Consider the following 72,089-nt stretch of genomic DNA (forward strand, 5'->3'; position numbering starts at 1 on the left):
CATTGTTGAAGGAAAAGTCTTCATCATGGTTCAGTCCAAGCCAGGAATAAACAACATGGCGACTGCTTTAGAAAGAAGGTTGCAGTTTATCGAAGAGGAGAGCCAGACAGAAAGATGGCTCTGGAAAAAACAGAGGGAGCCCATATAGGGAGTGGCTTTTATACCCTCTGGGGCTCTTGAGTTTGTTTCCTGTTCCCGTTTGAGGCTTTGTATTTCCTGTGTCATGTACTTTGACCTGAGTCTTAGTGTGCCCCTTTGGCATCTGTAAGGTAAAGGTAAAGGTAAAGGTTCCCCCGCACATGCGTGCTAGTCGTTTCCGACTCTAGGGGCCGGTGCTCATCTCCGTTTCAAAGCCGAAGAGCCAGCGCTTGTCCGAGGACGTCTCCGTGGTCATGTGGCCGGCATGACTAGACACCAAAGGCGCACGGAACGCTGTTACCTTCCCACCGTAGTGGTCCCTATTTTTCTACTTGCATTTTTACATGCTTTCGAACTGCTAGGTTCTGTAGGTTAATCCTATTATGCCCTGTCTTAGAGTTTGGGTGGGATATGCAGATTTTAGGTGTCTTTGTCTTCTTAATCTTCTAGCTGGAGGCCTCCAATCTTCCTGAATGGATTATTACAACTGCATTTCTACAGAGCTGGTTTCTGCTTGGGGGAGAGAGACTTGGGGCTATTAAGAAAAACTGGGCATGATTTTCTGCCTCTTTAAGATCCTTTGAGGAAATATAATATTCTGCCCTTTTAATATTTCCTTCTCTGGGGGGCGGGGGCTGACGTTCCACATCATCATGTAGTTAATTTATTCACAGATGCTTATTTTGATATAAGAATACAAAGTGAGAAATATTTCAACTGAAATTGAACTGAATTAGGTTGTGAGGCCATAGTATTAGAAAGAAATATTGAAATATTTCAATATTGAAATATTGAAAAATCATCTGCCAAGAAAATTAATGTAGTACATTCAGAAAAAAAATGCTTAGCCCAAGTGGATTTAACTATTTAGGAAGAATTATTGCAAAGGATAGGCAATAAATAAAAACATGTAATCATGCACATGAGTTACACAAAATTAAGAGTGAATTTAAAACATGGTATCATATATTATTATTTGGAAGAATAGTAATGTTTACAATTACTTATAAAATGATAGTTATTTGAATTCTTTTCTATTTTAAAAGGCTCCTAATATGCTCACTAATTGGCTTGATGGGGTAAAGCAGTGATATCTTACATATGTAAAATGTCAAATAAGACAAGCTTCCATTATAAACAAAACCAAAAGAGAAGTCTAAAATAGTAAAGATGAAAGAGTATTCTAATGAATCTCAAATGAGAGAATTCATTCATACTTTTAGTAGCATCAAGTAAACAGGCATTTTGCCAACTTATAAAAGCAGTTGTTAACCTTTATTTATAATGTTCTTAGTTATAACTGTCTTATTGTAACTGTAATAAGATGGAATCACATAGTGATCTTTAACTGGACTTCTCTAAACTCATTTCTTTACCATCCAGTTTTTGAGTTTGAGCTAATTCAAGGAATAGGAACATAGAAGATTTATGAAGCGAATAATAAAACTATATTCGAAACTTATTTCAAATAAAAAAAACTTTCTTTGTTTTTATTTTTCCTATGATACTCTATAGAAGTGAAACTGGACTTTGAAGAAACAGGAGCAAATATTGACCATTAAATTTTGGTGTTGAAGTAAATTCTTGAGAATACAATGGATAGCCAAGGAAAAATGGATCATAGAACAAATCAACCAAACTTTTGACTCATGACACAATGTTCAGATTCAGTTATCATATTTTGGGCACTTGTGGAGACTTAGATACATTGAGAAGTCCATAAAACTGGAAAACATGAAAAGAAAGAGAAGAAGATGATCAGCAGCAAAGAGGATGGACTCAATTACAGTAGCTATCAGCCGGATTTCCAGCTTGCAGTTGGCTGCTTGCTTGCTCTCGGCTGCCTTAGTAACGGGGTGGGGGAGTTTGGTATTTGGGGTGGGTAAGTGAGCTGGTGCAAAGTGTTCCCAAGAGAAATGGAAGGGAGCATTGTTCCCCATCAACAGAGTGGAGATATTTAGATTATACCAAGGCCAACTGTCCCGGGCCTCCAGAGGCACATACCATTTGCTGAAGAAGGTTTCTCACAACATCATATTGGATGTTGATTGGCCCGACTGGGCTGGGCCCTGGGGGGGAGGGCTGGGGGAAAACATTCAGTGTGTAATTTTCATGTGGTTTTAATTTAGACCTTGCTTTGCTTTTGCTGCTATCAGTTCATTCTTAGTAAAAGTACCACTTCTCTAAATAACAACAACAACAACAATAACAACAACAACAACAACAACAACAACAACGAGACTTCCGGTAGTGCTGCCACTTCGAATGGCGGCGTTCTGAAGCCGCCCGATCCTGGGAAGCGTCAAAATGCCCGGAGGCAGCAAAACCAGCTGTTCCGCGGCACTGGAGCTTCTTCTTCGGGAGAAGAGGGAGAGGCGAGCCTGCCTGGATAGAGGTAGAGCCCCCATACGATCCTCCCAAGTAGTTTGGGGGATAAAAGGGTGAGCTCCCTTGGAGCCCAGGCTTTCTCCGCTCCCAGGACGTCTTCGCTCCAAAAGGAGTGGAACAAGACGCGACAACTGCACCTGCTGCTTAGAGGGGACTGTGAGTATTTTGAAAAGCAGGCAGAGCAAAGCAGGAAGATCTGGATTTTTAAACTGGATCTTAACTTTAACTCAGTTTCATTATCTTCTTCAAGCTTCAAGTGTGAAATGGAGTGAAAATGGCGCTGGAGTGTTTCTCTCCTGTGTGAAGTGACTGTGTTTGAAAAGTGTTATATTTTGCTACAAAGCAAGAGATACAATTCGCAATTGACTCTATTCAGTATTGGATTTTGTGTATTTGATTTTGTGTATTTGAAAGCCTGTTCCCTATTCTTCTTATTGAAAGTTAAGAACTCTGGGAGAATTGTTACTTTTTTTTTTCCTTTTCTTCCTGAACTTTGATTCTGCTGGGTGACAGAGGAAATTGAAACTTAAGAGATGGCTGCGAAACGTGGGGGAGGGCCCCCGCTTTCTAAGAACGCTATCTCCTCACCTATGCCACAAACTGCAGGGCAGACTTCGATGAAACCTACAGTACAACCACCCTCTCCCCCACCTCCTGCATTTACACTGACAGACATCCAGCAAGTTGTGATGCAGTCAATGCAAGTTCTGCAACAAGAAATAAAGAATCAAAACAACAAGATGAGGGAAGATATAGTGCTTGCACTCCAGGGCTTAGCTGCACATATAGAACGCCTGGATGCTCGGGTGGATTCAGTTATGGAGTATGTGGAGAACTTGGAAAATAAAATTACTGATGCTGAGCAGAAGGTTGATAGAGCAGAGGCCAAGATTGACAGAACAGGGGATGAGGTCACTATATTAGAGTATAAGAGCATGGAGTTTGCTTTGCGTATTAGAGGCCTCAAAGAGAATCCCAAAGAAAATCTGGAATGGGAAATAGCACAAGCAGTGGCCCCTGTTTTGAAATGGGAACCTGAAGAATTACTTAAGGAAATGGATAAGATATTTAGAGTTAACTCCTGGATTGCTAGGCAAAAAAGTCTACCTAGAGATGTAGTGATCTATTTTTCCAGGAGATCAACTAGAAATTCTATTATCCAGGCCTTTTATCGGGAAAAATTCCAGATTGCAGGCCAAGATATTATGATCTTAAAGGAGATACCTTCAAAAATTCTTGGAAAGAGGAAAGACTTTGCCTTTTTGTCTGATGAGCTTAAGAAGCGACAAGTCCAGTTCAGATGAGAAATTCCTATTGGAATTGTGGTAAATTATGCAGGGACCAGATACAGACTGGATACAATCTTAAAAGCAAAAGATTTCTACACTAAGGTCCTGAAAGCAGGTTTACCACCATCTCCCCGAATTAAGAGAACAGAAGCTAGACAAGATGATAAACAATTGAGTGAAGAGGCAATGTTACTGCCCCCTGAGGAGATCCAGAAACCGGAGGCCATAGAGCAGAATTTGATATTAAAGGAAGACCCAAAAAAACAGAGGATGACAAGAGCTGCACATAAGCGTATGGAAAAGGAACAAAAACAGAAGTCTGCAACTGGTTCAGCTACACAAGATGCGACTGTTTTAGAGCCCGTGGGAGGAGCACGTCCTAAGAGAGCAACAGCTGATCTTCAGGCCATGTTCCAAAGGCTCATGGTCACCAGAGATGGTGAAGTTCCTGACATGGAATGTTAATGGGCTAAATTCACCACAGAAAAGAAAGAAAGTATTTTTTTATTTGAAACAACATAAAAATGACGTTGTTTGTTTACAAGAGACACATATTGCATTAAGAGATCAAAAATATTTGACTAATTCCCGATTGGGAACATATTTTGCATCTCCTGCTCCGGACAAGAAGGCTGGAGTGGTTATTTACTTAAGAAAAGACTTTTCAGCAAGATTGATTGAATCGGATAAACAAGGGAGATATGTTAGTATTGAATTAATATTACAAGGAAAGAAAGTTCTTCTTATTGGATTATATGCTCCAAATCAACAACAGCAAAAAAATTTTAAATTCTTACACCAAAGGCTAATTGAACTGGATTACAAATCTGTTATTATGATGGGGGATTGGAATGGGGTCTTGGTGCCATCTGAAGACAAGAAGGGGTCTTCTAAAACCCTTTGTAACTCAAAATTGCCTAAAGCCTTTTTTGATTTGAAGGAAGATCTGGAATTAAGAGATGTATGGTGGGAAAGGAATATGAGAGACAGGGAATTTACTTTTTTTCGGATAGACACAAATCTTTTTCCAGGATTGACTTCATTTTGATTACTACTGACCTTTCCTCCTCGGTTAAGAATGTTAAGATTTTCCCTAGGACAATGTCTGACCATAGTCCTGTTTGGCTGGAGCTCTTTACTGAAGACACTAGTAGGAGATCCTGGAGGCTGAATGAGAACTTATTTACAAATGACTTGTTCTTGCAGAAATGTAGAGAACATATGAAAGAATTTTTTGTCACGAATATGCATAAAAGTACTTCGATGGAAATGGTTTGGGATGCTAGTAAGGCCTATATGAGAGGGGTTTTGATTTATATGAATAATGCTTATAGGCGTAAGCAAGTGCAAAAATGTTTAGATATCGAGGAAGAGATTAAAACTAAAGAGAAAAAGTTTATTTTGAATCCATTGGATAATAATTTAAAGATCTCAATACATTTATTGAAAGAACAATTTAATATGCTATTGGCTGATCAAGTAGCAACTAATTTGCGTTATGCCAAACACAATACTTTCTGTAACGCCAACAAGCCTGGTAGATGGCTGGCTTATCAATTAAGGAAGAAACAGAAATTACGTACTATAGACAAAATAGAATATAAAGGAAAAGAAGTCTACCAACAAAATTTGATTAAGAGGAGTTTCCTAGATTTTTACTCGAAATTATATTCTAAAGAGAATATACAAGCTCTAGATATAGATAAGTATCTACAGGGAGCTCATTTTCCAAGACTTTCACAAGAACAACAACTTGAGATGAATTGCCCAATTACACCAGAAGAAATTTCTTTAGCTATTAAACAGTTGAAATTGGGCAAAACTCCAGGAACAGATGGATTAACAGCAATTTATTATAAAAAGTTGCTGCCTGAAATGATTGAACCCTTAAAGATTTTGTTTAATGAAATTCAGACTGGAGGCGCAGTTCCTCCATCATGGAGGACAGCTTTTGTATCGTTGATCCCAAAGGAGGATCAAGATCTTACCCAACCTAAAAATTATAGACCTATATCGCTCTTAAATACAGATTATAAGATCTTTGCTAAAGTATTGGCTAATAGATTAATGCAAGTTTTGAAACAAATGATTCATAGTGACCAATCGGGATTTATATCTGGGAGGTATATGAAAAATAATGTAAGACAAATTGTTAACTTGCTTGAATATTTGGATAAGAACAACCAAGTCTCCGCAGCACTGATATTTTTGGATGCAGAGAAAGCCTTTGACCAATTGAATTGGCAGTTTTTATTAAGAGTTGTTGAGGAGATGAATTTTGGAGAAGGTTTTCTACATGCTATTAAAGCTATATATCAACAACAAACTGCACAAATTATAGTTAATGGGGGACTAACAGAGACTTTTAGAATTGAAAAAGGTACAAGGCAGGGCTGCCCCCTATCACCATTATTGTTTGTTTTAACATTAGAGATTTTACTAATTAAAATTTGAGAGTCCTCTTTGATAAAGGGAATTAAAATAAAACAGAATGATTATAGACTGAGAGCTTTTGCTGATGACTTGGTTGTGACAGTATCCCAACTGCTACAGTCGGTTGTAGACTTGATGGAAATTATAACTCAGTATGGTAAGGTTTCTGGGTTTAAGGTGAACAGTAATAAAACTAAGATATTATCCAAGAATTTATCTACGAGTGAAAGGGATATGTTATCTAACTTAACAGGCTTTGAAATAGTGAAGAAGGTTAAATATCTAGGAGTGCATATTGCAGCCTCAAATGTAAAATTGTATAAGAATAAATATGAAACACTATGGTTGAAGGTACAAAGGGACTTAAATAATTGGAAAAAATTACAATTATCACTACTGGGAAGAATTGCAGTTGTTAAAATGAATGTTCTACCAAAGTTCCTCTTTCTGTTTCAGATGATACCTATACTGAAAAAGGATGCCAACCTTGATCAATGGCAGAAGGGTATTAACAAATTTATCTGGGCGGGGAAAAAACCAAGAGTTAAATTCAAGATTTTACAGGATGCCAGGGAAAGAGGGGGACTCAAGGCGCCGAATTTGAAATTGTACTATGATGCGGTTGCTTTGACCTGGGTTAGTGATTGGCTTAATTTAACTAACAAGAGAATACTTCATCTTGAGGGATGGGATTTGGTATATGGATGGCATGCATACTTGCTTTATGATAAGAAGGTAGACAGGGCTTTTAAATCCCATATTCTTAGAAGTGCTTTACTGCGTGTCTGGAAAAAGTACTATAATAAGTTAAATTATAAAATACCGATTTGGGGAAATCCTGGACACGCGATAGAGGGTGTATCTATGGGAGTGAGTATGGATATGGTTTCTTATAAGGAACTACTCAAATTGCAAGGGAATGATTGGCAACTTAAATCAGCAGAGGAGTTAAGACAAGAAAACATAAATTACTCTTGGTTTCAATATACCCAATTGAAAGCTAGGTGGAAGTCAGATCAAAAGGTTGGTATCACAATTACAGATCAAAATTTAGTAAAGCAAATTAGAGATTCAAAATGTGCACATATAAAGAGGATATATAATGCTTTAATTGAATTGGATTCGGAAACGGAATTGGTTAAAGATTGCATGATAAAGTAGGCACAAAATATTCAGGAACCAATCTCGTTGGACACCTGGGAGATAATTTGGGTCAGAAATGTTAAATTTACCCAGGCTCAAAATTTAAGAGAAAATTTTTACAAAATGTTTTATAGATGGCATCTGGATCCCAAGAAGTTGTCCAACATGTATCCTAATCTGCAGTCTAAGTGTTGGAGGTGTGGTAGCTTAGAAGCTACCTATTTCCACATGTGGTGGACTTGTAGAAACATAAAAGCCTTCTGGATTAAAATTTGGTGGAACATTCAAAAGATTTTTAAGAGGAAGATAAAGTTTTCCCTGCAATTGTTCTTACTGGGTATTGTTGTAAATTGTGATGTCAAAGAGACTAATCTGATGTTGAATATGATAACGGCAGCACGGTTACTGGTGGGACAATATTGGAAGAAGGACAATCTGCCCACGGTAGAAGAATGGGTGTTTAAAGTTTCTAATCTTGCAGAAATGTCCAAGATTTCTGCTTATTTAAAGGATCACTCACAGGAAAGATATATTTCAGTTTGGAGGAGATGGATAAATTATATTGAAAACAAATATGGGACCAAAAAGTTCCATTTAGCTTATGAGTAGAATTTAGTGGGATATTGTTATTGTTAGTAGTTATGCTAAGAGAGAGTTAAAGCGCAGTACGAATTTGGTTGATTGTATATTGTGTAAATTTTTATTTAGAATATGATTGTTGTAACTATAATCCTGTATTTAGCTCTGGGAAGTGGGGGGGGAAGTGGGGGGGTTGGGGTGGGAGGGATTTGGGGATATATTGTAAAATATTGTAAAACTCTTTAATAAAACAACAACAACAACAACAACAACAACAACAACAACAACAACAACAACAATAATAATAATAATAATAATAATAATAATAATAATAATAGGAGGTCATCTAGTCCAACCCTCTGCTCAGGCAGGAAACCCTATACCATTTCAGACAAATGGCTGTCCAGTCTCTTCTTAAAACCTTCCAGTGTTGGAGCAGTCACAGCTTCTGGAGGCAGGTTGTTCCATTGATTAATTGTTCTAACTGTCAGGAAGTTTCTCCTTAGTTCTAGGTTGCTTCTCTCCTTGATTATTTTCCATCCGTTGCTTCTTGTCCTGCCTTCAGGCGCTTTGGAGTTGGGGGTTTTCTTTCTTAGGATTTGAATGGAGGCATACCTGATAGTGGCAATGTATGCATCATGAGAAGAAGTAAATTTCCAGATTGGGGAGAGATCATGGTGAAATGTGCTCTTCCTTTTCATGTTTGCTTTTCAGTGTTACATAGAAGTATGCGTAGAGGTGTGATTTGTTGCAGTGTTACAACACTTGTTTTATTACTTCCCCGTTATTCCCATCTCCTCTGGATATCTATAGTTACAAAAGTTTTTTTAAAGAAAATATTTAAAAAGTTTAGAGAAAGAATTTAAGTTTTATACTTGATGAATCTCTATGAAAAACTTTTAAATTTATTTTAGTGGTCATAAGAAGTGACAATAAAAAGGCACTGGTGGAATTGTATTCCATTAAAACAATATTCATAATTTTCTTTCTAATTTCAGTGGCAAGTTTATAAGTAAATTAACTCATACTTTCATTCTTGGTGAATGTCCTGTTAGTCAAAGTTTTAGTCTACGGGTTTTCACAAACTTGATTATATCATACAGGTTTTAAAAGAAATCTTACAATAGGATTATCTATATTGTATGTAAAATATCAAAAAACCTGCATAATTCATTTCTTTAGTTCAACTTTTATTGTTAGCAGTCAGGTTTGTTATAAAAAAATGGAAAACGAAAGCACTCTGGTTTTTGGCTCAACAATTTTCTAAACTGAGAGAAATGGAATTGGCAGAAAAAATTCAGCAACAAAATCATTTGGAAAGTCTTCTATGAACACATTTATTAGTTACATTAATAAACTAGATTGCATCTATTGAATATATTAAATGTTGACTATTAATCTCATATATTCTCTTGCATTATGTTCAATAATATAAATATTAACAATTGTATACTACTTAGGTAGCAACACTAACTTTCTATTTGATTGTTTTTGTTTCTGGCTTAGTTTTGTAAATTTGATTTCTTTTAAAGGTTATGTCTGGATATTGTGATTGTTTAATAAAAATAAAATTGAGTTACCATCTTTGTTGAAACAGGTGATAGCTTTGGAGTTTCTTTCCAGGAAAAAAAGCATGGGTAATATTTTGTTAGTACCTTTCTTGGTCATTAAAATAGACTAAGAACAGAGAACATGATGAGAAAGGATGTTTTGAGGATTCCCCCTCCCAACTTTACTTCCTGTTAGTTGGAGATATGTTAAAAGTATAGTCACCAAATCTAGAGTGCTTCATCCCTGTCCCCTACCAACATACCTATATTTATCACATAAACACTTTCTCTGCTCCTTTTCCTTCCATTTATACATGCATCTGAGGTTATTGGCTTTTGTATTAGCTGATCATGGCATCCTCACCTGTTCTGGTAATAGATCAATAAAAATTGCTCCAAGAGGATGAAGAAACACTCGGAAATCCTTCAGACCTCAACCATTTGTCTTCTTTCACCCACTTCCTTTTTTGTCACCTATTCTGTTATACTACCATATGGCTCCTTGGACACCAGCCAAGTCAGTCTCATAGCAGTGTGTTACTTTGCTGCCTCATTGTTTTATTCCCTGATCTCTGGAGAGGCAGATTGTTCTATTTGGACTGCAAAAATCCCAACAACCTCTAGAAAGACAACCTCTTTGTTATCCAAATATTTGCAACTTTGATATGACAGATCTATAAAAATATAAATCTACCAAAACATGGTAATGGATGAATGATAAACTTTAATAAAACTAGGCTGTTTACTGCAATTCTATATGATTGGCCATCCTACTAATGCCTATTTTGGAGAAAGCAAGTAATATTAATAATACTTTAGGCGGAGAGAGGACAATGTACGAAAGCAGCAAACATGCTCTAGGTTTCTGTCATAAGACAATTGAAATGCAATACTATTTACTATTACAGTCATTAATATTGGATCTAATATTGCTTCCATATTATTGCTGGTGATTTCAAAGCAGGCTAGGTTCAGATGATAATATTTAAATGCTATATATCAGGCCTATCCACTAATCTTAAAGTTCTCTTCTTGATTCACAAATTAAATGACAGGTTGGCAAATTATGAGTTGTTTTGGTCAGTACTCATTATCTATACATTTTAAATAGTTCCTTTCAAAATGATCATCCAGCAGAATTGACCTACTGGGCAAAGAGCCAAAGATATCTCTGATCATTGTATCTTCACACTTGGTTCTGTAATTATTTCTCATTTTGATAGTATAAGCACTTCTCAATCTGTTGCTGCTTAAAATTTATTGTACTGCAAATTTGTGTGGAAAATTTATATCACCCACGTGCTTTTCAGGGGATGATTACATCATATTAAATGATCCCTCAACCAAGACAGGATAATAATACAGCAATTCTCCTCAAAGTGTTATAAATTAGAATCACTCTTTAATCTGCATAGTTTCCTAAATTAACTGTGCTGGATTTACAAAAATTATTACCCTTGTAAAATGTTGGCTGTTCTAAAGAATATGTATCACCCAGAAATGCCCTTATGCTATGAATAGTTGTATTGCACATTAGAGGTATACTAGAAAATTGTAAAACAGTGATGCAATAAATGAAAAACCCTTTTGGTTTTCTATAGAGAATGTACCAATTTGGTCTCCAGTAATTATTGAAGACATTAAGGACTTAATTACCTAATTAAGTATAGGGAAGGCTACTGACAATGATTCAGTACCCTATGAATTAATTAATAATAACTCTGTTTTGTAGACATCTAAGTTGGTGGCATTGTGGATATCTATAGTTAGCTATAATTATATTCCTAGGGCTGGGGGCCTAGTTCTTCCTTTTAAAAAAGGGTGGGATATACATCCAAATAAATTATAAATATATTCATTTTCTTAACACGATTACCAAACTCTGTCTAGATATACATAGTTAAAACTGAGGAATTGGATAAACCAGGAGAATCTTCTGGTGGAGGAACAGGTTGGCTTCAAATAAGACCAATCTGCTATGATCAAGGACTAGTTATCCAACTTTTAAAATAGAAACAGTCTACCTTTTCTACAATCTCCCACTTTTATTGATTATAAGTCAACATTTGATACTATTTGTCAAAATAAATTGTGGGAGAAGTTGCAAGCCTCCTGATTGACTGATGCCTGCTACTTTTAATTTGTAATCTTCAAAAAAGATACAAAGCTGAAGGTCAGATGTAAATCCATAATCATTTAACATGTGCAACACCAACAATAAAAGAAGTTAAGTGGGGTGTATCCTAGACTCAGTTATTGTTTAACTTCTATACAAATAACTTGGTAGATTACCTTTTACATTCACTTTATAATCATATCTTATACTCTCAGTCAAAAGAGAAATTAATTTCCATTTTATTATATGTAGTTGAAGTGATTCTATTATCCAGGATTCCAATAGATTTCAGAAGTTGCCTACTTCTTCAAATTATCAAAAGATATCTTCACAACATGATTACTAATAGGTAAGCACTGAAATTACTAGTTTATTTTTTTGAGGGAATTTATTGTATAGAGCAACATTGTCATCCTATAGTATTGTAATGGAATGTGTGGAGGACCTTGGGGAAAGAGGGGAAGAGATACTACCTAGGAAATAGACAGGAAATGCAGGAGACCCCAGTGGCTTAACAACAAATCAGAAAAACATACCCGAGATGGACCCGTCTAATGGATCAAGCAGTTAAAAATGATGGTGGGAAGTTTGTATTTTCAGACTTACAAGATTGGTGTCAGCACACCCAGGTAAACCTGAAAGGAAACACAATTAGATGAACTAATTCTACCTTATTGTAAGTCTACTGTCAATGCTGCAATGATTCTGGCTGAAGCCATTTCTGCTTTGTTTTTGGTTGCCACTGGGAGGGGGGGATGAGCGGTTTTAAGGTTAGACTAAACAATAAATTGTCCCATGGGAACCAAGGTCATTGCTGTTTGGATTTGGCAGGCTGAGCCTTTTATTAGAAAGCCCGCCAAAGTAGTTTATTGGGAAATGTAATTAATGACATTGTGTTGGAGTGGAAAGTTCAATTGTGTAACATTGTAACATTTGGGGAGGGACCTCCAGTCTTGGTTTCACTTTTGACCATGCTGTTACTTTGTAGCCAATAAATATGTTCTTTAAGGAAACCTTTTGCCTTGGACTTCTGTTTTACTGGTCTCATCTATCAGAACCATGACATTAAACCAAGACTCCAAAAAAAATTTAAACTTGGGGTCCTGAGCTCCAGTTGTCCTTTAGGAGGACGACAAAGACTCAGGGAATATGTCAAGATAGAGAAGAAGGGGGAGTCGGCCACTGGCCTTGGTGTGACATCATCTGATGGAATGCAGGCTACAGTCCAGGTGGAGAGTGTAGCCCCTGCAGCTGGAGCAAGCCCGAAAGCCAGGTGATCCCACCAGAGAGGCTGATGAAGCAAGAAGGAGTATTGACCCTTGGAGGGATTTGGTGATTGGATGCTGCCCTGCCATGGAGAAGCATATTTAAAGCTGATGAGGCTGAATTCCCATTGATCTCATCCCACGGCTCTTGCTCACCTGTGCTGAGAAAGGTGAAGCAGCCGACTGGATGGGATGAATCGGGGCAAAGGAGATATCTGACTGCCATCCACAGTCATTCTGTTCAATGCCTGAGGGAGACGTTTGACTGACTCGAGATGGAAGAAGTGGAGCTGATTGCCCGCCAGGTGATCTCTAGTGGACAAGGTGACAGATGCTCCCTAATCGTTCCACCTCCATGGCAAAGCCCCAGTCTCATAGTGATGGCTTGTTCTGCCTCCCCACTGTCATGACCAGCCTTAATGTTGAGCCCAGTGTGCTGGCGGAACCCCAACCGAGGTCAATGGCCTGCCAGCCCAGGGCCCCAGCCAAGGGATTTCCAGGGATGAACCCTTCTACGACCTCAGCGCCAGAGACCAGGCATACAGCAAGCTTACTGGGGGCAGCAACCTGTGGACCTGCACCCTATCAAGCCCACTGTCTTCCTGAGTCAAGTGTGGACTCACCTAAATCACTATGCACATGCTTACCCAGATGGGACCAGAAAGGTTCATGCCATAGCAGCAAACTTGGAAGGGGAAGCGGCTGACTGGGTGACTGGCCTACATGATGAGCAGGCACCAGAGCTGTGGGACATCAACCTCTTCATGGGTGAGTTGAGGGCCAGATTCAAAAATAAATCCCAAGCCCTGCAAGCTGAAAAGGACATCCATAATCTGAACCAGAGGGGCTGGCCAGCAAAAGAATATGTAAGAGAATTCTGAAAAGTGGCTGGATGAATCAGGCAGTGGCCTGAGTGATCGCTGATTCACCACTTCAAGGCAGGCTTGGAGCATGAATTATTCCAAGTGTCCACCTACAGGGGGATCCCTGACCAACTCCGTGAATGGTACTGCCTGGCTATAACCTTAGACATTGAGCTGGACCGCTACTAAAGACCCACAGTGTCAGGATCCAGATCAAGGTGCGCCCAAGAGAGATATCAGGTTTCACAACGCCCCCTGCCTGCCACATCCTCTGGCTTCTCTAGAGTATCTATGGGACCCCCGATCAAATGCTTTAGATGTGGGCAACTTGGACACCAAGTAGCTGATTGTCCAGTTCCATTCCCTCCAACTAAGAGCGTGCCTACTGCTTTTACAAAACCCAAGATAAAACCTCGAGCAGTATGAAAGAAGTCAAATTGGGCCAGCCAGGAGCAAGTTGCAGAAGTTACTTCTCCTCCCAGGGAAAACCTGAGACTCCGGCTGAATGATTACCTATGCCTCCTCCTTGTGACAGTGAAAATGAAGGAGAAGATGACCCAATGGTGAGTCAGCCTGTCCCACCTTTTGCCTTCTCTGCAAAGCTCTTAGTCCCTAAGATAAGAGTCCAGATGGACTTACATATTTTAATTGACTCAGGCTGCACTCAGTGCCTAATCAACCTCCCCATGGTGCTTAAGCTAGGCATTCATGCCAAATTATTGCCCATACCTATGAGGTTTGAACAAGCTGACCGATCTCTGATAGGAGGGCTTCCGCCACTCAGCTAATCAAACCAGTACACCTAGAAGTGGGGAAGCATTGGGAACTCCCCCATTTTGTAGTGATCCCAAAAATGGCGGTAATTTTGGGATTAGCCTGGCTTGATAAATGGCAACCTATGATCTGGTGGGAAAATGAAGTGAGAACTTTAAGATTGATGACATGACCCTTACCTCCTACCCCTGCCAACAGCATGCAAAGTGCTACCATAAATGAAAACCAGGGGTAGTCCCTTAAGACCCTTAAATCCATCACAGATTCCCTGCCTGGGATGCAGCTCATCACAAGTGAATATCAATAGTTAGCTGAGACATTCAGTGAGACAGAGTGTGACATCCTTCCTCCCCACAGAGCAACTGAGTGCACCATTGAGATTTTGCCAGGAGCCAATCTTCCCAAACCAAAAATGTATTCTATGACCACTCAGGAATTGAAAGAGCTGAGAGAATACATTGATAAGAACTTAACCAGAGGGTTCATTCAACCAGCAAAGTCCCGTGTAGCTGCATCTGTGCTTTTTAAAGAAAAGAAAGATGGGTCACTGAGGCTGTGCATGTATTTTAAAGGATTAAACGCTGTCAGCATGGAGAATATGTACTCCGCCCTTTAATGAAAGATATGTTGGCCCATTTAGCAAAAGGAGAGGTTTTTTTTTACCACATTAGACCTAAGAGAGGCATACTATCGAGTGAGAGTTAAAGAAGGAGACAAGTGGAAGACGGCTTTTAACAGCCCCCTGGGAAGTTTTCAGTTGAAAGTTATGTCTTTTGGTCTTCAGTGGCCCCTGCCGTATTCATGAAATTGATTAATCAAGTGCTGCATAATCACTTGTACAAAGGGGTTCTAGTCTACTTTGATGACATCCTCATTTATATAGAGACCATGGCAGAGCATATAAAATTAGTGCACGAAGTACTAAAAAAATGACTGAATGCCAAACTTTACACTAAACTCTCAAAATGTGAATTCCATTGAATGTGTCTAGACTACTTAGAATACAGAATTTCCAGTGAGGGGGTGAAGATGGATCCAACCAAAGTTAAAGCTGTAATAGAGTGGCAACTCCCATGAACCTGCAAACAATTTCAAAGTTTTTTGTGATTCACAAATTTCTACCAGCAATTCATCCCCTCTTTGGCTGAGATAACTTTGCCAATTACTGAACTATTAAAGACTAGGAAAACCAGGGGAAAGCTGCAACCTTGTCAGCCTCTGCCATGGTCTATAGCAGGGGTGTCAAACTCAATTTCATTGAGGGCCGCATCAGCATTGCGGTTGCCCTCAAGGGGCCGGGTGGGTATGGCCTGGGTGGGCGTGGCCTACTGGGTGGGTGTGGCTAGAGTGTGTATGGCCTACTGGGTGGGCATGGCCAGCTCTACATTGTTCGCATCAAGGGTACCTATGGGGGCCTGGGCAGGAGTGGGACAGATCTGAGGGTCTCTGGCAGAAGGAGGGTCTCTGGGCCAGGGCCAAGGCAGTGGGGGCCGTTCCCTCACTGTTTCCAGGATGGCTTCGTGGGCCACATGAAACCACTTTGCGGGCCGGATCTGGCCCCCGGGCCTTGTGTTTGACATGTCTGGTCTATAGAATGCCAAACTGCTTTTGAGAATTTAAAAAGACTGTTTGCAGCTGAACCTGTTCTCAAACACCCCAACCCTGAAGAGCAATTCATCATCCAAGCCGATGCTAGTGTTGTAGCTGTGGGAGCCATCCTTTTGCAAAGAAACCAGAAGGAAGAGTTACAACCCTGCACCTACACCTCCAAGAAATTAACAGACACTGAGCGAAGTTGGGCTGTTTGGGAGTAGGAAGCTTTTGTGGTGAGATGGGCCCTGCTAACTTGGTGTCATTTCCTTGAGGGAGGTAAGCTGCCTTTTGAAGTATGGACTGATCATAAAAATTTAGAGGCATTGAAAACTCCCCATAAGTTATCTCCCAAACAAGTTCGGTGGGTGCAGTATTTTAACCATTTTGATTTCATGCTAAAGTATATCCCAGGGGAAAAGAATTTCTTGGCTGACGCCTTGTCCAGAATGCCCCAGTATAAAAGTCGTGGTGAGGAGATTGGGAACTCCATCATTCCACAACCACAGACAATCTCTCAGATAACCCCAGGGGGCCAACAGCAGGCAACCCCACCTGAACCAGAGAGCCCATTAATAAAAAAGCTTAAGAAGGAATTAAAAACTGATTCCTGGTTCCAGGAAACAAAAACCATATTGATCTATCAAGATGGGCTAGCCTGGAATGTATCAAAACTGTATTTGCCAGAAGTGCTTAGAGTTCAAGCTCTTTAGTGCAGCCACAGTATCAAACAGGCTGGCCACTTTTGATTCCTAAAGACTTTACATCTGGCCAGAAGGTAATTTTGGTGGCCAGGTATGAAAAAGGATGTTGAAAATTCTGTAAAAAGTTGTGCAACATGTGAGACCATGAAAAACATCCCGGTAAGCCTGCTGGATTATTGCATACATACTAAAGACAAGAATCCATGAACATAAGTTTGCAATAAAAAGAAATGAACAATATTCACAAATATGGACACATATGGTCAATAACAACCACTCCTTCAACTTTGCAGGGGCACAGACCATTGCCCAAGACACCTCCAAAGGAGGCAGATTACTTAAGGAAGCCTAGTTCTCAGATAAATTTACAATTAATCACCACATAGAATTGCCACCCACCTATCAGGCATTAAAGGCACATCAACAGCAACAGAAAGGTCTACCCGGAAAGAAGCAGGCAGGCAGGGCGCGGAGGTCCGGAGACCTGCCGACGTTTGGGGAGGTTTGGGCAGGGCGTGGAGGTCCGGAGACCTGCCGACGTTTGGGGAGGTTTGGGGAGGTGCCCAAACCTCCCCAAACGTCGGCAGGTCTCCGGACCTCCGCGTCCTGCCTGCCTGCTTCTTTCCGCAGCGGAAAGAAGCAGGCAGGCAGGGCGCGGAGGTCCGGAGACCTGCCGACGTTTGGGGAGGTTTGGGGAGGTGCGCGCGCACCTCCCCAAACCTCCCCAAACGTCGGCAGGTCTCCGGACGGCGGTGGCTTGGGAGAGGTGCGCGCGATCCCGGAAGCACCAAAGCCTCGGCCGCGCACAAGTCCTCGGTAAGTTTTTTTGTTGACTGGAGTATAAGCCGAAGTGGAATTTTTCAGCCCAAAAAGTGGGCTGAAAAATTCGGCTTATACTCAAGTATATACGGTATATACACACAAGCCAAAAAATTACACAAATATGAGCTGCCACTGCTGTGGCTACTGCCTGTAAGATGGCCTTGGGCTAGGCTGAAACAGGAAATAAGATTTGTCCCGTGTCTGGGACTAAGCAAGTGTATTCTGAATGCTTAAAAAACATTTAACACATATATGTAATGCTGTGTATACTGTATATACAGTATATACAGTATATACAGTATATACAGCATATATATACTGTATATATATCCTGAATTCAGCCAGAATTGAATACCAGAAGGGCTGAGCTATTTGTCCATAAGGAAAAGCTTCAATATCTGCATTGGAAATTGATTCTGACATATTACCATAGCACTACTTATGAAACAGTTGATATTTTTATTACAGAATTAATTATTTACTATAAGTATATTCATTAAAATGTACTTAAAGCACAACAGCAAACATCTAGATCAAATTGGGCAAGCTGTATCCCTTGATCTAATTTCATATAGTTCTAACCTAATTTCAACTTGCAAATGATTAACATGGATGTCTACCAAAGTGATTTGCCTGCACCTGCCTCCTGGGCAGGGCTGAACAGGAAGAATGAAAGAAAATATTTTCTACTTCTATCAAAGAAGCCTGAGCAAATTTAAAGAAACAAATATAAATCTGAGGGGGGAACCAGTACTAAGAACCAACATGTGTTCACTTATGTGATTTTCCAAGCAAAAGAAAATGTGGTTTATATGAGAAAATAAATTAATTACAATTAATTTTAAAGTTATTTAATTATTATTTATTGCATTACAATTTCTGGTCAATATATTCATGTTCTTTCATAATGATGGTTATATATGATTTAGCTTATACAGACATTTACTTAGTGGATGCTGCTTCCAGAAGTCCATTCTGGGCCTGGGCAACAAAAAATTAGCTACTGGTTCTGCCGAACTGGTGTGAACTGGCTAAATCCCACCACTGCATTTATTGCTCTGATTCTCTAAGTCAAGCTTATACTTTCAGCTTGAGCTGGAAACTCTAGGTTGACTCTGGGGGAAGCTGGGCATTCAATGGACTTTTGAATATTTACAATTATTTTCCTGTCTAATATTTCTTGGTTGAAAGGATTACCTTAAATGCAAAATTGTCTTCCTTTGGAGTAAGTACAATATCAGGTTATTACTGCAATCTTCTTTCTGACACTCATGCTAATCCTTGCTTTATTCCCAAGTAGGTGAACACATCTTCCAAAGAAAGCATTGGGTTATAACCAGCCATTGTAGGTTATGAAGTCTATTTGAGTATTCTTGGAGGTGAAGACTAGCACCTTGCTTTGCTTTATCATAGTTTTCCATTTGTTTTAAAAAATGAAATCATTTTAAGGCTTGTAAAAATAACTATGCAGGAAGAAGATAAGCAGCATAAGATGGGCTTTAGGATTACGATATTTGAAATGGAAAAACTTTACTGGTTGCTAACTATTAGGGAAGCGATACCAGAAAAGGTAATGCTTTCCTCCATTCACTTGATGTACAAATTTTTATAGGCCAGGTAGAGGAGCTGTAGTGTCGTCAAGCAGAATGAAAGAAATAATGGCTATTGTAGTTATTTTCCCCAATCTACAATAGCCTAATACTGTGGTGGTGAACCTATGGCACGTGTGCCACAGGTGGCACGCAGAGCCCTCTCTGAGGGCTTGCGCACCCTTGCCCCAGTCCTAGATCTTCAGCTGGGTTTAATAAAACCTTTTCGCTTTAAGCCTCTGCTGCCATGTGCAAAAAAAAGGTTCAATCAATCAATCAATTTCAACTACTCGTGGGGAAAAAAAGATCTCTTTTTAGTCCCACCCAGTTTGCTGTTATGACTGCAGCCATGCCCACCCAATGGGCCACACCCACCCAATGGACTACACCCACCCGGCACCCGTCAATACATAAGTGGGTTTTGGGTTGCAGTTTGGGCACTCAGTCTCTAAAAGGTTTGCCATCATTGGCCTAGTAGGACATCCATGCTAAATGAGTCTCCAGGTCAGCTTTATGTGAGGATAAATATAACATAGCATGGACAAATTACTTGTAATTTAAATTCAAGAAAGAGAGGGAGAAAAGTACACTTATTAGGAACAATTATAAAAAGCAGATGAATTGTTTGCAGGTTCTTAGCCACCTGCTACTAATTATCATAGCTATAGTTTTCTAAGTCAACACAGATACTACAGAACTAAAAGCCATAAAAAAACAGATAAAATGGAAAAAAGAGGAATCCAAACAGGGAACTCTGAAACTGTCAAAAGGAACTTCCCCAATCCCTCCCCTGCCATATTACTGGATTTATCATCCCTCTCCCTCCGTCTGTCCCTCCCTCCTATCATCTGTCTGTCTGTCTGTCTGTCTGTCTGTCTGTCTGTCTGTCTGTCTGTCGGTCGGTCGGTCGGTCGATCGATCGATCGATCGATCGATCGATAGATAGATAGATAGATAGATAGTGATAGCTATCTCTATTTTAAAGATTGCTTGGATCTTATTTTCCTTTGGGTATAAATATCTTTTTCTCAATATGCAAAACAATAACAAGTAACAATAGTGGTTACCTGAGTTACCAGCTCAAGATAGAAAGCTTTAATATAAAACAAATATTTTGATGTAATTTGCAGCTGTGTATAAATGTTATATTCAGCTTTAAATGTAAAAAATTAAACAGTTTAATATTTATTAACATAAACATTTCAAATCATAGTTAATAGCAATACACCTTTTTCTACTTTTAAACCTCTAAATCAATATAATATACCATAAAACAACACACAAAAAAGACCACTTGGATGTTCACCAAAGATTTCAGTAGAAATGACATCTTAAAGTAGTATAATTCTGATTGACAGATTTATATTACAGACCTGACCTTGAAGAGCGGGGGCGGGGGGGAAGGTTTCTCTGGATCAAGAAAACATTAATTCCTATATCCCAAAGATCAGTCTAAAATCCATAAGTTATACTTGTTTTTTTTTAAAAAAAGAGATCGACTATAGATCTATAGATCTTCAACTATTGGTTGAATCCAGTAAAGACATTCTGCAATTGATGTAAATTAACCAATTTAGGTCACCATAGTAAAATAAAAGATGTTGAGACCTTGAGAAAAGTTCAGAGAAGAGCAACTAAGATGATCAAAGGCCTGGAGACTAAAACATATGAAGAACAGCTGCAGGAGTAGGGTTTGGCTAGTCTAAAGAAAAGAAGAAATAGGGGTAACATGATAGCAGTATTCCAGTATCTGAGGGGCTGTCACAAAGAAGAGGGGGTCAAATTATTCTCCAAAGCTTCAGAGGGCAGTACAAGAAACAATAGTTGGAAATTGATCAAAGAGAGAAGCAACCTGGAATTAAGGAGAAACTTCCTAACAGTGGGGATAATTATCCAGTGGAACAGCTTGCCTTCAGAAGTCATGGACACTCCACTGGAGGTTTTTAAGAAGAGACAGGACAGTCACTTGACTGAAATGGTATAGGTTCTCCTGCTTGAGTGGGAGGCTGGACTAGAAGACCTCCAAGGTCCCTTCCAGTTCTATTCTATTCTAGGATGTGCCCTATCCTTAAGGAGATTCACTCATGGAATTAGAAAAGACCATTCACACTTTTTTCCCCTTCCTCAACCTCTATAGTACTTCTCTGGTTGTTCTACAGAATCTTACATTACTTAGAGCAGATTTTTTGTAAAAAAGAGAAGGTCTCTAGGGAAGGAAGAGTTATGAAATATCAACTTCTTACCTTTGGTGGAAAGGGCAGGGGCGGTTCTCTGTGATCTTGAACAGAATACCAACCATGACTTTTGGGATCCAAATAACCACCACAAGAAGAACCTTTATATCTGCATAGACATGGCTCAGATTCCATCTTGGTCAATATTTTGGATTTCCTGAGCCTTTACCAAAACCTTATTGGACTCCTTTTAATTTCAGAAGCAATTGTGTTTCAAGTTCTAATGTTGTTTCATTGTTTGGATTTATGGATTTTACCGCTTTTTTGCTGGTGGGTTGAATTCTGTTAGCTCAGCTGCATTAACTAGATTTTCATGCTTAACAGCAGTCTAGAACTCTTTTAACTAAATACATAACTTCATACTGAATATGGACAGGAAATTTTTGTTTTTGTACATCCCAGATATTTTAAGCAAACATAAATAAATAGATTCCAAAAATTATTTAATGTTATGAGCTTTGGGCTTAAAATATAGGAAGAAGAAAAATATATATTTGTATTTGTGTATCCTTGTAGATCTTAGAGGGCAGTTTACCAGAAAAAAACTATATTATGATACTAATGTAGAAAATATCATAATCCCTAAGAGAGAATCTGAATCTTTTGGAAGGATTTTTTCCCTGAGTCTCAATTTCCTTTTAGTACTTATAAGCCCCCTGATTTGGGAGACTACATAATATTTTTAAAAAATGGTGGTGTTCTTTGTACCTGGATGTGTTAATTTAGAAGGTCTTTGCTATACTTCAATGCAAAAATGAGAAAAGTAAAATGCAGGACTGCATCAAGATGATCCCCTCTCCAATATAGTTGGTCATATCTGTTTGAGAAATCTGCATGAGTTAAACCTCCACCAAGCGTTAAAAGTGAAATTCTGAGAAAAAATCGCAGGAGTGAAAGAACTGGTCCATCTTTTTAAAGAAAAAAAAATTAAGCCATTGCAATAGGAATATATATAAGGTTTATAATGACATCAGGCTGTGGAACTGTAGATCAAATACTCATGGTTTTGCTTTTTACCCTTTGGGGTCATTTCTCTGATAAATAATTCAGAGACTGCAATGGCGAATAGTTTGCATACTGACAAGATTAAAAAGAATGCTTTGTCTGGGTTAAATTTACAATCTGAAACCTTCCCTTAAAATGTCAGGAAGGTAATTAATTTAAGATGGTTGGCCAAGCAGAATTCTCCTGACCCTCTCAAAATAATTTCATTTCTAAGGCTGAGGGAGGATGCATTTATCTTGGTGAAGCTTTGGTTCTATTTTCTTTGCTTTTATCCCCTTATTTCATTTGTATTAACATGTTCCTCATAGTCTTTCTGAGTAAAAATTAGTTCTACAATCTTTTTTGCAGAATGCCACCCCTCTTTCACCCTCCCACAGATAAAGCAAATAGGGGCAACAAATTACCCCTGAACAGGGACTGAAATATCAGCCAGACCTTTTGACCTGAAGAGAAGACAAGTATTTTCCAGTGAGACTACCTCTTCCCCTGCCTGCACTTTCAGACAAGCATTTCCGAAGAGCAGCAGGACATGCATAAATTCAACAGTACAACAATTCAGTTTGGGCAGAGCAAAAGCTTTTGGTCCCATACCAGCACAGTAGCAATTACTCTTATGAAAGGGCCTAAATGCACTACAATCAGCAGGATTTTTTTACATCTGCTCTTCAAGTCATGTTTACTAGTGTAAAAATGTTTTTGTAGTTGTGGCACCTCAGTTAATCCCTGCAGGGCAGTATGAATTTGATTAAACAATAGAGCATTATTTAGAGACTTCTGGCAATTTCACTATGGTGGTTGCTTTAGGAAAGAAAGTCATTTTTATTTTCAGTTCCCACTTGTTTGAACCTGTGATGTTTTGTATGTTAGAATAACTAAAAATACTTTGAGTTATTCAGAGGTGCCTGTTGTCAGAATGTTGACACCTCACATTCCATCTTTCCTTTGAATGGAAGGCTTGAGATGTTTAAACCAACCTGCCACAGATTTCATTGGGACTGAAATTATGCAATGCACAGAAATAGATAACATCACAAAGGTGAGCAGTGAATAATGCCTTCTAAAATCTGTCATTGTTTGTTCAAAAATTCACACAAAGAACAGTAAACCTGAGAAAGATGCATTCCAAAAAAAAATACATGGGTAAATTGTACACAGAAAAGGGATTGTCTGTTTCTTAAAATTGACTTTGTAATGACTATGGGCAGAGTACAATATTAAAAACAGTACAAAACAATAATAAGAAAGAACAATAAATGTCCAGACAGAATAATAAACTACAAAGTCAAACACAAAACATTTCCATTAGAGGTCTGTTATATATCCTAGCTCTGAGAAAAGACATAAATTTTATGCCTGTTTAAATGTAGGCAGGATAGGGACTGTATGGATCTTCATCAAGAACAGAAAAGTCCATTTTAAAACATATACTGAGGGAAATTTTGATTGAACCTACAGCATAGGTCTCATCTTCCTCAGAGCACACAGGCCTCACAACAATGTCAAGGTAGTGCCTCATTAAGTGCATTATTATTATTATGGATCATCGCATAGTCAGCAAAATGTTTAGACTAGATTTGGCATTTTTATCCATCTATTGAGGCCTTCCCAACCACCTGGGATAGGAAGATGTTGTTGTTTGATAGTAATAAAGAAATTTTTGCAAGATGTAAGCTTGTTCCAAGTAAAACTGCCTTTTGCAGTTATTATTATAGAGTGCTTTGTTTCAATTTGTATTGAATTTGTATTCTCATGGCATCAGTATTCTGTTTTAAATTTTATAATAACATCTTGTCAGAACTGAAGACTTGAAAAGCAAGCTAACACTTGACATTGAGCAGAGCAAGTCAGTTGCTTTTTGTTTTATACTTTGTGAAACATTCATAATTCATAGACAGGGATATCCAAAAACATTTCCTAGAATTGTCCCAAAATTCTATCATCTTCTGTCATGATAAAAAAAGTACAGTATTGTCAATATGATTAAAGTCCTTTGGAATAGAAGAAAACGCATCAGTTGACACCCCAGTTCACTTCACGGTCTTGCCATATAGCAGCTAGAATGAAGGGAAATGTTGACAGCTGATTTCACAGAGTTTACCCCAAAGTAGGATATGTTTTTACTGCCAGCGATATCAGAAAGCTTGGCCCTTGCTGCTTCTCTCTACTTTACATTTTATTTAGAAGATTAGAAACACTAAAAAAAGCAAAAAGGGTTCAATCTTCTAAAATGCCTTGACAAATACATTGGAAGAAAATCAAACGGAGAGGAATAAGAACATTCTGTTTAGCACATAAATAGGCAAGGTACTGAGAAAGAAATTATTTGGAAATCTCTATCACTCAGGACACTCTGTACAAGTTTATCTCATTGTGGAGAAAGACTTTCAGATGTTATTCTGTAGATATACTTTTCTTATCATTTTTTTGCCTTTTTATAGCCTCTATAATCTCCATCATTGATATTTTTCCATTTAGAGGGTTTCCGGTGACCTCGCTGCAAGATGGGTGCTGGGGAATGAAGCTCCATTCCCCAAGCCTCATTTCTACCAGCTGGGGAATCCACGTATAGTTCAGGAGGGAGGGGTAAGGGAAAAAGCCCCCACCCCCAGAGCTTGGGGATTTCTTGCTTTTGAATGCTTTTTCCAGAACCAGCCCCTAGTCTCATACAGACTAGGGGAAAATTTTTCTAAATATTCAGCATAATTCTATGCATAAACCTGAGAGTTACAAATTATTATAATAATTCCCTGACATTTTTACTTACTGAGGAAAAGATTTCTCTCCGGATGTAGCCATAAATGTTCTTTGTAGCTGCACTTAACAGCATGCCATAATTGGTCCATTTTATCACCATCAGGATGAAATGACCTTGTTGAAGAAATGATCTTACAGATCCAAGAAATACAGAGTTGATCTTACTTTAGAGTGTGTAGAATTTCAGAAATGAAATAATCCCTCACTCCCTACAATTTATGTACTACTAAAATTTTCATGTCTGTAATCTTTAAATGGGCAAATAATGCAACAATTTTTGAACCAGGGCATCTCAAAATGGGATAATTTACAGAATGCACCCAAATTCCAGGACCCATGACTCTCATGGGATGAAATTTGGCACCACCAGGAGGTTTAGTAGACTAGTCCCACCTTAGCCATCTGACTTTAGTAGACAGGTCTAACCATCAGCTGCTGCAGGGCAGTCAGCTGTGGTCAAGCCAGCAATAAGTTGGAAGTTATTCCTTCTCTTGCTGGTTTTTGCCCTTGTCCATTCTGTTTCTCTAGTTAGGTAAGGTAATATCTCTAAAACTATGACCCAATGGATCATGTTGTCTAGTACAGCACTAAAGACTTCTGTCTGTAACCTTTAACCAGGCAAAACTGCAAATTGTAGGGAAACAATTTTTGAACCAGGATACTTTAAATGGGCTAATTCAGGGGTGTCAAACTGCTGGCCATGGGCCGGCTTCATCATACCAAAGCCATGCCCACCCCATTGCTGGCAATGCAAAAAGATTGCAATACATCGTGACATATCATGTGATGTGGTGAGTTTGACACCCGTGGGCTAACTTTACAGAATGTGTCCAAAACTCAGGAAGCTATGACTTTTGTGGAATTGAAATTTGGTAAATTTCATAAAGCATTTTATGATACAATTTTTATACTGGTCCCTATCTAACAAAATGAAATTCAATGTAGAGAAAAGTAAAGGCTTACTCTTAGGCAAGAAAAACCAAAAGTACGCATATAGATTGGGTGAAACCAGGCTTAATAGCAGTAACTGTGAGAGGGATTGTCAGGTCTTCAAAGAAATACATTGTTTCTCTATGCCTGTTCCTGAGTCTGTAAACCTCCTTTGGGGCCTACCATTCTGTTGGGATGGGGTATGCCTTGGGGATGCTTTGCACTGTCTTGCTATTATGCCCTTCCCACAGGAGAAGGAATGTATCATCCTTATCTAAGAGATGGTTGTGCTTGGAGCCAGAAGGAAACGAAAGCAAGAGAGACCTTGAAAGACCACGCCTAAGAAGCCAGTTATCAAAACACTATGCCACCTATGGATTGGCTGGAATTCAAATGAACACCAGGACTGTGGAGGAGGAGTATTGAATATTGCTTTTATCATACTGTTTTTTGAGTATTTCTTCAGACCTCCCCTTGTTTTTCCTGCTGTCACTAGCCCTTAATAAAAGTCCCTTTTGAGACAATGCCTTTTTCAAGAGTTCTGCTTTCTTCGGTGGCTTAGCTGAGGTAGGTCCTTACAGGGATCTTGAAGTCTCAGTGAACAGTCAATTAAATATGAGCCAACAGTGTGCAGCAGCCACCCAAAAAGCCAATGCAATCCTAAATTGCATTAACAGAAGGATTCAATCAAGATCATGTGACTAATAAAGCTTTAGTAAGAACACACCAAAATATTGCAACCAATTTTGGTCTCCACACTATAAAAAAGATATTGAGACTCTAGAAAAATACAAAAAATAGCAACAAAGAAGATTAGGGAATTGGAAGCTAAAACATATGAAGAATGGTTATAGGAACTGGACATGGCTAGTGTACTGAAGAGAAGGACCAGGGAAGACATAATAGCAGTGTTCCAATATTTGAGGGGCTGTCACAGAAAGGAGGGGATCAACTTATTTTCCAAAGCACCTGAATGTCAGACAGGGAATAACAGGTGGAAACTAATCAAGGAGAGATTCAACCTAGAAATAAGGAGAAATTTTCTGACAGTGAGAGCAATCAACCAATGGAACAGATTGCCTTCTGAAGTTGTTGGGAGCTTCATCACTGGAAGCTTTCAAGAAGAGACTAGACTGCCATCTGTCAGAAATGGTGTAGGGTCTCCTGCTTGGGTGGAGGGTTGGACTAGATGACCTACAAGGTACCTTCCAACTCTGTTATTCTATTCTGTTCTGTTCTGTTCTATTCATAGATAATAAATAATTTTTTTTAAAAAAACTGCATTTCTGGGAGACATACTGTTAACCATATTGCAGAGATATAAGTATACATATAAATACCACTTGAATCCTCCCCAGCCTTATCTGACTACCACCAAAATGTTAATCTTGAACATTTGAATGCAGGAATAAACAGACAATTCTTTGAATTTACCCACAGACTTCTTGCAATCAAATTCTAATGAAGCAGACATCCTGATTGACACAATAACCAAACATTTTCACAGAAGACTGAGAAGACTTTCATATTCAAAAAAAGATTCTGTAGTCATCTGGGCACACTAGAATACTGGGGGCAAGGCCATCTACTGTCAGAACCAAATTATTGGGTGGGGTGTGTTTCTTTATTCTGTCTTCCTGCAGGTTCTGCCATACTCCTGGTGGGAGGGGGGAAGCGATGGGCACTAAAATGTATCTTCTCCATTTTGCTATAGTCGCTACAATGTATTCTCTCCACTTTCCTCTATCTGCCTGCTCTTTGATCCATTTCCCTTACTACCAGCCTGGGGTGAGAATGGAATGTGTCTCCAGCCACAACAGGCACAAAGACCTAACAGCCTAACAACCTTGGGAATGGTATCTTATCAACCTTGTTCCCATGGTGGGTTCACGCCTGGAGATTTGGCCCATTTGAACTGACAGGATGGACTATTGGGGTGGGGTTTGCCAGATGCTCCTTTAATCTATATAAGGGGATGCTTATCTACTTGGACAACATCATAATGTTTATGGAGACCAAGGAAGAACATGTCAACCTGGTCAGAGTGGTGCTAAATAAGTTATGAGCTCCCTGCTTGTATGCTAAATTGTCCCAATGTGAATTCCACAGGGAAAGCATTGATTACTTAGGATACCTTATATCCACAAATGGTATAGAAATGGATCCTGAGAAAGTCTGAGCAGTGTTGAAATGGGCTCCACCCTGCACCCGGAAACAACTACAAAGTTTCCGTGGGTTTGCTAACTTTTATCGTTAATTCATCCCCTCTTTTGCTCAAATTGCATTACCCATCATGAGTTTGTTAAAAAATCAAGGGGGAAAGGACACTGAAGCCCAGCCAGCCACTGAAATGGACTATGGAGTGCCAAGCCACTTTTGAGAAACTAAAAAGACTATTCTCAAGAGAGCCAGTTTTGAAACACCCAGACACCAAAAAGCCTTTCATCATTCAGGCAGATGCCAATGATGTGGCAGTGGGTGTGTATTGCTCCAGGAGAATAACAAAGGGAAGTTACAGCCTTGTCCATACACATTGAGAAAACTCACAAATTGAACAGAGATGGGCAGTGTGGGAGAAGGAAGCTTATGCCATCCATTGGGCTCTCCTGACCTGGCGGCATTTCCTGGAAGGGAACAAAATCCCCTTCCAAGTATAGACTGACCATAAGAACTTAGAGGCTTTGAAAACACCCAGGAAATTGTCCCCCAAACAGGCAAGGTGGTCCCAGCACTTCCATCATTTCAATTTCAGCATTAAACACTTATCGGGGGGAAAAAACCTCCTGTCATGACTACTACAATACAATTGTACAAAAACTGAGATAACAGACCCACTTATGCTGTCAAGACAATTAGCAGTGCCAGTCACTACACAAGTGCAAACAAAAAATTCCAAACAAGTAGTGAGCTCGGCAGGGATGGAGTTCAGACAAGCCTTAGAAAAAGACGAATGGTTTTTAAGCCATTAGAACCTGTGCACAATGAATGATGGATTGCCATGAGTGGGAGGAAAGCTCTATGTTCCAAAAAGCCAGAGACTAACTTTCATGCACCTCTGTCATGATTCCAAAGTAGTTGGGCACTTTAGATTCATGAAAACCCTTTACCTGGTGAAGCGGCAATTTTGGTGGCTTTCAATAAAAAAAGGACATTGATAGCTATGTGGCTAGTTGTCCCATCTGCTCAGCAGCCAAATGAAGGCAAGGAAAGACCCAAGGGTTGTTGCAGACAGTGGCACCTTGGAGGAAGATTTCTATGGACTTTATTGTGTAATTACCAGAGAGTGGAGGAAACACTGTAATTTGGGTGGTGACACACCTCTTCTCAAAACAGGTGCATTTCAACCCACTGTCAGAAAATCCACACAGCCAAGACACTAGTAAAGCTGTTTGTGCAACACATATACTGACTGCATGGAGCACCACAGCAAATCTTATCAGATAGTGGGGTGAAGTTCACATTGAGTTTTGGAAGGCTTTCCTGGACCTTTTGGAGACACTCAGGAGTTGTCATCTAGTCATCATCTGCAAACGAATGGTGGGTCAGAATGTTCAAACTCAGTACTGGAACAATACTTGACATGTTTTATAAATTACCAGCAAGACAACTGGACCAATGTGCTTCCCTTTGCAGAAGCTATGTATAACAATGCTGTTCAATCCAGCACGGGGTATATGCCATTCCAAGTCGCAACAGGACAAAGCTTCTACCCGATGCCTGAACTACCAACTAACGAACCCACTATTCCCTCTCTGAAGGAATGGATAGCACAACTCCAAAATACCTGGCTGGTCATAAGAAAAGACTTAGATGAGGCTAGAGAGGCATACAAAATTCAGGGAGATAAAAAAAATAGAACTCAAGTCCTTCCAAGTAGGAGAGAAAGTATACCTGTCCACTAAATATTTAAAATCTTTACAACTGTCAAAAAAGTTGGGATCAAAAATTGTGGGTCCTTTCCCCATTAAACAGATAATAAATTCAGTGACAGTAGAATTGGAACTCCACAAAACGCTAAGACAGGTTCACCCAGTATTTCACTGCAGCCTATTGAAAAGGGAATTAAGCTCGCCCTTAAGAGCAGCTGCTTCTCCTCATCCACCTCTAATCATGGTGGAAAGAGAACAGCACTTTGAGGTCAAAGAAATTTTAGACTCTAGAAAATATCATGGTTCCACACCATAGCTTGGAAGGACCTACCTCCTTCCCAAAATGAGTGAGTCCATAAATGACATGTTAGAGCTCCAAGATTACTTAAGAACTTTCATGCTAATAAATACCCTGACAAACCAGATTAACCAACATATGTTTTTCCCCTCTTTTGTTCCCTTTACAGGTGGATCTCTCATTTTTAAGGGGAGGCAGCATGTCAGAACCCAATTATTGATTGGGGTGTGTTTCTTTATTTTGTCTTCCTGCGGGTTCTGCCATACTCCTGGTGGGAGGGGGGAAGTGATGGGCACTAAAATGTATCTTCTCCATTTTGCTATAGTCACTGCAATGTATCCTCTCCACTTTCCTCTATCTGCCTGCTCTTTGATCCATTTCCCTTACTGCCAACCTGGGATGAGAATGGAATGTGTCTCTGGCCATCTGCCTTATCTATAGCTGCAGAAGAACAGGCAAGAAGACCTAACAGCCTAACAACCTTGGGAATGGTGTTTTATCAACCCTATTCCCACAGCGGGTTGATACGTGGAGATTGGCCCGTTTGAACTGACTGGATGGACTATTGGGGTGGGTTTGCCAGATGCTCCTTTAACCTATTGATTCACATGGGAAAACCTCATATCCTGTCGTTTATGCCTGCTGTCAACTTCTCCTAATAAAAGTTCCTTTTGGAATGAAGCTGTTCCAGGAGTTCTGCTTTCTTGGGAAGAGGGATTGAGGCAGGTCTTTACATCTACATTATCTCAAAAAGTGAGTTGTGAGTGATTACTGCCTGTCTACGCTGAATATTTCCCACATTGATTTATTTTGTAAACTTGCTGTATGCAAGCTACGTAGTGTATTGAGAATGTATTAATGTGTAAACAACAGCATATTTTCTTGTGATACAAAGGGAAATTACTAGTCTAAAAAGCTGTAATTTGGAAAAGTTGATCTGCTATTATTGATCTTCCTATTAAGAAATTACTGATATGCTTTTAAGAATGAGGTTCTTCAGAAAACCTTTTAAAAAAACCGGATGGTAATTTTATGTTATACAATAATTAGCATTAGACAGAGTTTGAAAACTGACATGCCTACAAGGTTAAAGTGATTAAAGTCTGATTGAAAGTTAACCCCAAACCAGAGCAGAGCAGAGGAAAGCAAATAATATTCCCCATGCAAGCACCCTCTCCCAACACTATGGCGGGCCCTGAAAATACATAGGCAAAAGCAGGAAAGGCAAAAATGAGAGGACTGAATGCAAGTACATTTGAGGGGCTCTGACAGGCATTTACTATTCAACATTCAAAAAAATAAGAAATGGATGAGAGTCAGTGATCTGAATCTTTGGGACACCCATGATTCTATATTTGCCATCAACATCCATTGTCAGAAAAAGAGTAACATGACTTCCTTTGAACCAAAAACTTTAAAGACTAGCTAAAAGGGACATAAGAGTTCCAGCTGGCATTATAGAATAAAAATTGAAGCCAAGGTGGAGGAAAAAAAATGTAGATTATAGTGATAGCTGCTGGAGATATTGAAGCCCCTATCATATTTGCAAAGACTTGCAGAACAAAAATGACTGTCACCATAAGTGATGTTATGGAGGAGAATTGTAGTATCACCTTGCAAGATCTGAAAAGTCCAGTGGAGTATCATAGCCCATGAAGACTATACATGCAACAAGACAAATGGGATTCCTTCAGGTCTCAGGAATTAAAACAGAAGCTTGGAAATATGTATAGCAAGTTACTATCCCAATGAATTAAAATACAAGTAGTATTAGTGGTACTACTTGATCAGCAAAAGGATAAACAATGAGTTGAAAGAATAGTTTGGTACAATAAAAAAGTGGATTACATGACACTTCTTACTGGAAATTGTACAGCTTTTCAAGGGCAAGCCGATCTGGGGGAAAATAGTGAAAATTGCTGTGTCACATTAAAAAATCCAAGATGATCTTGCAGTGGATGTGATCATGATGAAATGCTGGCTGGCTTATGAGTCAGTCTGATTAGCCCATAATTGGGATCTATCATCTAAAATTAAGCTGGACTCTAGCTAGAGTTCAGTGCTAGAAGGGTAGCAAATTGGTAGAAGATTGGTTATCAGATTGTCTAGATCAGGGGTGTCAAACTGCCGGCCCGTGGGCCAGTTGCATCATGCAGCGGCTGAGCCCACCACAGCTCTGGCAATGCAAAAAAAGTTGCAATACATGATGCGGTGAGTTTGACACCCATGGTCTAGATAAACAAACTAAAGATTTTATTAATCTTTTTTAAAAAAACACAAATCCATTTAATCTCATTTATGAAAAAATGTATTTTCTGCTAATTTTCTATTTTTATAAACATTTGAACATAGATAAGATTATACTGATTCTCATCCTTCTACTTTCTTCATTGTTTCACAAATAATTAGAATCACTGGTACCTTAGGGTGAAGGCCTTAATATGACGCTGGTGGACATATTATACCTATATGTAGCTGTTATTACACCAGCCTGTCTGATCGGCTAACTAGTTTATTTTTTGCATGGCTATGCCCACTACATTTATCATTTTATGAATGGATGAAGCAAACATAGAAGTCATCATATCCATAGTATTTTTATGAAATTCACAAATGCACCCTCTAACCAAAAGAATTGAGGATTCCTGGCTTAAAGATCTTAAACATTGCACAGACAATTCTCCCTAGTATTAATGTGAGCATCCCAAGGTATATGTTGAGATGTTCAAACATCTGAGAAGAAATACTTCTCAGGAAGACATCATGTTCTAAATATTTATGAACAGGATCAAATGAAGAAGACAAAAGGGTTGTTCTAAGTCTCAGGTCCTAACAGATACAAACTCTGAGACTAGAAGTACATGATATTACTTTTGCTTCCCACTTATCTCCCTCAAACTACAGTACATTTTTAATCGTGAAAAGTGGAAGAGTGGAAGGTCTTGAACACTTCTTGTATACATCACATTTTGTTATATGTTCATTTTTAATAAAAGCTAATACATGTACCTGATAAAATAAATTATTTTCTACAACAGGATATGAGAACCATGCAATCTCAAAACTGCCATTAGAAATGGTTTTGGTTTTGCTGCAAGAAACTAACAGGACTAGCTTTCAGGGTAATGCTTGGAATGTGACCAAAGCCCCAAACCCTTTCAATACACATTTCACATTAGACAAGAAGATAAACAATTGAGTGAAGGGGCAATGTCATTGCCTCTTGAGGAGATACGGCAGACGGAGGTTACGGAGCAGAGTTAAAGGAAGACCCAAAAGAACAGAGGATGACAAGAGCTGCATATAAGCGTATGGAAAAAGAGCAAAAACAAAAGCCTGTATCTGGTCCAACTACGCAAGATGCGGCTGTCTCAGAGTCTGTAGGAGGAGCACGCCCGAAGAGAGCAACAGCTGATCTTCAGGCTATGTTCCAAAGGCTCATGGTCACCAGAGATGGTGAAGTTCCTGACATGGAATGTTAATGGCTTAAATTCACCACAGAAAAGAAAGTATTTTTTTTATCTGAAACAACATAAAAATGACATTGTTTGCTTACAAGAGACACATATTGCATTAAAAGACCAAAAGTATTTGATTAATTCCCGATTGGGAACACATTTTGCATCCTTTGCTCCGGACAAGAAGGCTGGAGTGGCCATTTATTTAAGAAAAGACTTTTCGGCAAGATTGATTGAATCGGATAAACAAGGGAGATATGTTAGTATTGAATTAATATTACAAGGAAAGAAAGTTCTTCTTATTGGATTATATGCTCCAAATCAACAACAGCAAAAATTCTTCAAATTTTTACATCAGAGATTAATCGAATTGGATTATGCTAAACATAATACTTTTTGTAACGCTATTAAGCCTGGTAGATGGTTGGCTTATCAATTAAGGAAGAAACAGAAATCACGTACTATAGATAAAATAGAATATAAAGGAAAAGAAGTCTACCAACAAAATTTGATTAAGAGGAGTTTTTTAGATTTTTTTTCGAAATTATATTCTAAAGAAAATATACAAGCTTTAGATATAGACAAGTATTTACAGGGAGCTCATTTTCCGAGACTCTCAAAAGAACAACAACTTGAGATGAATTGCCCAATTACACCAGAAGAAATTTCTTTAGCTATTAAACAGTTGAAATTGGGCAAGGCTCCGGGAACAGATGGATTAACAGCAATTTACTATAAAAAGTTGTTGCTCGAAATGATTGAACCCTTAAAGATTTTGTTTAATGAAATTCAGACTGGAGGTGCAGTTCCTCCATCATGGAGGACAGCTTTTGTATCATTGATTCCAAAGGAGAAACAAGACCTTACTCAACCTAAAAATTATAGACCTATATCGCTTTTGAATACAGATTATAAGATCTTTGCTAAAGTATTGGCTAATAGATTAATGCAAGTTTTGAAACAAATGATTCATAGTGATCAATCGGGATTTATATCTGGGAGGTATATGAAATATAATGTAAGACAAATTGTAAACTTGCTTGAATATTTGGATAAGAACAACCAAGTCTCCGCAGCATTGATATTTTTGGATGCAGAGAAAGCCTTTGACCAATTGAATTGGTAATTTTTATTGAGAGTTGTTGAGGAGATGAATTTTGGAGAAGGTTTTTTACATGCTATTAAAGCTATATATCAACAACAAACTGCACAAATTATAGTTAATGGGGGATTATCAGAGACTTTTAAAATTGAAAAAGGTACAAGACAGGGATGCCCCCTATCACCATTATTGTTTGTTTTAACATTAGAGATTTTATTAATTAAAATTCGAGAGTTAAAATAAAACAGAATGATTATAGATTGAGAGCTTTTGCTGATGATTTGGTTGTGACAGTATCTCAACCGTTACAGTCGGTTATAGACTTGATGGAAATTATAACTCAGTATGGTAAGGTTTCTGGGTTCAAGGTGAATAGTAATAAGACTAAGATATTATCTAAGAATTTATCTATGAGTGAAAGGGATATGTTATCTAAATTAACAGGTTTTGAAATAGTGAAAAAGGTTAAATATTTAGGAGTATATATTGCAGCTTCAAATGTAAAATTGTATAAGAATAATTATGAAACACTATGGTTGAAGGTACAAAGGGACTTAAATAATTGGAAAAAGTTACAATTATCCTTATTGAGAAGAATTGCAGTTGTTAAAATGAATGTTCTGCCAAAGTTTCTCTTTTTGTTTCAAATGATACCTATATTGAAAAAGGATACCAACCTTGATCAATGGCAGAAGGGTATTAATAAATTTATTTGGGTGGGGAAAAAACCAAGAGTTAAATTTAAGATTTTACAAGATGCTAGGGAAAGAGGGGGACTTAAGGCGCCGAATTTGAAATTGTATTATGATGCGGTTGCCTTGACGTGGGTTAGTGATTGGCTTAATTTAACTAATAAGAGAATACTTCATGTTGAGGGATGGGATTTGGTATATGGATGGCATGCATATTTGCTTTATGATAAGAAGGTGGACAGGGCTTTTAAATCCCATATTCTTAGAAGTGCTTTATTGCGTGTCTGGAAAAAGTATTATTATAAGTTAAATTATAAAATACCGATTTGGGGAATTCCTGGACACCTATTTTCATATGTGGTGGACTTGTAGAAATATAAAAGCTTTTTGGATTAAAATTTGGTGGAACATTCAAAAGATTTTTAAGAGAAAGATAAAGTTTTCTCCACAATTGTTTTTATTGGGTATTGTTGTAGATTGTGATGTTAAAGAAACTAATTTGATGTTGAACATGATAACAGCAGCACGGTTACTGGTGGGACAATATTGGAAGAAGGATAGTTTGCCTACTATAGAAGAATGGGTGTTTAAAGTTTCGAATCTTGCAGAAATGTCTAAGATTTCTGCTTACTTGAAAGATCATTCACAGGAAAGATATATTTCAGTTTGGAGGAGATGGATAGATTATATTCAGAATAAATATGGGACTAAAAAGTTCCATTTAGCTTATGAGTAGATTCTAGAGGGATATTGTTATTGGTACTTTGTATGTAGTTATGTTAAAGGGGAGTTAAAGCACATTATGAATTTGGTTAATTGTATATTATGCATAATTTTTATTTAGAATATGATTATTATAACTATAATCCTGTATTTAGCTCTGGGAAGTGGGGGGGAAGTGGGTAGGTTTGGGGTGGGGGGATTTGGGGATATATTGTAAAATCTTGTTTTTGTAAAACTTTTTAATAAAAAAAATACACATTTCACATTGGACTTTATTCCTATACCAAATAGTGAGATATCCCCAGCATCAGTTTGATATATTTGGATTAAGAACTATAATATCCTTGATAGGAGATCCTGGAATGTGTTTATGCAGATAGGCTCTTACGTATATAAGAACATTTATATGTGAAATCATTTTTCTTTTCTGATAAATGAAGCCAGTTTACTAGAGAAAGCAATTCTGTAAAAACAGTCTGCAATTACTGAAAGGTCAAAACTTAATGTTAAAGCACACTGGATGAGGAACATTACCTTCTTTATTTCACCAAAAAATAAGAACTTATGTTTTGTGAATTCATTAACAAATGTTGCATCTTATAAGTATCTAGACCAGACACGTCAAACTTGTGACATCATGTGATGTCGTGTGACGTATTGGAACTTTTTCCCCACTGCTGGCAATGGGGTGGGTGTGGTTTCCTCATGACATGCCTGGCCCATGGGCCGGGAGTTTGACACCCCTGATCTAGACCAATATTTCTCAAACTTGGCAACTCTAAGATGTGTGGATTTCAACACCGAGAATCCCCCAATCGAAGTCCACACATCTTAGAGTTGCCAAGGCTGAGAAACACTGGTCTAGGCAGTAGATGGCACTCAAACACTTCCAAGTTTCTCACTTGGGCAACAGGTTCTGCTGAGATTTTCTTTTGCTCAGTGAAAACAGAAAATAAGCTGCAGCCTCCACACAGGCCTATCTTCCGGCCACCAATTTAACTACACTGGTAGCTTTCTTATTTTATGACACAGTATTGGTTAAATGAATCTTTCTTGGAGCTGGTAAAAGCACACATTATTCTCCCTACCCTTAAACAATTTTTATTCATTTCCCAGCACCAGTTAATTTCAGGATTTACATGTGTCCTTGAATAAACATTGAACATTGTGGATGGAAAGAATTGTAAAAATGTAGCTCAGATGGCAAAAGCAGCTGTATGAAGAGATTTCTGAAGTATAATTACAGTATATTTAAAATAGAGGCGAACAATAAATACAAATAACACATAACTACACTTTAACCATTTAAAATCACCGATCTGTTTGTAATTGCTTTCTCTTGATGTACATGATGTGCACCTGGATTAAATTTGGTGTTTGATTACAGGAGAAATAGCTTCCACAACTATTCCTCTGAATAACAGTTCCTTTCCATTTATCAAAGTTTATCTTTTATCTGGATTGGTGCCTATATTGTGAGACGAAAAAGTAAAAAATGGCAACCCGATTTCATGTACTGGATCAGCAAATAATGATTATGGGACCACGTCCCCCACAATGCTACCAACCACCCAGTTAACTTTAGAGTTATATTTCTCCCAACTTCTAAATTCTCTAATCTTTACCTCTGGCAGGTACCATTTTAGTTTGCTCTCTCAGATAATCTAATGGCAGGACTGAGCCTGCCTTTCCTGTATATCTTGGATTAATCACATTCTAGCAGTCAATCTTCAGCTCTCCATAGAGTTTAATAATTTTTAAAATAAATTTATTTTTAGTTTTAATGAATTAATCTTTCATTTCATGGCCTAAATCTAGGTTTTTACCTCCACCATGTCCCAACTCATCATCAAGCACATAGAATTTAGTAATGAAAAGATTGAGATCCAGCTTGGTGTAGCTCTTAAAGCATCAGGGTAGACACTAGGGCACTCTGAGTTCTAGTTCCATTTTAGGCATAAACTCAGCTTCATGACCTGGGGCTTTTTCTCAGACCTGGGAAAGAGCTCAGTGCAAACCACTTCACTTTTGCCAAGAAAACTGCAGGAATTTGTCCAAGCAGTCTCCAAGAATCAGACATGATTGGATGTCAATGCTGCTAACATTGGATGTTCCTGCTTTGACAACTGATGAAAATGCCACCATTTTCTCTCTCTTTTCTATGCTTTTTCTTGCTTTTAGGAATCAGGTGCAGTAGGGAGGAGGGTTGGAATGAAAACTCAGCTAGCCATAACAATAACACTGCTGTGGCAACCCAAGGATCTGATAACATTTTGGTGGACTGAGGAGCTGGGGAGGAAGCCCACACTTTTAACTAATTGGAGAATGTGATTTATGACAGTTTATTGAGGGTGGGAATTGTACTTTATTACTTTGTATCTGGGGGAAGGGAATTTAGGTTTTTGGGTTCAACTATGTAGTGATGATACTTTGTTTCCCGAATAAAATGTTCTTTAAGGAAGAATTTTACCTTGAAGTTCTTTTGATGGGTTTCATCTATCAGAACCATGACATTAACCCCAAAACTACCTTTCTACCTTGGGGTCCTGAGCTCCAGTCACTATCACTAAGTTGGAGGATAGGCTGACAAAGACTCGGGGAAGATCTCAACATGGAGAAGGAAGAAGTGCCTGGAACCAGCACCCCAGCCATGGCTGCCACCTCAGTGAAGTGGCGCTAGTGGACCCTGCCCAGTGGAGACTCCAAACCCCTTGAGGCAACCATGCCAAAAGCAAGTTCTTCAAAAGCGATTGAAGTTGATTTGCAAGAAGGAACCTTTTGAGACTCACATTCCCCAGGTCACTGGAGAATCAGGAAATCAACAACTACTGAAGACTCCTGAGAGTGGAAGTACCTGACTGCAGCCCATAGCCAATCAGTGGAGAGGTTGGTAGAGAGGTTCGAGGGGCTAGAGGTGAAGAGTGGGGAGCAACCCTCTCACTCTTCCCATGCAAGTGATCACAATGATCAGCGGAGCAGATGCCAATCCATGTCTAAAGGAAGCCCCAGCCCCACCTATGGAACACAAGCAGCTTCCCTTTACTTGAAACCACCAACATTAATCTCCAGCCCTGCAAGGAGGGACAGTCCTGGCCACCATTCTGAACATGGCAGCCTGAGACGTTGTCACTCCTCTAGAAGTGGTACCACAGTACCATGAAAGCCCTGACCATTGCTACTATCAGTCACACAGCCTACTGCTTCACTGTCAGCACCACCCGAGCCTGAAGCCTACATGGGAGGAAGATTCAGATGTGAGCATTCAACATGATATAATGCAACAGCTGTGTGATCTGTTGGCCACGCAGCAACAGGTGAGAGCACCGCAGCTGTTGGGGCCCCTGCAACAATTGGGGATGCTGTAGCCACCACAGCTGGGAGGTCAGCCACAGGTGGGAGGGCCACAGCACTGGGGTTGTATCAACCCCTGAATGTTCAACAACCACTGGGAGACTTCCATCAACTGGGGATGCCGCAGCCACTAACGGGAGGTCAGCTATAGGTGGAGGTGCAGCAACAGTGGGGCTGGCAATAGCCTGTGAATATACAGCAACTGCTGGGGGGATTGCAGCAACTGGGGATGCCGCAACAACTGCCGCTATGACCACTGGGGGGCTACAGCAACTGGGGATGCCACAGCAACTGCTGTTGGGACCACTAGGAGTCCTGCAGCAACTGGGAATGCCACAGCCACTGCCACCAGGATGTCAGCAGTCATTGGGAGTGCAGCAGCAGTGGGGTTGGCAACAACCCATTAATGTGCAGCAACTGCTGGGGGGCCTGCAGCAACTGGGGATGCTGCAGCCACCATTGGGAGGTCAGCATCCACTGGGGGATGCAACAGCCCCAGCTGGGGGGCCAGCAACCACTGGGAATGCAACCACACTGAGGGGGGCAGCAACCCATGATGGCACCACCCCTTAGAGTGACTTTTGATAGTGACCTGGAGAAGCTGATCTTCTTCCTCAATCAAGTGCATTCCCACATGAATCACAATGCCAATTTCTACCCGAATCCAGCTGCTACAGTTGATGTGGTCATGGCCAATTTGGAAGGGGAAGCATCTGAATGGCTAAACAATTTGTACAATGAGCAAGCGCCTGAATTGGGGAACATCCATCTCTTCCTCCTTGGATTAAGAGCCAGGTTCGAGGACCCATAGATAGATAGCCCTCAAAGCAGAGAAAGAAATTCATAAGATAAAACAAGATGGCAGACCTGCTTTGGAATATGTATGAGAATTTTGTAAGGTAGCAAAAGGTGGCCTGAACAGTCCATAGTGCACCACTTCAAGGAAGGGCTAGATAATCACCTTTCCCAGCCCTGTGTCTATCGAGCTGTTCCTAACCTATTGCAGGAGTGGTACGAGGCAGCAGTAAGATTGGACGTTGAGCTGGCTCATTATAAGAAGCCACCACCTCAGGAAGCTTGGCAGAAACCAGAACAAACCAGATGACACCCCCCCCAAAAGCATCCAGCCATCATGGCTGCAGAGCCTCCCAAATCACCTGCCAGTCCACCAATCAAGTACTTCAGATATGGGCAACAAGGACACTGAGCGGCAAGCTGCCTGGTCCCATACCCCCAACAGCAAAGCAGATTGGGACCACCGGTGAGAAAGAAACCAGCCCAATAGCTGATGAAAGAGAAGTCAAACTGGATCATGTAAGAACCCATCGCCCAGGTCACATCACCCACACAGGAGAGCATCGAGGCCCAAGCTGGACCTGCCACCACTCTGCCCTCCTACAACAGTGATGATGAGGGGGAGAATGACCCGATGGTGAGTCGACCCATTCCTCCTTTTTCTCTCGCTGCCAAACTCATAGTCCCTAAGATGGGTCCACGAGTAGATTTGAAAGTGCTAGTGGACTCAGGGTGCTCCCAGTGCATTATTAGCTTGCCACTCACCCTCAAAATGGGTATACAAGCAAGGTTGCTCTCCAAACCCATGAGATGTGAGCAAGCCAATGGCTCTTTAATAGGAGGAACTTTGGTCACACAATTGACAGAGCCGATATGCTTAGAAATAGGTGAACATTGGGAGTTCATTTGCTTCATTGTGGCTCTGAAGATGACTGAGGCTGTGATTCTAGAGCTAGCCTGGTTGGACAAATGGAAACCATTTATTTGGTGGGAAAAAGGGATGAGGACTGTGAGATTACAGTATCTATAGGGCCCAAGACCCCCCTTAGTTCAGTTGACGTTACTAAAGAGTCTAGGCCATCTACCGAGTTAGCAAAGATAGCCACCCTGTCTCAACCAGGTGAGCCATTCATCCCCAGTGAATACCGGGATCTAGCAGAGGTGTTTAGTGAGAAAGAACGTGACATCCTACCTCCCCATCAGCCCATGGACTGCACCATTAAACTGTTACCTGGAGCTAAACTCTCATGTCTGAGGATGTATGCCATGATCCCCCTTGAAATGGATGAACTGCAGCAGTATGTGAACAGGAACCCAACAAGAGGATTTGTTGAGCTGGCCAAATCTCAGGTGGGAGCTCCAGTGTTGTTTAAAGAGAAAAAAGTCAGGTCACTTTGTCTCTGCATAGACTATAAAGGGTGAAACAGTGTGAGCATAGAAAATAAATACCCCACTTCCCCTCCTGAAGGACCTACTAACCTACCTGCCAAAGGGGAGCATCTTCACTAAATTGGACATAAGAGAAGCATATTACCGAATAAGAATAAGAGAAGGAGATGAATGGAAAACTGCTTTTAACTGTCCCATAGGGAGCTGTCAATTTAAAGTCATACCGTTTGGACTACAGGGGGCTCCTGCTGTCTTCATGCAGATGATCAACCAGGTACTACATGATCATTTGTACAAGGGAGTTTTGGTGTATCTTGATGATATCCTGATATACAGCACGAATATGGCTGACCACATAAAGCTAGTGCAAGAAGTGTTATACAAATTGTTGAATGCCAAACTATATGTTAAACTATCAAAATGTGAGTTCCATCAGACCTGACTGGATTACCTAGACTACAGAATTTCCAGTGAGGGCATTGAAATGGACCCTGCTAAAGTGAAAGACCCCCAAAGACTCGCAAACAGCTTCAGAGCTTTCTGGGGTTTACCAACTTTTACCAACAATTCATCCCCTTGTTTGCCAAAATTGTTTTACTCCTCATTGACTTATTGAAAACAGGCAAAGATAGGGGAAAGCCGCGACCAGGCCAGCTGCTTACATGGAGTATGAACTGTCAAACTGCTTTCAAGAATTTGAAAAGGGTATTCACGGTCAAGCCAATTTTAAAACATCCTTGTCTGGGGAAACCCTTTGTGATTCAAGCTGATGCTAGCGACATGGCTGTCGGAGCTGTACAATTGCAAAAGAACCATGAGGGTGTCCTACAGCCCTGTGCCTACACCTCAAAAAAGTTCACCAACTGTGAGAGAAGGTGAGCAGTGTGGGAGAAGGAAGCCTTCACAATTCGTTGGGCTCTATTAAACTGGTGACACTACCTAGAAGGGAGCAAGGTGCCTTTTGAGGTATGGACAGATCATAAAAACTTAGAGGCCCCGAAAACTCCCCTCAAGCTGTCCCCGAAGCAAGTACGGTGGGTGCAATACTTTAATTGATTTAACTTCATCCTGAAGTACATACTGGGGTGGGGGGACTTTTTAGCTGACAGTTTGTCCAGATTACCTCAATACAAGAGCCAGCATGAAGAGGTTAATGAAGCAATTATATCTACACTGCAAGCTGCTTCTCAACTAATGCCATGAAGAGCCCCCTCTTCGAAAGTCCCAAACCCCAATGACCCTGGGGCAAGGAAATTAAAACAGGAACTCCTCAATGATCGATGGTTCAAAGAAAATCAAACCTCCTTGATGTGCAGGGATGGTTTGGCTTACAAAGGGGGGAAGTTGTATTTGCCCCAAACCCTCTGCCTTAACGCTCTCCAGCACAATCACAATGTGAAACAAACTGGACACTTTGGATATTTAAAAACACTGCATCTGATTTGTCGACAATTTTGGTGGCTGGCTTTGAAATGGATTACATTAAGAGCTGTGCTGTATGTGCGCCCATGAAAAGAATTCTGGGAAATCCCCTGGACTATTACAACTGGTTGCAGACCCTTCCCAGCCATGGGAAGAAATTGCTATGGATTTTATAGTGGAGTTACCTAAAAGTGAGAGGAATATGGTGATTTGGACTGTGATCGATCCATTTTCAAAGCAGGCTCATTTCATTGCCTGCAAAGGACTCCCATCTGCCCAAAGACCAACCAAGATGTTTCTGAAGCATATTTACAGCCTGCACAGCATGCCAAATTGGATAATCTCAGACCAAGGGGTGCAGTTTACGGCCATGTTCTGGAGGGCTTTCCTCAAGTAAATTGGCTTGTCACAAGGACTGTCATCAGCTTTTCACCCATCTATAAATGGGGCAGCTCCGCAAACCTCCACCGCTCCTCTTCGTTTGGGCCAGGCAGTGGAGATAAGGGGTGGCGGAGGGTTGCGGAGGTGCTGCCTTTGGCTGTTCTTCATTCAGGCCAGGCAGCAGAGAGAAGGGGGTGGCGGAGGCTTGCGGAGCTGCTGCCTTTGGCTGTTCTTCATTCAGTCCAGGCAGCGGAGAGAAGGTGCTCTTCCCTGCCCGGCGGGTCTTCCATTGCCCTGCTCTGCTGCCGCCTCTGCTAGCCTGTGGGGGGTGTCATTGGGAGTCCTGGAAGCTTCTCCTCTCGGCCCCTGCCTTTTGGCCATCCCATGGGCAGCGGATCTCCGAGACCTCTGAGAGATTCCCCCATGGTGGCTGCAACCAAGTGCAGGGGAGAAGGGTAGTAGTGGGGGGGAAGGAAAGGGTTGCTTCCACCCGGCAGGCAGGCGGTGTTGCTCCTGCCGCCAAAGTCACCAAAGATGGTGAGCATGGCAGCTACCACGTCGGGCCTGGAGCACCTCCAGCGTCTTGGTGAGCACACTAGGCTGCTGCAACAGCAGCTGCCGCCGCTGCTTTCCTGTTGCTTCTGCCTGGCAGACAGGCGGTGCTACTCCTGCCACCAAAGTTGCCAAAGACGGCGAGCATGGCGGCCCCACCCTGGGCCTGGAGCACCTCCAGTGTCTTTCAGTGAGTGCACTAGGCCTCCCCAACAGCAGCCACCACTGCTGGAGCAATTGCCTGGCCTGCTGCTGCCATGGGGGCCGGCATGGGAATTTGTTTCTGCAGGGGAGGCGGACACTGGCAGAGATGTGACAGACTTCCAGCATCTCTGTCACCGCCGCCTCCACCGCTACTGTCATCGGCTTCCACTATGGCCGAACCCGGGTAGCCTTCTCCACCCCCAGCAGTGGCATCTGGGGGTTCTCCGGTTTCATCGGAACCAAGCAGCAAGTGGAAAAGTTAGCAGTAGCAGCACTACCGGGAGCGGTTTCAATCGTCCCCTTCATTGCCAAGCGTCCCCATGGAAGTCAATGGAGGTGCCGCGGCTGGCCTTTCAAGTGAATGAGAGCGAGAGAGAAGCCTTTTCAAGCAAAGTGTGAGTGAATAGAGGGAGAGGGAAGCTTTTTGAGGAATGTGTGAGTGAGAGAGCAAGAGAAAAGCTTTTGCATGAGTGAATGAGAGCGAGAGAGAAGCTTTTCCAAGCAAAGACGAGTGAATGAAAGTGGAGGGGGCAGGGCGTTTGCATGTCTCGCCTTAGGCTCCACTCTTCAGTTAAGCTCCATTCTGCGCTTGTGCACACGTGCGCGTACACGTGCACACATTTTTTCTGGCTCCCAGTTTTTCCTTTTGTGAGGGAACCGTTTCTGAGTGGCTCTTTCACTGTTTCAGGTTGCCGACCCCTGGACTAGAAGATTAAGACCTAGATATAACTGAAAGAGATGGAGAAGGAAAGTGGGATCTTGTCAATGAATATAAATGGACAAAATTCTGCCTCAAAAAGGATTTTTTTACATGACTATATAAATTAAAAATGGATATAATTTGCCTGCAAGAAATACATATTAAGAGACAACACTATAAATTCTTAGAACAACTGAAAATTGGCAAACTTCACTTTGCATTAACATATCAAAAGAAAAGAGAAATAGCTCTATACATTAAAGAAACAATGAATCCTAAACAAATTTATGCAGATGAAGAGGGAAGAATATTAATGGTGGAAATAAGGGTGGATCAAAAACAGATACTGATGGTAGCAATATATGCACCAAATGATAAACAATTCTACCAAAAACTATATAAAAATATTAGAATTGGACTATCAAAATTTTTCTATAATGGGATACTTCAATGCAATAATAGATGGAACTTTGGACTATAAAAGCACCTAACAAGGGAAGAAAGGAAGAAATATATTACCTAAAGTAATTTTAAAAATGGCAGAAGAACTCTGTATCCAAGGTATATGGGAAAAAAACCCAAAGAAACTACAATATACATTTTACTCAAATAGACATAAATCATGCTCTAGAATTGATATGATATGGGCATCCTTGGAACTTAGCATGATGATACAAGAAATTGAGAGAGAAACTAATATCTGGGAAGATTGTAATCTAGTAAAGATCTCTTGGAGAGGAGCCAAGAAAAAATTAAGATGGTCTTGAACAAATGTATATTGAAAGAAAAAGAATTTATACAACTAGCGACAAAGGAAGTGGATTTTTTTTCAAAATAAACAATAAATAAGCGATACTGTTTCAATATGTGTGGGACACAGCTAAAGCATGTTTCAGAGGGTTGGCTATAACTTATACTGCTAAAAAGAATAAAGAAAAGAAACAACAACAGTTAAACTTGAAGGAAGAATTCACAAAATTAGAATCAGAATTACAAATAGGTCCACAAAAGAAAATACTTAAGAGGCAAATGGAGATAATAAAATATAAATTAAATCTAGCTGAGACAGAAATAATGGCCCAACAGATTAAAACAGCTAAACATGTTATGTATTTATGTGTTTGGGTTAATACGTTCTCTAGTTATGAGGTAAACTGGCCGTAATACATGGCAGCTTTGACAGCTGTCAAAGCTGCCTTAGCTTCGCGCAGGCGCAGTAGTCTGACAGCTGTCAACTGTCAAACTGCGGCGACTGAGCAAGCGCGGCTAATGTTGCAGCTCCGGCTCTCTAAACCAGCCACCGCGGATTGGACCTCACAATCCGCGGGAAACCGGCAAGTTTCTGATTGGTCCCCAGCGTGTCAGCTGGAGTATAAATAGCGGCGCAGAAAACCTGTCAAGCGTCTGGTTCCGCACTACAATAAACTGGTTGTTCTTGAGCCTGCTGTCTCGCCTATTCCTTGCTGAAGATAAAGTACTGGCAACGAAGGTGGGATTCCTGCTACGCTAAGCTGAAGTCACTAGCCGTGGAAAGAGAATCTCTTCTACGGTTCAGAGCTAGTCACGGCTGAAGTCACTGAGCCGGAAGTTTCACTTCCCTCAAAATGCTGCATAGCAGTTCCCTTCATCAAGACAGCATGGCTAACCTCGGACATATCCGAGTGTTCGATATCCGGCACCCAGAATGTTGGGAATCACACTGGGGCCAGGTTGAAGGATTCCTGCTTGTCAACAAAATCGCGGACGATCGGTCCAAGGCAGCGGAACTCCTTTGCCTAAGCGGGCCAGCCGTTTACGATGTGGCCGTCGGACTGTTCAGCCCGGATCCCATAGCCTCAGTTTCCTACGCAGAACTCACGGAAGGGCTCAGTAAGCATTTTATGCTCACAAAATCGGAACTCTTCTGGCGCGTAAACTTCGCACGGCGATACCAACTTCCGGGTGAGTCCGCCACAGATTTCATAGCAGGGGTCAGGCAAGGAGGTGCCGATTCCCTGACCTGGAAGACCGCATCCATGACCAGGTGGTCATCGGACTCAAAGACAAATGACTTCGGAAGAAGCTAGTTGCAAAGCCATCCTTAAACCTAACAGGCCTCCAGGGAAATCTTGGCTTATGAAGAAAGCCACCAAGAATCAACCAGCCAACCAGGCAATGGGCCATTCGGGTCCGTACATCAAGAGGACTTAACCCTCAGTGACAATGGGGAAAATGACATCCTAACGGATGTGGACGCGGTCCAACGGAGGTTCGAAAGGCTCCAAACCCGCTGTGACAGCCGCGGAGGACCGCCTAGCAACCAAGCGACCGGCAAAAATTCCAACTTCCCGAGGGGCAATTCCCAAGGAAAACCGACGAGATGCGCCAGCTTTGGGGGAAGTCACCCCAGGGCCACCTGCCATTTCTGTAGTGCCAAATGCCACGGCTGTGGCAAAACCGGACACCTCAAAGCCGTTTGCAGAAGCCAGAACCCGGAGAACCTGCATGAACTAGAAGTGACGTCCGCAGGTATGAGACCTTCCTCAGCCGACAGAGTTAAGCCCCCCGGGTCCCTAGTGCACACTGTAGCCAGAAACGAGGGGTCATGGGCGGTCCATCTAATTTTAAAACCTAAGATTAGAATCTTAGTACAGCTTCAGAGGGTCCCATGTGAAATGGAGGTAGACTCAGGGTCTTCGGTCTCCCTCATTTTGTTTAAAACCTTCCGTGAGATTTGCCGCCTCAGCAAGCAGGAAATCCCCTTATGTCCTACCCAAGTGCACCTAGCCGATTTTCAAAAGGCACTTAAGGGAAAGGCCAGAATCTGGGTAGAATTCAAAGAATTCAAGGGACCCTTAACAGTCCTGGTAACCCAGGGTCCCCGTACTAGCCTAATAGGCCTCGACTGGTTCGAGGCCTTGGGAATAGCCTTAACTGGAGTCAATGCAACCCAGGTGGCGAGCCTCAAGGCCGTCTGCAATCAATTTGCAGACGTCTTCGATGGCTCACTCGGAGTGTACACAGGGCCCCCCGTATCCCTAAAACTAAACCCCAAGGTATTACCAATAAGAATTAAGGCTAGGAGAGTCCCGTTCGCACTCAAAAGTAAAATTGAGAACGAACTGGATCGCCTAGTAAGCCTAGGGGTCCTAGAACCAGTGGAGGGTGGCACTTGGGAAACCCCTATCGTAACCCCTGTCAAGCCCAATAGCCAAATAAGAATTTGCGCCGACTATAAGGCCACCCTGAACCGAGCATTGAATTCGCATGCTTACCCAGTCCCCGCGGTGAAAGACGTCCTCGCTGCCATACGATCCGGTGCCATCTTCGCTAAACTGGATTTGGCGCAAGCATATTTGCAACTACCTGTCACCCAAGAGACTGCAGATGCGCAAACGATTGTGACCCACCGTGGGGCTTTTAAAGTTAAACGCCTACAGTTCGGTATTTTGGCAGCCCCGGGGATCTTCCAAGGAATTATGGAAAAAACCCTTAAGGGAATCCCCGGGGTCTGCCCTTACTTCGATGACATATTAATTGCAGGCGAATCAGAGGCAGACCTGGCTGACAGACTGCGGGAGGTCCTAACTAGATTCAGGACAGCCGGACTCAAATTGAAAAAAGAAAAATGGTCTATAGGGGTCCCTTCCACAGAATTCCTGGGATATAAGATAGACTCCCAGGGAATTCACCCCACTGACTCAAAAATCAAAGCTATTAAAGCCGCCCCCATCCCCAAAAACAAACAAGAATTACAAGCCTTTTTAGGGTTGCTTAATTTTTATCACTCTTTCCTACCGCATAAGGCTACCATAGCAGAACCCCTTCATAGACTTCTGGACAAGGGAACGCCCTGGTCCTGGTCCCCCCAACATGACTCCAGTTTCCAAAAACTTAAAAGCCTACTCACAAACAAAGGCAGTTTAACACTATTCCGGGAAGAGCTTCCCCTGTGCATCGCTTATAAGATCGGGGCTGTTCTGAGTCACTTGACTGAGAATGGGGGGAAAAGGCCAATCGCTTTTTACTCCAGAACTCTGTCCAAACCAGAGCGCAATTATGCACAGATCAATAGAGAAGCATTAGCGATTGTGGCCGGCATGAAAAAGTTTCACGACTACCTATATGGACGGCAATTTACAATCTATACGGACCACAAACCCTTGTTAGGTATTTTTACGTCAGACAAGCTGACACCACAAATTCTGTCGCCTCGCATACTGCGATGGTCTACCTTTTTATGTGCTTATTCCTTCAAATTGGTTCACAAGCCGGGCAAAGAAATGGGACATGCCGATGGGCTAAGTAGACTCCCCCTTCTGAACACGGACCCTGACCCCGCCCCAGCTAGCAACATCCTAGCAATTCTAGAATTACCTGAATAAGGAAATAGCCACCGCCACTGCCACGGACAAAATCACTAGCAGAATACTGGCCTGGGTCACCTCCGGCTGGCAATCCACATCCCCCGGTCCTGAATTCCAGCCTTACTTCTTAAGGAGACTAGAACTATCATCTCATAGGGGTTGCATTCTATGGGGAAATAGAGTCATTGTCCCTGACATACACAGACCCAAGGTGCTTAACACTCTGCATGAGGGTCACCCAGGAACGGTAAAAATGAAGGCATTGGCCAGAAGCTATGTCTGGTGGCCCGGTATAGACAAAGATTTATTTATTTATTTATTTATTTATTTATTTATTTATTTATTTATTTATTTATTTATTTATTTATTTATTTATTTATTTATTTATTTGATTTATATACCGCCCTTCTCCCGAAGGACTCAGGGCGGTGTACAGGGCAATAAAAATAAGAATACAAGATACAAGATTTAAAGTAAAATGATTGTGCCCAATGTAGTAGGTTAATTAAAATTATGTTAAACCCAAACCCATCAGGCCAGGCCGGCTTGTTCGAATAGATAAGTTTTTAGATCACGCCGGAAGGAGCGAAGGTCGGGGGCCCTCCGGAGTTCAGCCAGTAAGCGGTTCCAAAGGATTGGTGCACCCACTGAGAATGCTCTCCCCCTGGGGGTCACCAGCTGACATTCTCTGACTGGTGGTACCCTGAGGAGGCCCTCTCTGTGGGAATGTACAGGACGGAGGGAAGTTGACGCCGGCAGTAGGTGCTCCCGTAGGTAATCCGGACCCATGCCATGTAGGGCTTTGTATGTCATCACCAGCACCTTGAATTTCACCTGGAAGGCAACTGGAAGCCAATGCAGCTCACGGAGCAGAGATGTAACATGGGAGTATCGGGAGACCCCCAACACAACTCGCGCAGCTGCATTCTGCACCAGTTGAAGCCTCCGGCTGGTCCTCAAGGGCAGCCCCATGTAGAGAGCGTTGCAGTAGTCCAAACGAGAGGTCACAAGCACATGAGTGACTGTACGCAAGGCATCCCGGTCAAGATAGGGCCGCAACTGGCGCACCAGGCGAACCTGGGCGAAGGCCCCCCTAGTCACAGCTCCTATATGATCTTCTAAGGAGAGCCATGAATCTAGAAGGACCCCCAAGTTGCAAGCCCTATCTACGGGGGGTAATAGCTCACCCCCCATAGAAAGAGATGGAATATTCTGAATATCCTGAGATGCCGGCACGTACAGCCACTCAGTCTTGTCAGGGTTGAGTCGAAGCCTGTTCCTCCCCATCCAGACCCGAACCGCCTCCAGGCAACGGGACATCACGTCGAGGGCATCACTGGGGTGGTTTGGGGTTGAAATAAAAGGCTGCGTATCATCAGCGTACTGATGATAACCAACTCCAAAACTACGAATGATCTCACCCAGAGGCTTCATGTAGATGTTGAACAGGAGAGGCGAGAGGACTGATCCCTGAGGAACTCCACAAACAAGGGGCCTCAAGGTCGACCTCTGCCCTCCTGCCAACACCGACTGTGAATGCCCCAGAAGGTAGGAGGAGAACTACTGAAGAACAGTGCCTCCCACTCCCAATCTCCTGAGACGCCGCAGTAAGATACCATGGTCGATGGTATCAAAAGCCGCTGAGACGTCTAATAGGACTAGGACAGAGGAACAACCCCTGTCCCGAGCTCGCCAGAGATCATTCATCAGAGCGACCAATGCCGTCTCCGTGCTGTGTCCGGGCCTGAAACCCGATTGGTACGGGTCTAGATAATCAGCATCTTCCAGGAACAGAGGAAGTTGATGCGCCACTACGCTCTCAACAACCTTCGCAAGAAAGCGAAGGTTGGAGACCAGGCGAAAGTTGTTTAAAACAGCTGGGTCCAGGGCAGGCTTTTTGAGGAGGGGTCTCACCAACGCTTCTTTAAAGGCTGTGGGGAAACTGCCCTCTTTCAATGAAGCAGTTATCACTGCATGGATCCAGCCTCGTGTCCTATCCCGAGCCGCATAAACCAGCCAGGAGGGGCACGGGTCCAATAAGGACGTAGTGGAGCTCAGCTTCCTCATGATCTTGTCTACCTCGTCCAGAGTCACAGGGTCGAACTCTTCCCAGATAACATCAACAAGACTGTCCATGTTCTCATCGTCAGATTCTGTCCAGTCGGAATCCAGACCGGTCCGGATCCGAGTGATTTTGTCCAGCAGATGTTGGCTAAATTCCTCGGCACGACCCTGTAAGGGATCCTCCCTCACCTCTTGATTAAGGAGGGAGCGGGTCACCCTAAACAGGGCGGTCGGGCGATTATCTGCGGACGCGATAAGGGTAGCAAAGTGATTAGACCTTGCCCTCCTCAACGCCGTGAGATAAGACCTCGTAAAGGACCTTAGTCACGATCGGTCGGATTCGGATCGGCTGGATCTCCAACAGCTCTCTAGGCCCCGTCTCCGACGTTTCATCTCCCGGAGCTCCGTAGAAAACCATGGAGCCCACTGGGATCTGCACCGGGTCAGGGGCCGCATGGGTACAACTCGGTCGAGTGCTTCTGTGGCTGCCTTTTCCCAGGCTTCCACCATGGCATCGGCCGAGCTATGAGAGAAGGAGGCAGGTGGGGACCCAAGCGCTGTTTGGAACCGCTCAGGGTCCATTAGCCGTCTGGGGCGGTACCATTTCATTGGTTCAGTAACCCCACAACGGGGAGTGGCAAAACGGAAGGTTAGCCGCAGGAGATGATGATCTGTCCATGACAGGGGTGTAACAATTGGGGAACCCCCACCCAGATCATCTAACCACTGTCCAGATAGGAAAATTAAATCGAGCGTGTGACCTCCTACATGAGTTGGGCCCTGGATTACCTGCGTCAGGTCCATGGCCGTCATGGAAGCCATGAACTCCCGAGCCAACTCAGATGATCCCCCCAGGGATGGTAGGTTGAAGTCACCCAAGATCATAAGTTTGGGGAACTCAACCACCAGTCCCGAGAAGATGACAAGAAGCTCGGGCAGGGCTGCCGCTACGCGACTAGGTGAAAGGTACACTAGCAGCAAGCCCAACTGAGCCTTAGGGCCACATCTTAGGAGGAGAGACTCACACCTGGCTATTTGGACAACAGTGGCCTCCCGCGGATATAGGTTCTCCCTCACTGCTACCGCCACTCCCCCGCCTCTTCCCTGAGCCCGAGGCCTGTGTAGCACCCGGAAACCTGGTGGGCAAAGATCCACCAAAGGGACACCACCCTCTGATCCTAACCAGGTCTCCATAATGCAAGCCAGATCCGCATATTCTCCCTCAACCAAATCCCGGATGAGAGGAGCTTTATTAACTACAGATCTGGTGTTAAGATATACAAGCCTGAGCTCAGGTTGCTTATCTTCGCTCCCAGAATCACGGGCCGAAGCCAGAGGGTCGGAACGCATCACCGCTTGAAGATAGCGGGGATGCACTCCCAGATGTTGATGTGGCCCTCTGTTCGTACACCTACTGCCATTCTCTAACATCGTGGGAATAGGTAATCCCACACCCCGCTTCGGGGCCCCAGGGGTAGTTAGTCCAAGCTCCATCTCAGCGTGATCAATCTCAGGCCTGGCCTGAATAGCGGTTGGTGGACACCCCCCAGTATCCAGCCGAACCTGTAATCCCTCCCCTCTCCCTAACCCCACAAAAAATTTAGCTAAAAAATAAACCAGGGATCTCTTATTGGATTTATATCGGAGGTCCCTGTCCCTGCCCAACCATCTCTCGGGGTCCCAATAATTGGGTCCGTCATCAAGAGGAGAAGTAGAGAAAGAGGCGGGTCGCACCCAGGAAAAGGGGTTACCCCTGAGAGCGAATAAGTCTGTGCTAGTATAACAAAGGCGAGCCATAATTGTTCATAAGGTCCAGCAATAGGCGATTCCATGATTGATCAGGAGGATTTAAAGTCAGAAAGTGGGCAGATATCCAGACCGTCAAACCAGCTCCACTGCCACTCAAGCTGGTTAAATCTCTGGAGCAGGTCAGCCACTGTCCTCTCACGACGGTTATAGGCCTGATCCGGTAAGCGGCTTGGAATATACGCCCAGGGTAAGGCATACCCCCATAGGTCTCTCACCTCTAGGGGGGTAGCTGATGGAAAGTCTAAGCCACTCTCTCACAGTGACTTTATACCTGGTTCTTTCTGAGTCCTTTGGGGGTATGGCAGACAGAGGGATTGAGCAGCTATTGGTCAAAGGCAGAATAGTCAGTTGGATAATAAAATGGAAAGGTCTTCCTGCTGCACATATTATTTTCCATATCAGGAGAGGGTTAGGTGATAAGTGGAACCAAAATCGGCTGGCTGAGCACCAACAGCTTCGAGTCCAGCATGCCCCATCATGATAAAGGAGCCATAAAACCAGAGCTCCCAGGTATAGTTGGCAGGACAGTGCTAGTTTAGATAGATTAAATGGACTAAACAGGTCCACATTCAGCTTGCCAAATCCTGTGACTCTGGATTTATTAGGGCAAGTAGGGGAAAAAATTAAAATCCCCGTAGATCTTCCATTTGGTCTAGCTGGCCTCACGGAGCGCGAACGATGGAGAGATGAGCTGTGTCGCCCAATGGTCTGTGGCTCAAACTGCCTGCATTCCATCACTGGGCTGTGGGTCTCCATGTCGGAGTGGCCGGGGCATTTCAGTTCTCCTCCCCGCCAGCCGGTCCAGACGTTGTTGTTATTTTTCCGATATTTCGGTGTTTCAAGCGCTGTTCTAAGCTGCAGCTCCATCGGCTCCGAAAATCAGCTGATCGGTGCTATGTAAATTGCAGCTCTTCCGGGCCTTCGAGGCTCTTCCAGGCTCTTTAGAGGCCGTTCCGAAGGTCGCCGGAAATCTCGGAGCTGATTTCTGATACGGAGGGCTCTGCCGCTGCTGAAAAAGCGGCAGCATAAAAAACTTCTGTCTGTGTGTTTTAACCCCAATACAGAAGGTAAAAACCTCTGTAGGGCTCCTAGGATCACCTAAATAGCTGGAGCTCTTCGTGGAGCTCAGCCAAGTACGTCCGCCATCTTGGGCATGTGGAGTCACATGTGGCCGGATGCTACCCCTGCCAAGTGACCAGACCAGCACACCCACATGCCCCAGTACACAAATGGGAAGCAACCAACGGACTTCCGGTGGCGACGCGGCGCCGAAGACAGCCGTCTCCGGGCTGTCCGCTCCGCAGCTGTGTTTATCCATCGTAAACAGCGCCGATCAGCTGTTTAGATGGATTTGAAGCCCCCTCCTCGGGAGAAGAGGAGGGGGTGAGGCCCCAGGTAGGGGTTGAGCTCTCCGGGGCCGCCTGAGCTGAGAGTTTGGGCGGCTGAAGGATCAAGCCCCCCCGAAGCCTGGGTTGCTCCGAGCTGCGCAGCGTCTCTGCTCCATGATTTTTGGAGCAGAGCCAGGCATTAGCAACCACCCCTGCCAGAAGGAAATACTCTTGAGTATCAAGATGCAGGCAGAGCGGTACAGGAGGTCATGGTGAAGTGGACTTTTATTTTTACTCTCTAGTTCAATGGATTTTATAGCTTTAAAGTGAAAGTGCGCAACAAGTGAAAGTGGGGAAAGATGGCGGCCAAAACTTCTAAAGCTCTTCGGAGTGCGGGGTCTTCCCCGGTGCAGCAGACCTCGTTGCAAGCTTTGCATTCTTCTGCACCTCCTCCGGCATTGACGCTTAAGGATTTACAAGATGCCTTTGAAAAGCATTCACAATTAATGTCTGATATGATGGATGAAAAGTTGAAAAAGCTGGAGGAGAAATTGGAGAAGAAGATGGAAGAGAAGTTTAGAGCAATGAGGGTAGACATGTTGTCTATAATTGAAAGTGTAGCTGAATGTGTGCAACAGCTGGAGGAAAAAGTGAAGGATCTCAGTCAAAGGAACTCTATATTAGAAGTAAAGGTATTAGAGAATGAAAATATAAGGGATAAAATGGACGGAGAATTGAGCCTTGTTCAGTACTATCAGATGCAGTATGCTATTAGAATAAGGGGCTTAAAAGAGAATCCTAAAGAAGATTTAAAGCAGCTGATCTCTGAGGCTTTGGAAATGGTATTGGGCCAGCCAGCATCTGAAATTGAGGGAAGCATGGATAAAATTTTTCGTGTAAATTCATGGATTGCAAGACAGAGGAAGTTACCCAGAGATGTGGTGGTCTATTTTACAAAGAGAGTAATTAGTGATGAAGTCATTCAAGCTGCTTATGATACTAAATTGGTAGTTGCTGAGCAAGAAGTCCTGGTTTTAAAAGAGATTCCTCCAAAGATTTTAAGGAGAAGGAAAGATTTTGTATTTCTTATACAGGAACTTAAGAAATGTGATATCAAGTTTAGATGGGAGATTCCAGTTGGACTGGTGGTGATGCACGAAGGTAAAAGACATCGTCTGGTTACTGTGGCCCAGGCACGTGATTTTTATAGCAACGTCTTAAAAGCAACCCCCTATTACTTCTGGAAGCTGCAAAAGGATATGGCGAGGGAAAGCCTCAAGATGTTGCAGATAGACAGACAGAGGAGAATGGTGTTGGAGGAGATCAAGTTACAGTCTCATCGGCTGCTGTTGGAGAGCAGAGGATGTCGCATGCCGCCCTAAGACGAGCGAGACGAGAGCAAGAGCAAGACCAGCAGAAAGTGATGGAACCTCTAAAGCGTACCTACAGTGAAGCTGTGGGAGGGGCGCGGTCCAAAGAAGTTACAGGGGCCATTTCAGACATGCTCCAAAAGCTTTGGGGTGTCAAGATTGGTGACTAAATCTCTAATTTAGAATGTCAGTGGATTAAATTCATCATAGAGGAGAAAGAAAGTCTTTCAATATTTAAAACAATTTGAGACTGATGTTTTTGGTTGCAAGAAACGTATACTAGGGTTATGGATCAAAAGTATTTACTGAATTTAAGATTGGGTACGCAAGCTCCTAATTAACAACAAGTTGACTTTTCTTAACTTACTACACATAAAGGGTACTTAATTGGATTATAAAATTTTTAATTTTTTTTTTAAGTGTGTCATGAGTCATGCTAGATTGCCTAAATTTCCTTTTTATTTGAACTCAAGGATGATCTGGAATTGTGAGACATTTGGTGTGATATATGCAAGAACTATTTTTGATCATAGTTCAGTTTGGTGGGAGATTAATAAGGTTAATAGAGATAGGCGCTTTTGGCGCGTAATTGAGAATTTGTTTAGAAATTAGAGGTAAATAGTAGATGAAAGTTTTTTTTTTAAAATTAATATGATAATATGGGACTAAGAAATTTTATTTAGCATTTGAGTAAAGCTCCTTTTTCTGTTTTTCTTCTTTTTTTTTATCTGTAATATTAATATTGTTTGTAATCATTTTATATGAGCAAGAGGGTGATAGAATTAATAGTTTATTGTAGATAGCATATGGATGCTTATGTTTGTTTTTTGTTTTTATACCCTGTATTTAGCTCTGGGAAGTCGGGGGGGAGGGGGGAATTGGGGAGAGGGATAGGGAGGGTTAGATAGGGTTGGGGGAGGGGGGATTGATAAAGTTAAAATGTGCTGTAAAACTTTTTAAATTTAAAAAAAAAATGGGAAGCAACCAACAATCCATGGTCCCGAGTACACTTAGATTTCGCTGGACCCTTCCAAGGGCAGGTATTCCTAATTGCCGTAGATAGCCATTCCAAGTGGCTGGAGGTCGCGCCTGTCACTAGTATGACCACAGCAGCGACAATCCAAGTACTTAGAGGACTTTTCGCCACACACGGCCTTCCAGACGTATTAGTTTCAGATAACGGACCCCAGTTTACTTCCCATGAATTTAAGACTTTCACAACGGAGAACTCTATTAGGCACGTCACTTCGGCTCCCTTCCACCCCTCGACGAATGGCTTGGCTGAGGTTATGGTTAAGATAACGAAAGATGCACTACGGAAAATTATTGCGGGAAATTGGCACCGCAGGTTGGCCCAATACCTGCTGGCCCAGCATACCACCCCCTGCACAACAACAGGCAAGTCACCAGCTGAACTGCGTTGGGGGAGACGCCTGACTACAAGACTGGATAGACTGCACCTGGACAGGACATCGGCTTAACCAGAACAGCCCCTGCTTCAAAGAACTTTTCAGAAGGGGTAGCTCGTCTGGGCAAGAAACTACGGGGAGGGGCACAAATGGACTCCAGGGGTTATAAAAGAACAAACCGGGCCATTATCATATACGGTGGACACTGACGACAATAACCGTTTGCACCGCCACATCGACCAATTACGGCAACGCTGTGCGCAAAACTTAGGGGGAAGGGACAGCAGGTCAATTTTAAGACCTAACTTCAACCCCGGAACTAACAACAACCCCATAGCTGCACCGCCCAACACAACCAACAACGAACTCCCAGAATCAGACCCCACGCAAGCATCCGCACATCCAGATCCAAGAGGGACAGAAGCGAATGCAGCAACACCCCCCCGTTGCTCCGAAAGAGCCAAGAAACCCCCAGCCTACTTAAAAGATTATGAATGGGGGCTTAAGAAATAACACAGGGATTGGGGTGGTTATCCCACCTGTTCAGGGGTGGGGTAAGGGGTGTTATGTATTTATGTGTTTGGGTTAATACGTTCTCTAGTTATGAGGTAATCCGGCCGGAATACACGGCAGCTTTGACAGCTGTCAAATCTGCCTTAGCTTCGTGCAGGTGCAGCAGTCTGACAGCTGTCAACTGTCAAACTTTGGCGACTGAGCAAGCGCGGCTAATGTTGCAGCTCCGGCTGTCTAAACCAGCCACCGCGGATTGGACCTCGCAATCCGTGGGAATCCGGCAAGTTTCTGATTGGTCCCCAGCGTGTCAGCTGGTGGCGAGATCCAATTACTTTTCCACCCTCATCGCGTCCACAGATAATCGCCCGGCTGCCCTGTTCAGAGTGACTCGCTCCCTTCTGAACCAAGAGGTGAGGGAGGAACCCTTACAGGGTCGAGCCGAGGAATTCGGTCAATATCTGTTGGATAAAATCGCTCGGATTCGAACCGGCCTGGACTCCAACTGGGCAGAGTCTGAGGAACAGGACATGGGCAGTCTTGTCGATGTCATCTGGGAGGAATTTGATCCTGTGACTCCAAAGGAAGTGGACAGGATTATGAGGAGATTGAGCTCCTCCACATGCTTACTGGACCCGTGCCCTTCCTGGCTGGCTTATGCAGCTCGAGAGGGGACACGAGGCTGGTTTCAGGCGGTCATCTCTGCTTCTCTGAGTGAGGGTCACTTCCCCGCCTCCTTGAAGGAGGCGGTGGTGAGACCTCTCCTCAAGAAGCCCACCTTGGACCCAGCTTCATTGAATAACTTTCGTCCAGTCTCCAACCTTCGCTTCCTTGCGAAGGTTGTTGAGAGTGTGATGGCGCTTCAGCTTCCTCAGGTCCTGGAGGAAGTGGATTATCTAGACCCGTGCCAATCGGGCTTCAGGCCGGGCTACAGCACGGAGACGGCATTGATCGCTCTGATGAATGATCTCTGGAGGGCCCGGGACAGGGGCCATTCCTCTGTCCTAGTCTTATTAGACCTTTCGGCGGCTTTCGATACCATCGACCATGGTATCTTGCTACGGCGCCTCAGGGGATTGGGAGTGGGAGGCACGGTTCTGCGGTGGTTCTCCTCCTTTCTCCTGGGACGCTTGCAGTCGGTGTTGGCAGGAGGACAGAGATCGACTCCGAGGCCTCTCGTTTGTGGAGTCCCTCAGGGGTCGGTCCTCTCTGTCACTGCACGTTTTTTTTATGTTCGTCAGAAAGTTCATTTCTAACTGTACATTTCCCCTGTTCTCTGCACCTGTTGTGATAACTTATCTGGTAACCATAGTGAATCCCATATGACTAGCTATGTTATGGTTTCAGTCTGTTTAGTGCGCATGTCTAGAAAAACTTCCCAGAGTGTTTATCTGTATTGCTTTATTCACTTTGCTGTTACTGACTGTTACGTTTAGGATGTAGTGAGCTAGCTCTGTATAATATATATTTAGTTTTTATATTTTTGTAAGTGAAAGGTATTTAGTAAGATTATGCGTCGTGTTTTTCTTGCCTTCCTGCATGCATATCATGCATTCTCTGAAGCACGGTCCGTCGCCCTCTACAAAGGTGATTTTTACCTTGACATTTTGGTATCGAGGATGGTTTGATTTATGTTTTTGGAGATGCATGTTTCTGCGGCTGTTATCAGTTAGTTAGTGCTAGTGAGGCAGCGGTGATTAACTGCTGAAACATGTCAGGAAGGAAGCCACGGCTAAAAAGGAGTCTTTCTGTGGGTCAGCTCCCTTCAACTTTAAGAACTCCGATAGCTTCGGCCACACGCCTTGGAGAAGACGCACCTGCTCCTGTCTACGATGCAAGGTTAGTCACTCCTTTTTCTACTTTTCCAAGCTCCCTGGCAGCTGCTTTTTGAAATGTTCACACTCCAGGGGCTCAAGATGAATTTCAAAGGCTTGGAGCGAAACCTAAAGTTCAGCCAAAGAAAATTTCTTCTGCTCCCTCAAGCCCCAAGCAAACTATGCGAGATAGGGCTATGCAAGGCTACTGTGAACAAATTGGGGTTTTTGAAAGGCGTTTGCAGCAGGCAAAGAAATATGTGTCAATGGTTCAGCAATATGAGAGGAATTATGAGCATGAACCGGCCATATTGCCACACCCACAAGGAGAAGCCATATTGCCTCCTTCTTCCCCAAAGCCAAAGTCACGCCCATCATTGAGTGTCATGCAAGACGAATGGGAACCGGAGGCTCCTATGTCACATGATTATGGGCTGTCCCAAAGGCCATACAGAGCCACAGTGATGCCTGAAGCAAATGTTATAGCACCATCTACTGGTGAAGCTGCATTAAGACATGAATTGGAGCTCTCACTCTCGCAATTGTCTATGGAGGAGTCTTTGCTCAGAGATACAAGATTTCTGCCGTTATCTGAGGCTCCAGTCCCTGATGGTGCTAGGATTCCTGTTACTATTGCTTCTCCTGTTAATATTGCTTCTATGCAAGTCCCTCTACCTGGCAGAGCACAGCCATATTTAACCCACATGCAATTGCCACCGGGTTCTTATATGCGAAGGCCAGTGTCATCTGCAGGTTATGCTACTGCACCAGCCCCAGCGCCAGCGCCTCCTGCTGGCCAGGGTGGAATAGCAGCTCAAAGACAGTCACAGCCAGCACCAAGACTACCGGCAGCTTCAATGCAACTGCCGCATGTCCAGGCACGGACGCCACTGGTGCCCCCTGCAGGTTATGGTCGGATTGCACAACCTGCACAGCCAGTACCTCAATTGTATATTCCTCATCAAACACCTTCCATTGTACCACTGGCTGGTGATTCAAAATTAAAGAAGTCAGGACAGAATTACAGGGCATGGGTCAGTGAGGTTGGACTTTTGTTACGCAGAGAAGGTACTCACATGATGGTGTTTAATCCTCCTGCCCAGCCATGGACTCCTGACATATGGGACTTGGATAATAGAGCATGCACAACATTATTGATGTCAATGGACATTGAATTGCAGCTCACGTTTTCACAAGATGCAACTGCCCAACAAATTTGGACTCAGTTAGAGGCATGTTATCGGCCTACATCAATTGAGTCTACATGTTTACTTTTGTCTGAGTTCCATGGTTCCAGATTAAAACCTGGTGAACATATTGGAGCACATTTGACTAAAATGAAAGGTATTAGAAAAGAACTGGGTGAAAAAGGCTATCCTATTGATGATTTTCAAATGATCAGCATTATCATCAATTCTTTGAATCATGAGTGGAAAGATGCTATTTCCAAGATCAATCAAGTGCCTATTGCTCAACGCACAGTGGATCATGTATGCAGAATTTTAGCCGAACAAGAGGCACTTATGCAAGCTGCGCCACATTTAAGGGAACCACCTGCATCAAGAGCTTCAGCGAGGCGTGCCTTCCGTGGAAGGACCTACGTTCCAAGGATGCCAAGATGCTACATCTGCAATTGTGTGGGACATGCCACCCGGGATTGTCCCCAACGAGTTCCAGCGCCCGTCACATACCAGCCCAGAGGAACAGATTCCAGAGGAGGCAGAGGTAGAGGCGGACGACAAGGTCGTGGTCGTGGTTCCAGGCGTGATCCACAAGCTCCACTTGCCACATTGGTTGTGACCAACGATCCACAGCCTCAACCAGAGTACGACAGACGACTTCTTTGGACTTTGGACAGTGGAGCAGCATTACATGTTACCTACAGAAAAGAGCTTTACACAGAGATGCATGAGCCTGAACCTGAACTTCGTGAACTTTACTCTTTTTCCAATCATCCTGTTCAGGTCATGGGAAAAGGAACTGTTTATATTGAAGAGCTCGGTGCTCTCATTCCAAATGTTTACTATGTTCCGTCTGCCAGTAGTAATTTGCTTAGTCAGAGTCATTTGTCTAGATTTTCTCATTTTCAGGTCCACCATCTTGAAAAAGCAAGTTATATAGTCAAAGACGGAGATATTGTTGCTGAAACCATGTTGATTGGTGGTGTTTATTACTTAAAACCAAAGTCTAAGCAGCAAGAGCAGGCAAGTATACACGTTCCAAAAAGCACAGGCCCAGAGAGAGACGTCCCAGAGAGAGATCCTGTTGCTACTCCAAAGGTTCCTAATAATGATAAAAATACAAAAAAGACACAGGTTGCTCACAGCAAGCCTGGGGTTCCTAACAAAAATGCTAATGTTGAGAATTCACTAACAGGTAAACCTTTGCATTCCAGGTGTATCCATAAGTGGCACAGAACATTGGGTCATGCCAGTTTCCGTGTTCTGAAGAAGATGCCAGAGTTCGCAAGAGGTTTGGATCTTAAGGGGTGTAAGGTGTTCTTGGACTGTGCTGTCTGCAAGAAAGCCAAATCCAAAGCAGCAGCAATTCCAAAACGCGCTACACGCCTGTCAACACGCATTTTTGATTTGGTACACACTGACATAGTTGGTCCTTTTGCACCAACACTTGGTGGTAAAAGATATTTCTTGACAATCGTTGATAATTATTCTAGATATGGATATGTATATCCTATGAAAGAAAAATCTGAGACCTTTCAGATCTTTAAAGACTTTGCTAGTCTTGTCTATACCCAATTCGAGGTCAACATTGCCAGAATCCAGAGTGATCGCGGTGCTGAATTCATGTCTCAGCGTTTCCAGGACTGGATGCGTGAGAATGGGATAGTACATCAGACATCTGCTCCTTATACGCCAGCTGAAAATGGGGTGGCAGAATGCAGAAATGGAGTTCTGCAAACCATGATGCGTTGCCTCCTTGAAGATGCTAACCTCAGTCTTCCATACTGGGGTGAAGCTATCAAATATGCTAACCATATCATCAACCGTACTTGGAGTAGTGTGATAAATCAGACCCCTTATTTCATGTTGTATGGACACAAGCCTGATCTCTCACATCTCCATATTTTTGGTTCCTATGCTATGGTGAATATTCCTTTAGCCCAAAGAAAGAAAGGGGGTCCTGCAGCAAAAAGGATGAGATTTATGGGCATTGATGATAATTCAAAATGGAGCAAATACATTGACTCTCATCATGTTATTGTGGTTTCACAATCTGCTATTTTTGAGGAAGATGCTGACTGGTCCAGGATTCATTCTAACGATCCTGGAGTTTATTTTCCTAGAGATGATGTTGCTGATGCCACACAACCTGATGATCAAGATTCACAGGAGAATGTTCCTTCCACGAGTTCTTCTCAACCTACTGTTCCGTCTTCGCAAGCCGCTGATGTTGCTGCTGGCGACGATGATGAAGACGAGGACGACACGGAAGAAGAATGGACGGTTGGCCCGAGACGTTCCAAGAGGACCACAAAGGGAATCCCTCCAAAACGGTATTCGTGGCAAGTAACAAAAACACCTGTACCTTTGATTTGTAATGTTACACTTCCACCTGAGAAGTTCACACAGATCAAACATCTTCCTGAATCAGAACAAGATAAATGGTTTGAGGCAATGCAGGCTGAAATGGACAGTCTAAAGAAACTCCAAGTGTTTACGCCTGCAAGCCCTCCAGCAAACAAGAAAGTTATTGGTACTCGATGGGTCTACAGAATTAAAAAGAAGCCGAATGGTGAGTCGTTGTACAAGGCCAGACTCGTAGCCCAGGGTTTCGCTCAACGTTATCCTGAGGACTATACAAATACATACTCACCCACAGTGCGGACTGAAAGTGTGAAAATTGCTTTAGCCACTGCAACTATCCTTGGCCTAGAGGTTTTCCAGTTCGACGTTGAAACGGCTTATCTACATGCTGATCTTGACGAGGACATCTACGTGAAAGGTCCTCCAGGTTTCCGACAGCAAGAAGGGGATACCTGGTTTCTACACAAAAGTCTTTATGGTCTGAAACAGTCTGGTTTAATGTGGTACTTATGTCTTTCTGACAAACTAAATTCAATGGGCTTTATTAAGTCCGAAACAGATGAATGCGTGTTTACTAAAAGATCCGGTAATAGGTATGAGATAATTCTTGTTTATGTCGATGATATTGTTTATATTGGTCCAAATAAGCAGATGAGTGAGGTTTTTGCTAAAGCTTTACAAAAGTTTTTCACATTGAAGTGTTTAGGATGTATTAACACTTATTTAGGTGTTCAAATTGCCAAAACTCAGAAGGGGTTCAGTCTCACACAAGAAGAGAAGATTGAACAACTGTTACATCACTGTAACATGGAGGACGCTAAGCCTGTGAGTATACCCATGCAAACTGATTTTCACATTTTGGCACATGAACCAAGTCCTGAGTTCGAAGATCAAACACTATATCGCTCAGTCATTGGGTCGCTGCTGTATATTAGTAGTTGGACTAGACCCGACATTGCACTTAGTGTTAATCTTTTATCACGACACGTAGGCAAGGCAAAACAGTTTCATTGGACATGTGTTAAAAGGTTATTGAGGTATCTAAAACACACTAAAGACATGAAGTTGTTGTTGGAACCCACACATACTGACTATGCAGAGTTATGTTGTTTTGCAGATTCAGATTGGGCGAGTGATAAGAAGTCACGGAAAAGTACATCAGGTTACATGATGTTTTTAAATGGATGTCCTGTTTACTGGCATGTGCGTAAACAGAATCTTGTTTCTTGTTCCTCTACAGAAGCTGAGTATGCTTGTGTGTCTGATGCATGCAATTCTTTAACCTGGTTTGATGCTTTAATCACAGATATCTGGACACATCCGATTCGACCAATCACAGTGATGGAAGATAATGAATCTGTGGTTTATATTTCTGAAACACGTTTTACAGGTTCAAGGTCCAGACACATTGACATCCGATATCAAAACATAAGGCAACTGGTGAAACAAGGTTTTGTGACATTACAGTATGTGCCTACACGTGATCAAATTGCTGACATGCTGAACAAACCACTTCCTACAGCTCAGCATGAGTATCTGCGTGAGAAGATGTGCCTTACTTGAGTCTTCACTTTGCTGACGAAAGAAGGGGAATGTCACTGCACGTTTTTTTTATGTTCGTCAGAAAGTTCATTTCTAACTGTACATTTCCCCTGTTCTCTGCACCTGTTGTGATAACTTATCTGGTAACCATAGTGAATCCCATATGACTAGCTATGTTATGGTTTCAGTCTGTTTAGTGCGCATGTCTAGAAAAACTTCCCAGAGTGTTTATCTGTATTGCTTTATTCACTTTGCTGTTACTGACTGTTACGTTTAGGATGTAGTGAGCTAGCTCTGTATAATATATATTTAGTTTTTATATTTTTGTAAGTGAAAGGTATTTAGTAAGATTATGTGTCGTGTTTTTCTTGCCTTCCTGCATGCATATCATGCATTCTCTGAAGCACGGTCCGTCGCCCTCTACAAAGGTGATTTTTACCTTGACACTCTCGCCTCTCCTGTTCAACATCTACATGAAACCGCTAGGTGAGATCATTCGTGGTTTTGGAGTAGGGTACCATCAGTATGCTGATGACACCCAGCTTTTCATCTCAACTCCAAACAACATCAGTAATACCCTCGACGTGATGTCCTGTTGCCTGGAAGCGGTTCGGGAATGGATGGGGAGGAACAGGCTTCAACTTAACCCGGACAAGACTGAATGGCTGTACATACCAGCATGCCAGGATACTCAGAACATTCCATTCCTTAACATCGGGGGTGAGTTATTACCCCCTGTTGATAGGGCCCGCAACCTGGGTGTCCTAGACTCACAGCTATCCTTGGAAGATCACATAGGAGCTGTGACCAAGGGGGCCTTCACTCAGGTTCGACTGGTGCACCAACTACGACCTTATCTGGACCTGGATGCCTTACGTACAGTCACCCATGCACTTGTGACCTCTCGCCTTGACTACTGTAACGCTCTCTACATGGGGCTGCCCTTGAGAGCCACTCGGAAGCTTCAGCTGGTGCAGAGTGCAGCTGCACGAACACTTTTGGGGGCCTCCCGATACTCCCATATCACACCTCTCCTCCGTGAGCTGCACTGGCTTCCGGTTGCCTTCCGAGTAAAATTCAAGGTGCTAACAATGACATACAAAGCCCTACATGGCATGGGTCCGGATTACCTACAGGAGCACCTTCTGCCAACGTCAACACCCCTCCGTCCTGTGCGCTCCCACAGAGAGGGCCTCCTCAGGGTGCCACCGCTCAAAGAATGCCGGCTGGTGGCCCCCAGGGGGAGGGCATTCTCAGTGGGTGCGCCAACCCTCTGGAACTGCTTGCCTACCGAAATCCGGATGGCCCCCGACCTTCGCACCTTCCGGCGCGACTTAAAAACTTACCTGTTCCAGCAGTCCGGCCTGGCCTGATAGCTCTTAATAGGGGTTTCATTTATTTTTACTATTGTTTTTTACTATTGTTTAACTGTATACCTACCTTGCTCTGTACACCGCCCCGAGTCCCTCGGGAGAAGGGCGGTATAAAAAAACAAACAAACAAATAAATAAATAAATAGCGGCGCAGAAAACCTGTCAAGCACCCGGTTCCGCACTACAATAAACTGGTTGTTCTTGAGCCTGCTGTCTCGCCTATTCCTTGCTGAAGATAAAGTACTGGCAAAGTAAAACAGAACTTTTTTGAAAATGTCAACAAACTGGGGAGATGGTTAGCATATAGAATGAATAAAAGAAAAAGAGGGGAAAAACTGATAAACAAGTTGCAAGAATCAAAAGGTGAGTTACTGTTTCAAAATGATAGAATTAAAAAAAATATCAAAGACTATTATGAGATACTTTACAATTCAGAGGAAATTTTAAAAGAAAAAATAAAGCAGTGTTTTTAAAAAGCACGTACCAAAAATTTCAGAAAATATTAAAAATATATTAAATGAAAAAATATCAATGATGGAGATTACAGAGGCTATAGAAAGGCAAAAGAATGATAAGACTCTGGGTCCAGATGGATTACCTGCAGAGCTTTATAGATCATTACAAGATATGCTAAGCCCAATATTGAAAACTGTGCAATGAAATACTTTTGGAGGCTAAAATACCAAATACCAATATTACCCTAATACTCAAAGAAGACTCCAATCTAACGGAAATAAAAAATTATAGACCAATATTGTTATTAAATGTACATTATAAAATTTTCGCCTCAATAATAGCAGAAAGACTAAAGAAATTTCTGACCAAATTTATACATACAAACCAAAATGGCTTTCTACCTAAAAGACAGATAAAAATAATTTAAGGATGATTCTTGATGTGTTAGAGTACTATGAAATTCAACCATGGAAACAGATGGCTTTAATATTCCTAGATGCACAGGAAGCATTTGATAATGTAAATTGATAATTCAAGTTCCAGCAAACCTCCACTTGGGGTTGACGTGGGTTAGTGATTGGCTTAATTTAACCAACAAGAGAATACTTCATCTTGAGGGATGGGATTTGGTATATGGATGGCATGCATATTTGCTTTACGATAAGAAAGTGGACAGGGCTTTTAAATCCCATATTCTTAGAAGTGCTTTATTGCGTGTTGGAAAAAGTATTATTATAAGTTAAATTATAAAATACCGATTTGGGGAATTCCTGGACATGCAATAGAGGGCGTATCTATGGGAGTGAGTATGGATATGGTTTCTTATAAGGAACTACTTAGATTGCAAGGGACTGATTGGCAACTTAAATCATTAGAGGAGTTAAGACAAGAAAACATAAGTTACTCTTGGTTTCAATATACCCAATTGAAAGCTAGGTGGAAGTCAGAGCAAAAGGTTGGCATCACAATTACAGATCAAAATTTAGTAAAACAAATTAGAGACTTACATTGTGCACATATAAAGAGGATATATAATGCTTTAATTGAATTGGATTCGGAAACGGAACTGGTTAAAGACTGTATGATAAAGTGGTCACAAAATATTCAGGAACCAATTTCGTTGGACACCTGGGAGATAATTTGGGTCAGAAATGTTAAATTTACTCAGGCTCAAAATTTAAGAGAAAATTTTTTATAAAATGTTTTATAGATGGCATCTGGATCCCAAGAAGTTGTCCAACATGTATCCTAATTTACAGTCTAAATGTTGGAGATGTGGTAGTTTAGAAGCTACCTATTTTCACATGTGGTGGACTTGTAGAAATATAAAAGCTTTTTGGATCAAAATTTGGTGGAACATTCAAAAGATTTTAAAGAGAAAGATAAAGTTTTCTCCGCAATTGTTTTTATTGGGTATTGTTGTAGATTGTGATGTTAAAGAAACTAACTTGATGTTGAACATGATAACAGCAGCACGGTTACTGGTGGGACAATATTGGAAGAAGGATAGTTTGCCCACTATAGAAGAATGGGTGTTTAAAGTTTCGAATCTTGCAGAAATGTCTAAGATTTCTGCTTATTTGAAAGATCATTCACAGGAAAGATATATTTCAGTTTGGAGGAGATGGATAAATTATATTCAGAACAAATATGGGACTAAAAAGTTCCGTTTAGCTTATGAGTAGATTTTAGTGGGATATTGTTATTGGTACTTTGTTTGTAGTTATGTTAAAGGGGAGTTAAAGCACATTATGAATTTGGTTAATTGTATATTATGCATAATTTTTATTTAGAATATGATTATTGTAACTATAATCCTGTATTTAGCTCTGGGAAGTGGGGGGGAAGTGGGTGGGTTTGGGGCGGGAGGGATTTGGGGATATATTGTAAAATTTTGTTTTTGTAAAACTCTTTAATAAAAAAAAAGTTCCAGCAACTAGTGGAAATGAATTTTGGAGGAAACTTTATAAAGGTAATTAAAACAATTTATTGTAAACAAACAGTTAAAATAATTGTAAATGGAGATTTTACAGAAAACTTTAACATTAAAAAGGCACAAGACAGGGATGCCCACTATCTCCATTATTTTTTATACTAACACTGGAGGTGTTGAATAGAAACATCAGACAAGATATAGAAATTAAAGGACAGGAGATAAAAGATGAAAAATATAAACTACAAGCATTTGCAGATGACTTGGTTTTTATATTGGAAGATCCACTGGAAACAAGCATTAAACGTATGGAGAAAATAGAAGAATTTGGAGAAGTGGCAGGGTTGAAAATAAACAGAGAAAATACTAAAGTGCTAACTAAAAATCTAACAGAAAAGCAAAAAAACCAACTAGCAAAAAATAAATCTTCAAATAGTTAAATAAGTTAAATATTTGGGAGTTTATTTAACAGCAAGAATGTGCAACAATAAAAGAAGACAATAATGTAAGATTGCTAAAACAAATAAATTTGGATTTGAGAAAGACCAGTGCTTTTTTTGTAATAATAAAAAAGGTGTTGTAACTCACACACGTCATACAACCCACTTTGCCTACCTTACAAAAAAAAAACCTCCAGTTTTTAGTGTACCGTATTTTCCGGCATATAAGATGACTTTTTAACCCATGAAAATCGTCTCAAAAGTTGGGGGTCGTCTTATACGCCGGGTCGTCTTATACGCCAGAAAATACTATTCACCTCTCTGATCTGCAGTCCCCGGCAACGTGCTCCGAAGCCGCCTCCCAGCCAGCATGTCGCCGCCAAACTTCCCAGCCCACACGTTGCAGCCCGGATGGGTCCGGTCCCGGTCAAGGACGCCGTGGTGCCCGCTGGCACACAGTGAGACCCGGCAGAGTTGTCCTGCGTGTGCGCGCGCTGGCCAGCTGCCGGGAGATCTCCATGGCGACGTCGGACGGTCGGAGGAAGCAGCCGACGTGCGGAAGGCAGGCTCACGACGAGTCGAGGTGGGCCTGCGTCTGTGGTGTGCAGGGATGGCGGGGGTGGCTCCCGTAGCGAGCGAGGTGTGTCCATGGGGAGACGGGTGAGGCCCGTGCGGCGTGCTGCGAAGAGGGGCCCCACTGAATGTCGCGCGACATACAGTAGGAAGGGAGCACCTTTGCTCCTGCCGAGGCACCGCCTGACCCGCACCGACTGGAAGAATCGCTTGCCTGGTCACGGAGTGCAGAACAGCGGTACTTGGCGCCCCTCTTGCCCACAGACCATGCAGCGGCCCTCGCCAGCCGGCCTCGGCATGGCCGCCCCAAGCCCGGCTCTGTAGCGCGTCTTCCGGGCCCGCCTGGCCAACCGTCTCCTGGGCGGGGCTTGGCTCCAGATGCGGCGGCTGCTCTGTCTGCAAATGCTATCTCAAAGCCGAATCGCGCTTGGCCGTGCAGGCTGCCGAAAGGCGGGGACTCAGAGTTCCCGCGGTGGTTGCGGCTTCTGGCGTGCTGTTTGCATAGTCTGGCCTGGAAGAGCGCGTGGCTTTGCACTATATGCATCAGACGGGGCTGAATCTGAATCGGGCTTGTGTTGGACACTTGGCAACTGGCATGTAAGTATTTTCCGGCGTATAAGATGAAAAATCTTGAAAATCTTCTCAAAAGTCAGGGGTCGTCTTATACGCCGGGTCATCTTATACGCCGGAAAATACGGTATCTAAAAGACTAGGATTTTGTTCAAGGTAAGTTAATACTATTAATGTTAACATTCACTGTGTGGCTTTAAATTACAAGAAGGCATTTTATTAATCTTTTGGGACATTTACCACTGGCATACCCATTTAGTTTAATGAGTGGAAAAGTCAGCTTTCTATGTGGAATGAAATTGGCCCAATAAAACAAATTTGGTTCCTTGTAAAAGATTGAATTATTTTTAAGAAGTTGTCAAGGTGGAAAAATTTACATTTGGAGATTAATATGGATATTGACTTGAAACAAATTAAAGTTGAAACTTTGTCAGTGAACAGATTACTTTTAATTTACCTTTACGTTAAACCCAATTTAATAAATAGGTCTGATTAAACTCATACTGTAGGTCTACTTTTACATCTGACCAATACATAATTAATATATATTATTATTAATAATAATATATCCAAATCACATTTTCTATTATATCCCAGAGTTCATTGTTTTTATTTTTACTAACTTTAAATGTCTACACCCGGGATTCCAGTTTTTAAATTTATATCTATCTATCTATCTATCTATCTATCTATCTATCTATCTATCTATCTATCTATCTATCTATCTACCTACCTACCTACCTATCTATATCTTTCCTATTTTACTCTTCTGCCTTAACCTTAACCACTCTGTTTGCATTAAATACTTAAGGAAAGTGATAGCAACGTCATCTCTCACGCGCATGACCTAAATTACCTAGGACTTTAAAGATTAATTAAAGTTTAATTAAATATTATTACTGTCAGAACCCATTCCATTCCATTTCTTTTTTTTGTAATAAGATTTTTATTGTTTTTCCCCTCTACATACATATGTTAGTTTTTCAAACAGCGTGTGATCTGGGTTCATAAAACGCTAATACACAATCAAGTCCTACTCTTTGGTTCTCTCCTCTAACCATTTGTTGAATAGATTCCAACTTTGGTAATATTCTGTTTCTTCTTTGTCTTTCAGCCTCATAGTTAATCTGCCCATCTCCATGCATTCCAGTTTTTTTTTTATTACTACTTCTTCTGAAGGTATTCGTTCATTCTTCCAACATTATGCATAGCTTATTCTTGCTGTGGTTATAATATGTAGAACCAAATATAAGTTTTGCTTATTAATCTTTTCTGGTACTATACCTAATAAAAAAAATTCTGGATTAAATACTACATGTTCTCCTAATATTTTTTCTAACCAAGCATGTATTTTTTTCCAATAGGCCTTTACTTTGTCACATGTCCACCAGATATGATAATACGTACCTAAATTATGTTTACATTTCCAACATTTACCTGATACATTTTTAAACATTTTTGCTAATCTTGCTGGAGGCAAGTGCCATGTATAAAACATTTTATACAGATTTTCTTTATACGCAGTTGACATTGTCAATTTATAATTTCTCTCCCATAATTTTTGCCATTGTTCTAATTCTATATTATAACCAAAGTTTTTCGCCCACTGTATCATTGTCTCTTTAGTTTGTAAGCATACCCACCATGACATGTTGATGCCCTGATTTTCCAGCTCTTGTTTCGATTTTAATGTCCCATCAGTATTCAAAATATCTCTATATGTCCAAGTTTTTTCAAAATCTAACAAATTTGTGTGTGAGAAAGCTTCAGTCATTGATAACCACCCTGGAATCTTTACATATATTTTCGTTTTAATTTTTTTCCATACTGTTATCAAAGCATTTCTAATACAGTGATTTTGAAAATACTTATGGATTTTGTTTTTCCCGTACCACAAAAAAGCGT

The sequence above is a fragment of the Vipera berus genome (assembly GCF_964194415.1).
Source record: "Vipera berus genome assembly, chromosome: 6".
NCBI lineage: Eukaryota > Metazoa > Chordata > Lepidosauria > Squamata > Viperidae > Vipera > Vipera berus.